The 52197-nt window shown below is 44.0% G+C and overlaps 13 protein-coding genes across 13 annotated transcripts; 7 read left to right on the top strand and 6 right to left on the bottom strand.

Annotated features, from left to right (window-relative positions):
* Nucleotides 1-21868: 21868 nt before the first annotated feature.
* N7458_007550 (uncharacterized protein) lies at nt 21869-23408 on the top strand (the record flags this gene model as incomplete). The annotated part of the gene is made up of 2 exons (XM_056910932.1): nt 21869-22162; nt 22332-23408. 2 exons carry the CDS (start codon nt 21869-21871, stop codon nt 23406-23408), a joined length of 1371 nt encoding a protein of 456 aa, XP_056763758.1.
* Nucleotides 23409-23892: 484 nt separating this feature from the next.
* On the bottom strand, nt 23893-24825 carry N7458_007549 (neprosin family prolyl endopeptidase; the record flags this gene model as incomplete). Its single annotated transcript, XM_056910931.1, has 1 exon — nt 23893-24825. One exon carries the CDS (start codon nt 24823-24825, stop codon nt 23893-23895), a length of 933 nt encoding a protein of 310 aa, XP_056763757.1.
* A 2584-nt stretch (nt 24826-27409) lies between these two features.
* N7458_007548 (autophagy-related protein 8) lies at nt 27410-28002 on the top strand (the record flags this gene model as incomplete). The annotated part of the gene is made up of 3 exons (XM_056910930.1): nt 27410-27499; nt 27572-27873; nt 27969-28002. The coding sequence occupies 3 exons, from the start codon at nt 27410-27412 to the stop codon at nt 28000-28002; spliced, it is 426 nt and encodes a 141-aa protein (XP_056763756.1).
* A 595-nt stretch (nt 28003-28597) lies between these two features.
* Nucleotides 28598-29590, top strand: N7458_007547 (alpha/beta fold hydrolase; the record flags this gene model as incomplete). Its single annotated transcript, XM_056910929.1, has 1 exon — nt 28598-29590. One exon carries the CDS (start codon nt 28598-28600, stop codon nt 29588-29590), a length of 993 nt encoding a protein of 330 aa, XP_056763755.1.
* A 271-nt stretch (nt 29591-29861) lies between these two features.
* On the bottom strand, nt 29862-31349 carry N7458_007546 (OSTA/TMEM184 family protein; the record flags this gene model as incomplete). The annotated part of the gene is made up of 5 exons (XM_056910928.1): nt 29862-30290; nt 30345-30494; nt 30557-31043; nt 31106-31256; nt 31307-31349. 5 exons carry the CDS (start codon nt 31347-31349, stop codon nt 29862-29864), a joined length of 1260 nt encoding a protein of 419 aa, XP_056763754.1.
* A 1339-nt stretch (nt 31350-32688) lies between these two features.
* On the bottom strand, nt 32689-33266 carry N7458_007545 (uncharacterized protein; the record flags this gene model as incomplete). Its single annotated transcript, XM_056910927.1, has 2 exons — nt 32689-33020; nt 33077-33266. 2 exons carry the CDS (start codon nt 33264-33266, stop codon nt 32689-32691), a joined length of 522 nt encoding a protein of 173 aa, XP_056763753.1.
* Nucleotides 33267-34088: 822 nt separating this feature from the next.
* Nucleotides 34089-35417, top strand: N7458_007544 (putative mitochondrial GTP/GDP transporter Ggc1; the record flags this gene model as incomplete). The annotated part of the gene is made up of 7 exons (XM_056910926.1): nt 34089-34173; nt 34248-34285; nt 34353-34394; nt 34457-34570; nt 34635-34768; nt 34832-35009; nt 35082-35417. 7 exons carry the CDS (start codon nt 34089-34091, stop codon nt 35415-35417), a joined length of 927 nt encoding a protein of 308 aa, XP_056763752.1.
* Nucleotides 35418-36848: 1431 nt separating this feature from the next.
* Nucleotides 36849-37499, bottom strand: N7458_007543 (NADPH-dependent FMN reductase; the record flags this gene model as incomplete). Its single annotated transcript, XM_056910925.1, has 1 exon — nt 36849-37499. The coding sequence occupies one exon, from the start codon at nt 37497-37499 to the stop codon at nt 36849-36851; it is 651 nt and encodes a 216-aa protein (XP_056763751.1).
* A 976-nt stretch (nt 37500-38475) lies between these two features.
* Nucleotides 38476-40383, bottom strand: hsp70 (molecular chaperone Hsp70; the record flags this gene model as incomplete). The annotated part of the gene is made up of 1 exon (XM_056910924.1): nt 38476-40383. The coding sequence occupies one exon, from the start codon at nt 40381-40383 to the stop codon at nt 38476-38478; it is 1908 nt and encodes a 635-aa protein (XP_056763750.1).
* Nucleotides 40384-42970: 2587 nt separating this feature from the next.
* Nucleotides 42971-45367, top strand: N7458_007541 (OPT family oligopeptide transporter; the record flags this gene model as incomplete). Its single annotated transcript, XM_056910923.1, has 1 exon — nt 42971-45367. The coding sequence occupies one exon, from the start codon at nt 42971-42973 to the stop codon at nt 45365-45367; it is 2397 nt and encodes a 798-aa protein (XP_056763749.1).
* Nucleotides 45368-45736: 369 nt separating this feature from the next.
* On the top strand, nt 45737-46336 carry N7458_007540 (histone H2A.Z-specific chaperone CHZ1; the record flags this gene model as incomplete). Its single annotated transcript, XM_056910922.1, has 1 exon — nt 45737-46336. One exon carries the CDS (start codon nt 45737-45739, stop codon nt 46334-46336), a length of 600 nt encoding a protein of 199 aa, XP_056763748.1.
* Nucleotides 46337-47101: 765 nt separating this feature from the next.
* Nucleotides 47102-47893, top strand: N7458_007539 (SNARE domain- containing protein; the record flags this gene model as incomplete). Its single annotated transcript, XM_056910921.1, has 4 exons — nt 47102-47112; nt 47229-47423; nt 47506-47599; nt 47690-47893. 4 exons carry the CDS (start codon nt 47102-47104, stop codon nt 47891-47893), a joined length of 504 nt encoding a protein of 167 aa, XP_056763747.1.
* A 547-nt stretch (nt 47894-48440) lies between these two features.
* N7458_007538 (TPR repeat protein) lies at nt 48441-51780 on the bottom strand (the record flags this gene model as incomplete). Its single annotated transcript, XM_056910920.1, has 3 exons — nt 48441-50146; nt 50201-50809; nt 51153-51780. 3 exons carry the CDS (start codon nt 51778-51780, stop codon nt 48441-48443), a joined length of 2943 nt encoding a protein of 980 aa, XP_056763746.1.
* Between the last annotated feature and the right edge of the window lie 417 nt (nt 51781-52197).

The raw sequence follows: 52197 nt of genomic DNA, 5'->3' as shown, positions 1-52197 counted from the left end.
ATAGGATAGAAGCTAGGAAGGCCTCTTTCCTAGAAGATCTTAGCAATCTAATCTACTAATTAGCAGTTAAATATATTAATAAGCAGTGGTTTAGAGAGAGGGTAAAGCAATTTATACGCTATTATCTTGATAGTATCCCCTACTACGATAAGCTTACTTCCTCGCGCGTGGAAGGAGCCTATACAAAGATTAAGAAGGAACTTCGGAGCTTAACCGGCGATATTCTTGTAGTAATACAGGGAGTCTCTCGAGTCGTTTCCTATATAAATTAGCAGGCTTTCTACTTAATCTAATCCCAAATCTATCGATACCTAGTCTCCTTTTAAGTCCTATTATTACGTGATCTCCTTGGCCAGATCTCTTATAACGCAATTCGAAAGGTCAAAATCGCCTAGTGTGAAGGGCTGAAGCCGATTTGATTCAATCTAACTAGGCCACGAACTGTTTACAACAATCTTGGGGAAAGGAAGGAAAAGGGGGCGTTCGTGCATGGCTACGATAATATACTACCGTATACGGAAGCTAGTATAGGTTCTATAAGGAGGCAGGCAAAAGCAATATAGAAGGCTATAGTTATATAGCTACTCTCGGGCAACAGCCCGTTATATACCCCTCTCCTCCCCCTTCAGGGGCGTATAGACGCATGAAGCTAATGCGGACGGTTTCTTAGCTTGTCGGGTCTTCTATAGGCACCGGGCTATACGTTCGTTCGTATTCGTCTAGTACGGAAACGCCTTGTATAGCTTCAAACGGTTCCTATAAGGGCTCTAGGTATCCGGTCTATTTAACCAACGCTTCTATCCGTGAGCGGCGCCCGCGACGGCGTATCCGTATATCCCGAATTGCTTCGATCTTATACTCCTATTCGCCGTCTACCACTACCGGTAGTAGCTCGGAATCGTCTACTACCTGTGAGGGTAGCGGGTCGGTTGCTACTAGTCGGACTAGTTCTACGTGGAATACTAGGTAGACGCTTATAGGGACGTTTAGTCGTACTATATATAGCGTAGGGACGTCGAGCACCTTATATTTAGCGTGCAACTAATCAAGCTTCTTTAACGGCTACTATATGCGTACGTTGCGGAGGTTTAACTATACCCGGTCGTGTACTTTATAAACCGGTGCTAGCTAGCGATTCTAGTTTGCTTACTCTTACTAGCAATCTTGCGTAACTACTATCGCTAACTACGCCTAATCCGTCGCTTCCTATAAGCGTTCGACGAAGGCTTGCCTAGCTGCTTCTAGGCGTGTAAGTATCGTCGTGCTATCTGTTATCTCGTTAAGCGCGATAGGGTCAACGTGATAGCCGTATATAAAGAAGAACGGGGATAGGCTAGTTAACGTAGCGTCGCGGTTATTAACTACTCCTGCTACGATTAGTAGCAAAAGGCTCTAGTCGTCTTATGCGTAGGCGATAAAAACTCGTAGGATCCGTTCAATCTCCTAGTTAGCCCTCTCTATTAATCCGTCCGTCTACGGGTAGAAGGCTATCGATAGTTATTGTTAGATAGAAAGTCGGTCGTATACGATTCGCTAGAACGTACTTACGAACTAGGGCCCCCGGTCGCTCGTGATTACGAGTAGAAGCCCGTGGTATATATAGAAATTCGTTAAGAACGTCTTAGCGACTGCTTCTAAGGTAATCTCGGCTATTTCGATCAAAATAATCCCTTTCGTAAGCCGATCGGTGATTATAAGATAGTTAGTCGCGCTTGTAGGGCCTAACAGGGGTAGATCCGTGATAAAATCTATTAATATCTTGGCCTATATTCGCTACGGAATCGGTAGTGGCTTTAATAGCCTATATTTCGTATCTTGCTAAATCGTGCTTCGGCCGTATATAGTATAATTCTATAGGAATTGATATATATCCTTTACGGCTCCCGGCTAGAAGAAGCGTCTTAATAGTATCGCGTACGTTATATCTCGGCTAGGGTGACTAGTAACGTGCGAATCGTGTATTTACTAGATGATTTGTGTGTAGAGGGTTTTGTTCTCGGGAATCTATATTTATTACCGGAAATACAAAAGGCTACGTTCGTCTAGATAGCACTCGGACAAACTCGTCTTAACGTTTAATTCCGTAGCAATTCGTCGGTAGTTGTTCTGTAGTGCTACTAAAATAGCGTGATATACAGGATCTTCGGCTCTCGATCGCGTCTATTCTTGTTATATGTCTGGTTAGTCGAACAGAGGGACCTTAGTCCTAAAATCTAATTAGGTGTCTTTATCGCCTGCGATCGTTCCCGTACGGGTTAGTTTGATCCTTACACGATATAGTAGCGTCCGAAACCTGTTCGATAGTCTCTTATCGGTTATATCCTTAGGAACATCTTATCTCCTTTATAATAGCGTATTAGGTCGAACTACTAGCTTACTAGGGCGATATTAAAGATAGTAGTCGAATTCGGAAAGTAATATCGACTATCGTATCTACTACTCGCTTAGGTACTATGCCTTCCGGAAGTATTATAGGTTCTTATAATTAGTAATAATCGTGAACTTTGATACTATCTTTAGCTCTAGTCTCTATTCCTTTAGTACCTATACGATCGCAAGCAATTCTTTATCGTGGATTTCGTAGTTAGCTTCTGCTAGCGAGAACTTCTATAATAGGTAGGTATACGGGGTAAGGTCTCTATTCGGCTACCGTTACGATAGTACGGTGCTAGTTGCCTATCTAGAAGTATCTGTTTCGATGACGGTCTCCCGGTCCTCTTCGAAATATACGAGGATAGGGGTATTAATAAAATACTCCTTAAGGTGGCTAAACGTATATTAATAATCGTTATTCTATTAAAATTCCGCGTCCTTTCGGGTTAATCTAGTTAGGGGAGCTACGAGGTCGGTAAATCCAGGAATAAATATTCGGTAAAAGTTAGTAAAGCCGATAAACCCCCGTACGTCCCTAATTATCTTCGGTGTCTCCTATACGCAAATTACTTCTACCTTCTTCGGGTCGACGTAGACGCCTTCGCCCGCGCGAATAATAAAGCTAAGATATTTAACAGAATTCTATTTAAATTCTGATTTATTAATATTATACTATAGCCCTGCGTTCTAGAGCTTCTACAACACTTTCGCGATCTTTCGGCGGTAGTCTATTCTCGATCTGCTAGAGTAGATAATAATATCGTCGATATAGGTAGAGACAAAATCGTCTAGGAACTCTCGAAGGGTACGATTAATAAACCGTTAGAAAGTGGCAGGTGTACCGGTGAGTCTAAATAGCATAATATTCTATTTAAAAAGGCTATATCGGGTCCGAAAAGCTATTTTCTATTCTTCTCTAGACTAGATTCGGATCTTATAAAAGGCGGCGATAATATCTAGCTTCGTGAACCATCGTATACTTCCTAAGTTACGTAGTATCTCGTAGATTAAAGGCAAGGGATATTGATCTTTTATACTAAGTTTATTTAGACTACGATAGTCTATATAGAAGTATACGCCTCTACCTAGTTTCCGTATAAGTAAGATAGAGGTAGCTACTAGCGATTAGCTAACGCGAATAAAGTTCTTGTCTAGAAGATCCGTGAGCGTCTTCTATAGATATAATAGCTCTTCTTTATTTATTCTATATAAGGGACCGTATAGGGGCGATTCCTCCTATCTATTCTTGTTATGCTTAAGTAGTATCTAGTAGTCGATCCTAGGTTGATTCGGTAGTAGGGCGTTCGCAAGCTATTAGCTAAATACCCTAGCCTATTTCTAATAGTGCCTTAGAAGCCTCTCTTTAGGGTTAGTATACTTCTTCTTCTATAGAGCCTATTTAATATCAGCAAGAGTGACCTTTCTAATTCGTAAGCTTTTCGGGTGCTTAGTGCTATCTAGAATAGCTTTGATTTTCTTAGTAGAGGATTTATATAAGCATAGCGTTTTGATGCCTATAGGACCTATCGTACGGTCTGCACGATTCTAACAGCACGTTCGTTCTCCGTCCTAGTCGTAGATATCGAGGTATCCTTTTCGTATAGAGTAATATCCGTTAACGTATTTTATCTAAGTATCGCCTAGTATTATTTCGTCTTCCTAGCTTTCGACGATATATACAAATACGCGCGGTTACTTATATCTATATATATCTATATTAAAATACGTTATATACGTGATCTATCCTTAGTTATAGACTACGCTATCTAGCCGTCTAGGGGTATTTAGACGAATACGCGGGAGATTAAGGGATTTCGCGAGAGGACTATTTACTATAGTAAAACTAGTATAGCCGTTATTAATTAGAGCTTTAGCAAATTTGATTCTATTTACTTAGGCGTCAATATAGAACGGTAACGATTCCTTCCGTATAAGATCCTCTACTCCCTTACGCTCCTACTCGCGGCTAAGAATAGGAGCTACTCTTTTTCCGAATTACTATCGGAGCCTGTCTTGTCCTTAGACTAGCTCTTTCGGCCCCTCTTAGTAGTAGTCTTGGCCTTCCGGACTTTAGTATCTAGCCTAATAGCTAGGAGGAATAGGCAAGTAGAAACCTAATAGTATTCGCGGCTGTAGCAGAAGTAGAGGCCTTCCTTATATTATCGGTCTATCTTATCCTTTTTAACCTATCTAGCCCGTTTCGCTTATAGATTATACGTTCGTGCACGGCTGCTTTTAACCGTAGGAGTCTAGTCTATTTCGTCTATCTAAATAGGGCTCGTTCTACGCTATCTACCTGTATTCGTGTTAGTACAGGGGTTATTAATAATAAGAGTATCTTAATCGTTTAAGACTTTATATAGTCGGTCGATTAGCCCTAGAAACGTAGATAGAATACTACGGCTTATAAGCGATTGTATTATAGTCGAATTAAGCGCGCCGAGTAGAATCTACTATTTAGCTTCGTCTAGCTACGTAAGGGCGCCCGCGTCTATAAATTCTTGTTCGATCCGTAGTAGAAACTTCTAGAAAGCTATATCGTTAGGTTATCGTATCTAGTATAAGCGTCTTACGGCACGGGCCCGAGTATTCGGGTCTCCGTATATCTGTTCGAGGTAGGTAAGGAGGCTCCCGGGGGTCCCTGTTCCTTAGTAGCTCTGAATATAGGTACTAGCGTTCTTCTATACTAGTTTCTCTAATCGTATAAAGACATAGGCGAATTAATCCTAAGCGTCTCTAATCGCTTCTATATCGGTACGTAGTTTTATTTCTATTAGGGTTTTCTAGGCCGGCTAGTTATTTATATTTCCCGAGAATATAATTAGGTCCGGTAGGCGTGCTTGAGGACGGCGGACTAGTTCCGATTATAGGGATTTAGGAAGAGGAGTCGTCGTAGCCCTATTAGGGAGGTTCGGAATAGTTCTGTTGCTAATTACTAGGGTATCTTGACGGGAAAGTTATTCTTTAATCCGAAGGAAGCGTTTATGTGAGATATAGGGCAGGATGTTATCAAGCCAGACCGCCATGCAGCATATCAAGCCAGATTCATAAGGCCTATACAAGATGGCTGAATCTCTATAAGCTTTATGCTATACCATCATCACTACGGTCAATGACATCGCTATACCATCATCACTACGGTCAATGATATCGTAGAAGACGTATACTATTGTATACGATCTACATCATCACTACGATCAATGACATCGTACAATCAAGCAACCACCGATCAAACAGCTACTGCATGAGATCACTATCTGTCTACATGAGATCATCATGCATCTAGATCTAGGATCTAGAACGATCATATGCAAAAGAGGTTTGATAAAGATTGATTATAAATAAGCCCTGTTTTCTCTACAAAAATAATGTTTAAAACATACAAGCAAGATTTAATACAATCAACCAAGCTTCAGTCCTACCTTACTTTGTCTCATTTCATCTTTATGATTCTAAGCCGAATTGATTTTATCCTTCCTATTCAATCAAAGGAAGAAGATCAATTAATCTTACTTCCTCTCTACCTAACCTGCGCAGCATCGCTTGCTCACAGTTTATTCTGCTAAGCCTGTTAGTCTATAAGCTAGTAATAATAATTTAAGAGCTGTTTAACGAGCGCTCGCGCCTAAACTAGTATTTTGTTTGCTTCTATACTAGCTGTTCGTATATTATAGTAACCGCTAGTATTCGTCTTTATTTATATAGATTAGGGCTTGCGTGCCTATTGCTTCGTCGTCGTCCCTAAGCGTCTATACGTTTAGGGGTAATCGTGTGCTCTAAGGCCTTTAGAGACTTTCTCTACTACGTCCGAGACTTTTCGAGAGCTTCCGTGAACGTTTAACGATAGGGTATCGGAAGATTGTTGTATATAAAGGGCTAAAGCCGATTTAATTTAATCTAACTAGGCCACGAACTATTTATAATAATCTTAGGGAAAGGAAGGAAAAGGGGGCGTTCGTGCATAGCTACGACAATATACTACCGTATACGGAAGCTAGTGTGGGTTCTATAAGGAGGCAGGCAAAAGCAATATAGAAGGCTATGGTCATATAGCCACTCTCGGGCAACAGCCCGTTACACCTAGGATTAATATCTCCGCGTAGGGAAGGCACTACCCCCTTATACTAATTACTAATCGCGCTCAATTAGTATCCTATGTAATTATATAATTAAAGATCTCTTCGAAAAGGGCAATCCTCTTCTCTAATCTCACTTTAACTAACAATACTAGCTACACCTTCCAAATCTTCGGACGAACCAGGCAAATCTTCGGACGAATCAGGCAAATCAGGCGAATCAGGCGAATCAGGTAAATCAGGCAAATTAGGCAAATCAGGCGAATCAGGCAAATCAGGCGAATCAGGCAAATCGGAAGGCAGGAAGAGGGCTTCGTATTAACCGAATCGTGTAAAAGGGATTAGGCGGCCGAAGTTACTAGAGACTGTTAAGCGTTTTCAAAGATAGGGAGGAAAGTATATCACCGGTCGGAACTCTAGGGTAAAGAGAAGCAGAAATACCTACGTTTCCATAGATAAAACTATAGGAATCGTGGTACCACTACCTTCAAAGAGGCCCGATATATCGACAAGGCGAATGCCTTCGAACTAGGAGAAGAAACTTAGGCAAGGGCGTGGCGCGCGCGGTCGCAAGGCAAAGAGATTAGTGCTGGCAGAAAAGGATAGGGAGAGACAGGCAAGGCAGATTAGTAAGTGGCGATTTGGCTAGAAACCTAAGGTATAGATAGGTCATATGATTAGCCTAGTAGGATAGATTTTAAATTCGATTTATGTGGGTCATGTGATCTCTTGTGTATGAATAGCCTTAGGAAGGAGAGGATAGGTAGTCACGTGGTTATATAAGTATCCTAGCAGGAAGAAGATAGAAGGGAAGGGGGGATTCTATGTGTAAATAAGAAGAGATGCGTGGTTGAATTCGTATTAAACCGTTCTGACGGCCTTAGCAGGAATCAGGCAATAATGCAGAAATCAGGCCGAAATCAGGCCGAAATCAGGCCGAAATCAGGCCTCAGGGTATGCCGCCAGTTTTCCCAGGGGGTGTGAACAGCATTACCCTTTTATATAGATAGGCGTAGTTCGGTGTATAATACCATATCTTCCTAATAATATATAGAAGTTATTATTCACGTATTTAGTACTGTTATCGGTAAATATCTCTTTGATCTTCTTATTAAGCTGGTTTTTAACTAATTACTTATATAAGGTAAATTTCTTAATAGTTTCGTCTTTTGATCGAAGTAGAGATATATAAAGATATCTTGATACTTTATCAAGAAACGTGATATAGTAGCGATAGCTATTATAGGTCTTAGGGCTAATAGGCCCTCTAATATCGCTATATATTCTTTCGCCTATACCGTATTTAGTAGTAGAAGTAGAAGATTTATTAATCTTCCTGTTATATTTTAACTATATATATATTTCGTATATATTTTATATATAATCTCGTATCTTAGTATTAGATAGAGATATATTAGCCTAGCTTAATAGCCTTTAAAGTAGTATTAGGCCTATATAGCCTAATCTATTATACTAAAGCTTTAAACTAGTAATATTACTAGTACTTTAGATAGATTAATCTTGATCGATTATATTAGATAGATCTTTTAATTTTAATTAGCTAGAATCTTCCTTATATAGTTTTGTATATATTATATATAGGGTAGTTCGATATAGATTATCTTGCTTATACCTAATTAGTATTATATTTCGATATTAATCGAAAATAGTAGCCTTTTCTCTATTAAATAGAGATACTGAATTCTTTAGTATATATATGCTTAATATATTAATTCCTTGTCAGAATATAAGCAGGCGTGCGCATAAGATCTTACGTCAGCTTCCTACTCTGGTAGATCCTGGAGGAAGCATGCCTCCTGCAAGATGAGCTTACCCCGCTTATCCCGCCTGCTGCAAAGCACTATCTTTGTTTACCCCTCTCTGATATATCAGATTGATCTTCAACGATCGCATCAACATTGCCTATCCAGGCAGGAGACTACGCAACACTCCAGAATGACCTCGAATGTTCTTGATTTCCTCATGTGATATTTGCCATGTACCCCATGTTATAAATTGCACCCTGATTCCTAGTTAGAATGAACAAGTTTGATATCTCTTTTATCACGGGTAGAATTACCGGGCATAGTAGACCATCTGAATTAACCTTCCACTACTTGATTCTTCTGTCTGATCAGCCGATTGTGTTCTATCCTGATTCGTCTCTCTTCTATAATCGTGGCACTTTGACTAGTACGCACGAACGATATTGCTATTCGATTTTATGACGGTTTAATGCACTAGACGCATCGAAAATTCCAACAGTTATAAGCCCGAGCCTCTACTAAGGACTCTATCTTTTACTTTCGTCTTATCTATCCCTCACTTTCGTCTTAAGTGATGGATTCATCCGATCTACGAGCCACCTGGCTCAATTATCCTCTGAAATGCCACGCATATTAGGTTCCGTGGATTACAGCTGTCAAAGATCATGCACTAGCTAATAGTATATGGAAATATGTTGATCCAGACCTGCCTACTCCTGCTATACCGCTACAGGAACCAACCAAGCCGTATCTATCTAATATAATCAAGAAACCTACGAACATATTCACATCTGACCCTCCTGAGCCAATTAGACTCATTGATCTTACCTCCGACTAATTGGCTATCTATCGAATCTTGCTTAGCGAATATGAATCAGCCAGATCTGACTATCTGCGATATATACGATCTATCGAGATCTTGAAGCAAGGAATTCGATCCTCTCTTATGCTAGAAGGGAGACAGATTATTAATAGCCTGATAGCGTACGAAGCGATTACTAAGCTACGTGCTACGTTCGCCCTATCAGATTATTCAAAGAACTGTTAAATCCTACGCGACTAGGATACCATTAAACGACAGAATCTGCTAGTCGAATCGTCTGAACTAGCTATATAGGGCTATAAATAGCTAATCAGCTAATTAGAAGGCTAGAAAGCCGGAATTGCCTACTTCTAAGACCTGCTATCTCTAGTATACGATTTCCTAGAGACGATTCAATCTAGCGATCAGGGCTTCTATACCTTCTAGTATAATACGATCCTGTAGGGCCTAAAGAGACCTACCCTGACCGAACTAGTTAATTAGTTTATTGACTAATACCGACTAATTATATCGCCTAGAAGACGACTAATTGCTTATCTAACCTATTAGGGACAAGAACCTGATAACGAATCTACTTATCTAACCTATCAGGGACGAAAACCTAACGAAGATCGACTAATCAAACCTGGCCGAAAAGGAACTTGCCCTTGTAAAGGACCTCCTAGCTATAGCGATCACGATTTTGACAAGTGCCCTTATATTAACCCGCTAGTTAGACTAAAGGGTTAGTCACCTGACTAGCAAATCAAGAAGTTCTTCCAATTTAAATACTAGTCTTCTCCTTCGTTCAAAACTGTATACGAGTATACGATCAAAAGATACTAATTAGATCAAGCCGACTAATCAGACCAAGCCGATTAATCAGACCAAGCCGATTAATTAGACTAAGCCGATCAATCAGACTAAGCTAACTAAGTATATTAAACAGACTAAACACCTAGAAAGCGAAGTGCTTTCTTAGTATACATTCCGAAGCATAAAGTCGAAAACCTCTTCCGAGAAGAAAGTAGGGTAGCTATAAGCACAATCAGGATCATAACTGAGCGAAGTGATGCCTGGTGCTATAATACCGGAGCCTTAATTTATGTCACGAACAACAAATCTCTACTGCAAAACTATAGGCTATTTGTGTCCTTAGTCATAGTTGGAAACACTAAAACCACTATCCAAGGATACGGAGACCTCAAAGTTACCCTAACGAAATCTCTTAACAGTACCACTTTTCCCTTGAAGCAAGTTGCTTACTGCCCTAGATTCTATATCAACCTGATTTCTGTAGAACGCGCTGCTAGTGCAGGAATCTATCTTAATAGGAGAAAGAATCTTCTAGAAGAGAAGGATAGAACGCCTATCTGCCGATTAAATACGAAATCAGGAATCTACCTGATTAAATAGGATAAATCAGCTACTACTGCTAAATATCCTCCTACTGCTAACTCTGTCTTACTAATCCCTGACTTACCTCTTACTCCTATCTTACACGATTATGTAACCCTTCCTACTAATCAGCTTAGCAAGATTACGCCCTTACCGAATCAGACGAAACAGCTAGAAAGAACGATTGATTATCAGACGAAACAGCTAGAAGGAACGATTGATTAACAGAACTACCTATCAGGCTATATTAGCAAAGATACGCTATCTTGCCTACCTTCTTACTCGTTAGCTTCCGCATTAGCTTTCTTATCTAAACCTGCTCTAAAAGCTGAGGGGGTGTGTTAGAATATAAGCAGGCGTGCGTATAAGATCTTACGTCAGCTTCCTACTCTGGTAGATCCTAGAGGAAGCATGCCTCCTGTAAGATGAGCTTACCCCGCTTATCCCGCCTGCTGCAAAGCACTATCTTTGTTTACCCCTCTCTAATATATCAGATTAATCTTCAACAATCGCATTAATATTGCCTATCTAGGCAGGAGACTACGCAATACTCCAGAATGACCTCGAATGTTCTTGATTTCCTCATATGATATTTGCCATATACCCTATGTTATAAATTGCACCCTGATTCCTAGTTAGAATGAGCAAGTTTGACATCTCTTTTATCACGGGTAGAATTACCGGGTATAGTAGACCATCTGAATCAACCTTCCACTGCTTGATTCTTCTGTCTGATCAGCCGATTGTGTTCTATCCTGATTCGTCTCTCTTCCATAATCGTGGCACTTTGACTAGTGCGCACGAACGATATTGCTATTCGATTTTATGACGGTTTAATGCACCAGACGCATCGAAAATTCCAACATTCCTAATTATAGGATATAGAGCATATTAGTTAATTTATAGACTAGATTAGTATTTGTCTAGAAGATAATATCTCTAGCAAGATCAATAGATAATCTTTGTGCATTTCCCTATATAATAGTTTTATTAGTTTTATATATACTATTAAATAAATCTCTAATTTAGATACTATATATATAGTAGTAGCTATATTAATAATAAAGATCACTTTTGTAGTAGAAAGATCTGAATTTATTAGATTATATATACTTTCTATAGTAATATCAGAATTAGTTTCTTGGTTTGTTCTAATAGGTAGATAATTTACCTAATTAATTTTATACGAGAATTCATTATAGAGTGAGAGACTTCTTAGTGTATTTACTATAGATTTATTACTTAGATTTAAGTAGTCTCTTATTAGGTTTTAATTATCAAAGATTAGTAGGCTATACCTAATTAGCTATACCTCTATTATAGGTATATTATAGTCAATTCGACTAATCGGTGTATAACAGATATTACTATTAAGATTAATTAGATTATTAGCTAATAGGCTAGTAGGTAGTAGGTTACTAGCCGAGGTTTCTTTAGCTTCTACGGGGTAATTAGTTATATAACTAGTGACGTGAATTTCTTCCTCGTCAGATTGCTTATTAAGTATTTTACTGATTATCTTCTTTTGTTTATTAATCTTTTAATTATTTTGATTAGATCTAGGCTAATTTGCCCTAGGTATCTAATTAGCTAGTCTGCTAGAAGGATATAGATACTAGTAATCTGCTACTGTATAGCTTCGTATATTATAATGCGTATAGTATTTGCTAGAATTTGATAATTTCTTCTACGGTTTTTTGCTAATTTAATGATTTTGATTAGCCTAACGATTTTTTGAATAGTGCTTTACCTAATAATTAGGCTTACAATAAGCCTGATATTTATTCTATCGATTAGGCTGATAGCTATTAGCTATAAAGATTTGTTCGCTTGATTAAATATAACCACGCGATTCGTTAATTAGATTAGCAAATAACGATTCAATCGTATAAGAATTAGAGTCTCTGCGAAGAGATTAAATAATATTTTGAATAATCGGTGCGTATAATTAGTTAAGATTGTTAAGAACCTATACGAATACGATTTACTTAGGAAAATTAATTCCTAGGCTTGCTAGTTCGATTAGCAGGCGTCTTATCTTAGTAAGATAGTTATATATACTATCGAAATCGCCTAATTAGCTATTAAATAGGCTTTTTAATATAAGGAATTCGGTAGTAAAGCCTTTCGGTCGATATTAGGTAGCTAAGGTAACCTATACTTAGTAGGCCGATATAGTATCTCCTAACTAAAAGAGTGGGCTATCCTTATATAATAGCTTGATTAACGATAGAGCGTCTCGATTAATCTAATTAATAGTTTTAAATTTATTAGATAGAATAACTAGCTTATTCTAGCCTATCTTAGTAGGGCTAGTAGATCTTGTAGGTCTGCTAGATCTTCTTCCTAACTAAATCGTAGTATTTCTATAATTAGGTAATCGTTGATTAGGTAGCAGAGCAATTGCTTTTTTATAAGACCAGTATTAATTAGGAATCTAGCCTTATTGAATAGTAGGTAGCTTTATGTAATTATATTAGATTATATTAATTAGTCTTTCTTGATTAAGAATCGCCTTGATTCGGATAGAGTAGGTAATATAATTTCCTTCTCCTTTAAGAGGATCGATATTGTGTTTATTAATCATTTTAAGGTAAAGAGACTTGATTGAATTTTTTGAAAAATGATTGTTTTTGTCAAGAAAGTCGAGATTTCTTAGTATTTCGGATAGAGAGGTAGACGCGACCGGTAAAAATCGAGTATAAATTTTTGAAAATAAGAAGTCAGAGGAGCTTTTTGTTTCTCTTTAAGAGAGAGAAGTTTCTCTTAAAAGTAAAGGATTCTTCGTTAAAGATAGAAGATTGAAGAAGTAGTATAAGCCGAATTGAAGTAGGATTAATTCGGGCTTATAACCTATAAGTAAGCAATGCTACGCAGGTTAGTAAAGAGGAAGATAAATTAAAGATAATTAAATAAGATCGATTAATCTTTCTTCCTCTTGATTAAATAGGAAGGATAAGTTCAATTCGGCTTAGAATCATAAAGGTAAGAGAAAAGTAAAGTAGGACTGAAGCTTGGTTGATTATATTGAATCTTGCTTGTTATGTGTTTTTAAACATGATTATTATCTTGGTAGAGAAAGCAGGGCATATTTATAATCAACTTGTCTCTTGTATGTGATCGTTCTAGATGATGTATAATGATCTCATGTAGATAGATCTAGATACATAGTGATCTTATGCAGTAGCTGTTTAATCGGTGGTTGCTTGATTATACGATGTCATTGACTATAGTGATGATATAGATCGTGTTATTGACTGTAGTGATGATGTAGATCGTATACTATTGTATACGTCTTTGTGAGATATAGGGCAAGATGCCTAAACCGTCATACAGCATATCAAGCCAGATTCATAAGGCCTATACAAAATAGCTGAATATGCTATTATATCATTATTATCCAATCGGATAATCAGGCATGAACAGACGTATCATAGTATACGATCTACATCATTACTATAGTTAATGACATCGTATAATCAAGCAACCACCGATCAATCAGCTACTGCATGAGATCACTATGCATCTAGATCTATCTGCATAAGATCATTATGCATCATCTAGAACGATCACATACAAGAGACAAGTTGATTATAAATATGCCCTGCTTTCTCTACCAAGATAATAATTATATTCAATACAGACAAGCAAGATTCAATATAATTAACCAAGCTTTAGTCCTACCTTACTCTTCTCTCATCTTATCTTTATGATTCTAAGCCGAATTAAACTTATCCTTCCTATTCAATCAAGAGGAAGAAAGATTAATCGATCTTATTTAATCATCTTTAATTTATCTTCCTCTTTACCCAACCTACATAGTATCGCTTACTCATAGGTTATAAGCCCGAATTGATCCTACTTCAATTCGGCTTATACTACTTCTTCAATCTTCTATCTTTAACAAAGAATCCTTTACTTTTAAGAGAAACTTCTCTCTCTTAAAGAGAAACAAAAAGCTCCTCCGACTTCTTATTTTCAAAAATTTATACTCGATTTTTACCGGTCGCGTCTACTTCTCTATACGAAACACTAAGAAATCTCGACTTTCTTAACAAAAACAATCATTTTTCAAATATTCAATCAAGTTTTTTGAACTCAAAATAATCAACAAACACAATATCGATCCTCTCAAAGGAGAAGGAAATTATGTTGCCTGGTCTATCCGAATCAAGGCAATTCTTGATCAAGAGAGACTGATCGATACGATTCTATATAATTATACAAAGCTACCTACTATTCAACAAGATCAGATTCCTAATTAACACTAGTCTTATAAAAAGGCAATCGCCCTACTACCGAATCAACGATTACCTGATTATAGAAATACTGCAATTTAGTTAGAAAGAATAAGATCTCGCAGACCTATAAGATCTACTAGCCCTACTATCTCTAAGATAGGTCAAAATAAGCTAGTTATCCTATCTAATAAATTCAAAACTATTAATTAGATCAATCGAGACGCTTTATTATTAATTAAACTATTATACAAGGATAGCCTACTCTTTTAGTTAGGAGATACTATATCGGCCTACTAAGTATAGGTTACCTTAGCTACCTAATATCGACCTAAAGGCTTTACTACCGAATTCCTTATATTAAAAAGCCTATTCAATAGTCAATTAGGCGATTTCGATAGTATATATAACTATCTTACTAAGATAAGGCGCCTACTAATCGAATTAGCAAGCCTAGGGATTGATTTCCTAAGCAAATCGTATTCGTATAGGTTCTCAACAATCTCGACTAATCGTACGCACCGATTGTTCAAAATATTATCTAATCTCTTCGTAGAGATTCTAATTCTTATTCAATTGAATCGCTATTCGCTAATCTAATTAACGAATCGCGCGGATATATTTAATTAAGCAAGCAAATTTTTATAGCTACTAGCTAAAGTAATTAATATACTAATCATTAAAGCAAATATTAGGCTAATCGCAAGCCTAAATATCAGGTAAAGCACTAATCAAATCGTTAGGCTAATCAAAATCGTCGATTTAGTAAAAAACCCTAGAAAAAATTGTCAAATTCAGGCAAATACTATACGTATTATAATATACAAAACTATACAGTATCAGATTGCTAGTATCTATATTCTTCTAGCAGACTAGCTAATTAGAAACCTTGGCTAATCAGGCCTAAATCCTATCAAAACGATTATCAAAAATTTGATAAACAGAAGAAGATAATCATAGCAATACTTAATAAGCAATCTAACAAGGAAGAAATCCACGTTACTAGTTATATAACTGATTACCCCGTAGAAGCTAAAAATCAAGAAATTTCGGCTAGCAACCTACTACCTACTAGCCTATTAGCTAATAATCTTACTAATCTTAACGGTGATATCTGCTATATACTAATCAGTCTAATTAACTATCGATCAGATTATTAGATAGAATCTAATATACCTATAATAGAGCTATAGCTAATCAGGCATAGCCTACTAATCTTTGATAATCAAAACCTGATAAGAGACTACTCAAATCTGAGTAATGAATCTATAGTGAATATACCAAGAAGTCTCTTACTCTGCGATGACTTCTCGTATGAAACCGATTAGGTAATTTATCTACCTATCAAAACAAACTAAGAAACTAATTCTGATATCACTATAGAAAGTGCATATAATCTGATAAATTCAGATCTTTCTACTACAAAAGTGATTTTCATTATTAATACAGCTACTACTATTTGTATAGTATCTAAATTGGATTTATTTAATAGTGTATATAAAACTAATAAAACTATTATATAGGGAAATATACAAAGATTATCTATCGATCTTGCTAGAGATATTATCTTCTAGACAAATACTAATCTAGTCTATAAATTAACTAATATGCTCTATGTCCTACAATTAGGAATTAATATATTAAGCATATATACACTAAAAAATTCAGTATCTCTATTTAATAGAGAAAAGGCTACTATTTTCGATCAATATCGAAATATTATACTACTTAGGTATAAGCAAGATAATCTATATCGAACTACCCTATATATAATGTATACAAAGCTATATAAGGAAGATTCTAGCTAATCAAAATCAAAATTAAAAGATCTATCTAATATAATTTATCAAGATCAATCTATCTAAAGTACTAGTAATATTACTAGTTTAAAACTTTAGTATAATAGATTAGGCTATATAGGCCTAATACTACTTTAAAGGCTATTAAGCTAGGCAAATATATCTCTATCTAATTCAGAGATAAGAGATTATATACAAAATATATACGAAATATATATATAGTTAAAATATAACAGGAAGATTAATAAATCTTCTACTTCTGCTGCCGAATACGGTATAGGCGAAAGAATCTATAGCGATATTAGAGGGCCTATTAGCCCTAAGACCTATAATAGCTATCGCTACTATATCACGTTTCTTAACAAAGCATTAAGATATCTTTATATATCTCTACTTCGATCGAAAGACGAAGCTATTAAGAAATTTACCTTATATAAGCAATTAGTTAAAAACTAGCTTAATAAGAAGATCAAAGAGATATTTACCGATAACGGTACTGAATACATGAATAATAACTTCTATATATTATTAGGAAGATACGGTATTATACACCGAACTACGCCTATCTATATAAAAGAGCTAAATAGCCTAATTAAGCGCATAAACCTAACACTTATAAATAAGGTCAGATATTTATTAATCCAATCAGGATTAAAAGATGATATATAGGGAGAAGCCTTATTAGCTGCTACCTATCTATATAATATAACCCTATATAGTGCTCTAGGGTTCAAATTACCCTATAAGATATATTATAAGCGCTTACCTACTATCAGGCATATAAAGACCTAGGGATCTATTACCTACTATCATACAAACAAAAACCTGCCTAGCAAGCTATCGCCAAGAAAATCTATAGCTATTATTATTAGCTATAGTAAACAGAAGCACTATAAGCTATATAACCTGAAGTAGAAGAAGATAGTTTAGTCAAGAGACCCTACTATCTTAGAAGGTAGATTCCTAAAGAATCAATCTAATCTAGCTAATCAAGAGCTAGGAATTAAAGCAATCGAAAATCGATTTGCTAAGAAAAGATCTGCTAAACAAGCAGAAAACCCTATCAAAAAGAAGATTACTAGTAAATCTACTAGTAAATCTACTAGCCTATCTACTAGCAAATCAGCTAGTAAAGAAACTAGCAAATCAGCTAGTAAACCTACTAAGCAAACTACTAGTAAGGAAGCTGCTATAGTAGCGGATCCGTCTTATAAGATAGAGATCCAAATCCTATCTACTAGCGAAGATATATATACTATATTAGATACGCTACTAAGAGATTTTATAAAAACTATTATTAACGATCAGCCTACCGATTATATATTATCGGTAGTAACTAATCAAGAACCCTCTACCTTTGATCAAGCTATACAATCAGCTAAAAGGAATAAGTAGTATAGGGCCTATCAGGACGAAAATCAAAGCCTAATAAATCAGGCAACCTATAAAATCGTTGATATACCCCCTAGTATAACACCTATTAGGGGCAGATAGGTATTCAAAAAGAAGCCTATAAGGAATACCTTAGGCATCTAGGCTAATTATATTATAAATACGAACAAAACGATTCGCTATAAGGCTAGATAGGTTATACAAGGATTTAATCAACGATTAGGTGTTGATTTCCTAGAAACCTTCTCTACTACTACTAGAACAGAAACCTGGTATATACTATTAATTATCGCGATAAACAAAAAATGGTATATTAGGTAATACGACGTTAAAAACGTATTCGTATACGCCGATATCGATAGTGATATATATACTATCTTGCTAACTAGCCTATATAGGCCAAAAGACTATCAAAATAAGTGCTGCTATCTAAAGAAGGCCCTATATAGCCTAAAGCAAGCACTAAGGCTTTGGTCTGAATTCTTTACAAAGGCTATCGCGAACCTCGGATTCGATAGAGTTGCTATCGACGAGGGTATATATATAAATAGCAGAACCTAGGCTATTATTATCATATATATTAATGATATAATTATTATACACAAAGATCTAGCTTATATAAATAAGCTAGCTACTACAGCTAGGTAGTATATCCAATTAGAAGAGATAGGCGAATTAGCTACCTTCCTAGGCAATAATATCAGCCTAAATTATCAAGATTAATCGATAACTATCGATTAAAATGATTATATATCAAAGATCTTATCAAAATTTGCTACTACTAGTAAACGGCTAAAGAAAACGCCGGGTAAAGCAGGGATCTACCTAAGAAAAAATCAATCAAAAGCTTCAGAGCAAACTATTAATCTCTATCAAAAAGAGATTAGCTCATTACTTTATACCAGCCTAAAGACTAGGCCTGATATAGCCTATCCAGTTGCCTATTACTCAAGATATATAAGCAATCCTGACCAATCACATATCTCTGAATTAAAGAAGATATAGCAATATCTACAATATCGGCCAAATCTAGGCCTACACTACGATTATATAGGGAAAGACCTATATATAAAAGGCTACTCTAATACTGATTAGTTAGGCGATATCGATAGTAGAAAATCCACTACTAGCTATATATTTAGCCTATCTAGAGATCTAGCTACTAATAATATAGTGAGCTAGAATTCGATACTACAAAAATCAGTAGCCCTATCTACCTACGAGGCAGAATATATAGCTATGAAAGAAGCTATACGGGAAGCTATCTATCTAGCTAACCTGTTTAACTATCTAAACGATAGATTAGGCCTAGGCTATACGCCTAGCAAGCCTACTATATTAGTAGATAATAAGGCAGCTATTAAGCTAGCCGAAAACCCTGAATTTCATAAAAGGACGAAGCATATTGATATACAATATCACTATATCAGAGATCAGGTCAAACAAGAAAGGGTCGATATTTAATACGTCCCTACTAAACTACAATTAGCAGATTTCCTGACAAAAAACGTTAGAAGAGAAATATTTAAAGACCTAAAGAATCTAGCTAATCTCTATGAGATCTAGCTATATATATATCCAATTTAATATATAATATCATAGATACCTTCGGGTATGGTTTTCACCTAAATAGGTTTTTCCATACTCTATACGCGAATACGGAAGGAACCACTTAACCCTGTGAGATTGAGATTTAGGAAGATATATATCTAGCTATTTGATAGCAGTATATATATATATCGATCCTATCTACTCTATACTAATCTCTATACTCTACTACCATTTGCACTATAGTATAAAGATTACGGGGGGTGTGAGATATAGGGCAAGATGCCTAAACCGTCATACAGCATATCAAGCCAGATTCATAAGGCCTATACAAAATGGCTGAATATGCTATTATATCATCATTATCCAATCGGATAATCAGGCATGAACAGACGTATCATAGTATACGATCTACATCATCACTACAGTCAATGACATCGTACAATCAAGCAACCACCGATCAATCAGCTACTGCATGAGATCACTATGCATCTAGATCTATCTGCATGAGATCATCATGCATCATCTAGAACGATCACATGCAAGAGACAAGTTGATTATAAATATACCCTGCTTTCTCTACCAAGATAATAATTATGTTCAATACAGACAAGCAAGATTCAATACAATCAACCAAGCTTCAGTCCTACCTTACTCTTCTCTCATCTTATCTTTATGATTCTAAGCCGAATTGAACTTATCCTTCCTATTCAATCAAGAGGAAGAAAGATCAATCGATCTTATTTAATCATCTTTAATTTATCTTCCTCTTTACCCAACCTGCGCAGCATCGCTTGCTCACAGTCTTACTTAATGTCATTGACCGCAGTAATGATGGTATAGCATAAAGCTTATAGAGATTCAGCCATCTTGTATAGGCCTTATGAATCTGGCTTGATATGCTGCATGACGGTTTAGGCATCTTGCCCTATATCTCACATAGAATTATAAAGATAAGATGAGAGAAAAGTAAGGTAGGTGTGAGATATAGGGCAGGATGTTATCAAGCCAGACCGCCATGCAGCATATCAAGCCAGATTCATAAGGCCTATACAAGATGGCTGAATCTCTATAAGCTTTATGCTATACCATCATCACTACGGTCAATGACATCGCTATACCATCATCACTACGGTCAATGATATCGTAGAAGACGTATACTATTGTATACGATCTACATCATCACTACGATCAATGACATCGTACAATCAAGCAACCACCGATCAAACAGCTACTGCATGAGATCACTATCTGTCTGCATGAGATCATCATGCATCTAGATCTAGGATCTAGAACGATCACATGCAAAAGAGGTTTGATAAAGATTGATTATAAATAAGCCCTGTTTTCTCTACAAAAATCATGTTCAAGACATACAAGCAAGATTCAATACAATCAACCAAGCTTCAGTCCTACTTTACTTTTCTCTCATCTTTATGATTCTAAGCCGAATTGAACTTATCCTTCCTATTCAATCAAGAGGAAGAAAGATCAATCGATCTTATTTAATCATCTTTAATTTATCTTCCTCTTTACCCAACCTGCGCAGCATCGCTTGCTCACAGTAGGACTGAAGCTTGGCTGATTGTATTGAATCTTCTTCTTGCTTATGAACATTGAATATGATGATCAGATCTTGCTAGAGAAAATAGGGCATATTTATAATCAATATTTTATGCAAACTTATTAAACTTATTTCTTGCATATGATCGATCTAGATAGATCTAGATGCATTCTAGATGCATAGTGATCTCATGTAGTAGCCGTTTGATTGGTGGTTGCTTGATTGTACGATGTAATTTATCGTGGTGATGATGTAGATCGTATGACTATGATGCGTCTGTTTATGCCTGATTATCCGATCGGGTAATGATGATATAATAGCATAAAACTTATAGAGATTCAGAACATCGTTCTGGCTATAGAGTAATTCAAATATATATATGCATAACCCGCACTTTGCACACTTGACCTATACTTCCGGCCGTTCTAATTAGCTGCCCGGCTCCGATAGATCCACCTATTTTACCCTTTCAAATTTGCTAATTCTTCACCTTAGCCTTATCAGCTTCGGTATTCTACCTCTTCTACCGTTCGCCTTAGGCTATAAATTATAGTAGTAGTGATTAGTATCTATCACCCCAGTCTCCAAACTTCTCACCTATATCACCCACACTTACCCTAAGATCAAATCCGATGCCATTTTAGAGCTCAGGGCGCATTAAGAACTTTCCGCGTACTATACGTGGCTTAAGTACGGCTGAGCGGATGTGAAGCCCTGTTCTCCACACCCTATGGTCGTATGTACTAGAAAATCAACCCAAAACACAATATATGCTCTAAGACTTTCTAAAGCTAATGCAGAGAACGCTAGAGACCCCTTAGCTGAACTCACGTATGGTGTTATGTATTGGTTTATATCTAGCTTCAAGAATAAACTACTATCTAGTCGCAGAGCCTTCCCGCAATTGCGGCAATGTTATGGTTGGCTGTGGAGCCCACGGCTTTTTTGTCCGCCTTGTCTGACCTCCACCACTTGAGCTTCTCGACTCCAATTCAAACGGCCTTTGAAAACAACACGTTTTGCAGCTTGGATTCTAGTGGCCTTTGCATGGACCTACCTGTAATCCGACCAGGAGAAAGCCCTGTGCTACAGCCTCTTTGGCAATTCGCGCACGCCCAAGCTATCGCGCTGATCGTTGTTGCTACCTCCAACTGCAACGTCAACAACGTCGCAAACGTGCACAGCGCTGCAGGAGTCAACAACTCAGTGGTGCCGAGCCTCCCGCCTAGCTCGCTTTTGTCCTACTACGCTTCACCGAGTCAAGCACCAATACTCGCGCAATAATGCTTTCCCTCCCTTTTATGACCCCGCAAGACGCAAGTCTCACCTCCATTGCCCACCACCTCCCCAGACTCCGGCTAACAGAACTCACCAGTCCCATGAGCTCTGGTTCGGCTCTTCCCATTTATATCGCTCCTCCTCTCCACAACAATCCGGCCCCGACACCTCAACCCACCACCCAAACCGCCGCAGCAATGCCCCAAACCCAACCAGCCACCGCGCCTTCCTCCCCTCGCGCGCCCCAAACAACACCCTCGCCTCGTTACAATCCGAGGAGCGCGCTTTACGCGCGCGCAAGAACAACATCGCCTCCTTCGGTTACTCCTGGATCCGGCCCGCCGGATGTGTCAGGACCATGCTAGGCATGAAAGAGGAGGAGGCCGAGCGTGAGGAGGCGCTTGCAGCGCTGGCTGCGGAACAGGAGGCTGCTGCTGCGGGGGGTCTTGATCCGGATGATGGGGGCATGACCATGGGTGAGGAGGGCGAGGAGGAAGAAGGTATGGAGCGTGATTTGGACGATGATATTCTGGAGGCGGAGGAGGGGCTTGTGGAAGAGGGCGAGGAAGGACTTGAGGAGGATGGATTGGGTGATGAGGAGGGGTATATGGAGCGGGACTTGGATGATGATATTCCCGAGGGATATCCGGATGATGACTACGGGGATACGTCGGGGTTGTACGAGGAGGAGGTTGATGAGGACTTTGATAACCAGCCTGATCTGGACGCGGATATCCCTGAGGCTATGGGGAGTGAAGATCTCAGTCGGGACTTGGATGATGATATCCCCGATGCGGCGGAGGATGGGTCTGAGCAGGAAGGTGAATGGCAGCATACTGATACTGAGGATGAGCTTGATGTCGACGAGGAGGAGGAAGACCACGACCACGGGAGTATCAGACGCCCGCGCATGGAGAATTTCCGCACTAGCACACCGAATAGTCGGGGACTGCCGCCTCCGCCGTTTATGCAACGTGATGTCCACGGTGAGACTGAGGCTCAGCGGCGGTTTATTAATCGTTGGAGTGGTGGGGGTGATGCCTTTGACTCGAGCAGTATGATGTTTGAAGAGGATGATCTGCGCGCTTCGATTACGAGTCAGAGTAGTCGGCGCAGTGGACTTGGTCGACATTATCCTCGTCGTGTGGGTGGTCCACGCGATAGCCTCAATTGATGAGGCTTTGTTCTTATTATGCGTGATATGGCTTGCTTCAGTTTTAGCGTTGCATTGGGCTGTGGAGATTTTTGGGTGTCAGATTAAACCCAGCATGAGTTATTGAATTGGGATTCAAATAATATGCATGATGTACACAGCTATTGGTATCCAGTTCTCCACGTCAGTCTTCTAATGGAGCCTCTGTATCAGCTAATGAGAGATTATCTTGAACATTTCAGCATTCAACGGGAACACTCGGTCATTCGCATTTCCTGGGGCTAATAAACTCGGTCTAGAGTGTTCCAAGTAATGTTCAAGGGCTATCATGCACTCGGAATTATACAACGTCAGCTCTATTGAAGTGAGGGATTTGGACGAGAAGTAATTCAACACAAGACTGTTTTAACAGGCAAATGAAAATCGATACGCTAAAGAAGAATCAAGAGACGACAGGGCAAATCAAAAAGACTAAAGTAAAACATGAAACCTAAGCCAACGCAGCTCAAGACCCCTTGCCCTCCTGCTCGACTGCCCCAATCTTTCCACCAGCACCAGGACCTCCAATCCACATATAACTCCCCCAAGCAGTCCCGCTATCATAATGCGGCTCCATGTTATACCTCGCTTCATCCGACACAAACGAATGCTGAGTCCCATAATATCCATGCGGAACACCATCCGCGTCAAGATACGTGATATTCTTCATAAAAGCTGAATGGGACCATCTAGTCCAGGGCCATTCTCCACTGCCCATGTCTGTTGTAGTCAAGGCAATATCAGTCTGGTACACTTCCCCGTACCAATTGACCTGGTTACTACCCTGAGCAAGTGTCTGAGACGGGTCGGCTTCGCCGGTGCTGAATAGAGAAGCCGGATAGTATCCGATCCAGCGGTCGGCAACATACACCCACCAATTACCCTGGTAGAGTTGAATTCGGATGGGCATTTCTGTTTGAAGGCCTCCATCGACGCATAGCGGACCGCCGACAGCTCCTGGGAAGATGGTGTGGTCGTACTGCACCCAGCCTTTGACTTCGGTGTTCCAACCCCCTTTATAGTCTGCAATTTCAGTATAGCCGTTGGTGTTGTAAAAGGTGAATAAGTGAGGCTCGGCCACTTGAGTGGGGAAGTTGATCCATCCAACCTCGATGGTTTGGTGACAGAGTTTGGAGGGATTGCCCGATGTAGGGACATCGGTTCTGATGACTGCAGTCTGGAGCAACGAGAAGTCTCCTGGGTTTTGCACAGCTGCTTTGTAGCAACTGATACCTCCTTGGGTGCCGATGTTTTTCACTTTCTGGCTTGTACTTGAGTACCAATGTGGCCATGGGCTTTGCTTTTCTTTTCCAGCTGGTGGGGGAGGTGGCTTGGTCAGGCATTGTTCCAAGGTTTGTTTATCACTTAAGAGCTTTAAATCTTGTCGTAGAATGGGCATTGTTCCACCAGGGCCTTTTTCGGCCCCTTCTTGCTCCAGCAGGAAGAGGGGACGGATTGTTTGCCATGATTCGGAGTCGAGTTGGGCTTCGCGAGATTGATGGAAAGGTGATGCAGGGAGAGGTGGTGCGGAAGCTACCTCTCCTTGGGACTCGACGGGAATCCAATCAATGATCTGACCATCAGGCTGGGTAGTTGTCTTGACAATATTGAGACAAGCAGTCTTTTTTATAAAGTATTGTGCTGTTTCTGCCCTGCTTCGACTCTGACTGCCGGCTTCTGAGCCGGCCTTAATACCGGATTGTGAGCTCGTCAAAGTCAATGTTGGCGCAAAAGAAGAAAGTGAATACAATTAAGATAGCTTCAGTGAGCTTGGCTTAAGATACAATTGTCATAATAATGCTATTGAAATTGCATCGGAGTTTAGCAACCTTTCTTAGATCCTGAGTACATCCTCTACACATGTCATCACGTGCCGAAGGAAGTCATCGGAATATAAGGACGACCTTCTGACCCCAAAGTTGAGGGTTTGACAAGCATCGAGCTTTGGAAGTCTCAAATTTAACACCATCCCTAAAGCGGCTGAAGTGGAAATGTGACAGCTGAGCTTCTGATAGTATACAGCTTATAGCGGTCCAGGCCCATTAGCGACGTTCCATTATTCGCCGGTCTTGATGTCCGTGTATGCTCCGACCTCAGCTTATACATGTACATGCCACGGTATGTTTCAGAAAGCCCTTATGGTCGATTAAGGGGGCATTTGCCATATACAGCAAGTGTTTCCATGTGAAGAGCTCACAGGGATCAATCCAAGAATCAATCATGGCCTGCATTGAATTCCTGTAACAAGGCTGACAATCTTAGCCTTCAGAATAAATTCTAAAAGTTTGACCACAACTAGAGTGGAAACTTTACGTATGGATTTCTTTGCACAGCTGATGTTTCACCCATGAGGTACAATGGAATGTCCATAGGTCACGCTGCAGCATCGAAGATATCTTCATATGCTTGTATCAAGTCCTCAACTTTAAGAATCGTACAATATAGTATCAACTGCTAACCATGAGCAAATGACCGTACATTGGACTGAATTGAAGCTATTACTATTTTTAAATAAGTTACCTAATGTATCTTGGATTTTTTCTCAAGGTGCGGGTTATAAGCTCTACTAAAATATTCACTTGTAACTGAGCCTCTATGCTTGGGGATTCCCACCACCTGATGGCGACCATGATTATTGGGTCCAATAAATGGAGTAGTACGGATAGTACTGGCGGATTTTGCAGTTCTAGCCATGATACTGTTCCGATATTGGCATCCAAGATAGCTTGTTATGGCCTCAACCTGGTATACGTCAAAAATTGTGGACACAGCTCGCTCATTCAAGGGACGTAGGATGAATTTACGGCCTGTGGACGATTTGGCCACTATCATCCCCCCCCTTCAACAGCGTAATGGAGAGCTCAAATAACAGGAATAAAGTCCTAGCCTGCACGCTGTTGCCCAGTCTGTCCAAGCAACCCAGTTCATGTGTGCTCCAGGCTACTGGTGCTTCTCTTTACACGAATTCAATCAAATCAAAGGCAATTTGGAGAAAGTTGATTCCAAGATTTAGGGTACTATGATATTCAAATGAAAAGCGAGGCTACAAATATTCGGGGCTTTGAATATCCAAGAGGGTCAGGATGGCCATAGATTAGAATTCTCTAGCCGTTTGAGAGGTCTATGAAGTTCAGATTCAGCCTTACCCTGTACCGAGTTGGTAGATTCCTCGAACAGCTAGATGATGTTGATCTTCAGATTGTGATGGTTGAACAACATTCATGGGAATTATGACCTTGAGTATGCAGACATGACAAAATGTGAAGTAGCTGTGGTATAGTAGGCGCCTGGATGACGCTAAACCGATTTCGGCAGACTAGGGATATAGCCAAATCGTATTATCGGGACCTAGAGTCGAGGATCACTAGATATCTGGTAAATTTGACCAAGGATTTCATCTCCGACCGGTATATCCCGCTGATATGTGGATTCCGAGTTCTATTCGGCGTTTAGCCATGTCCAGTCGTGTTGCGTAGAAGGTGGTGGGGTATGTTTCGGCAGAACCCGAGTCTATCGCAGATCTCTACTTCACGGCAGTCCATCAAACATCGCTTTCTCGTAGAATAATGGAAAGAAGGAGAGTCCTTTGTCTATCATCAAATTGGGTACCTCGTACTCCGTAGACACCAGTAAATTGTATGTGCAAACAAAGTATCGCAGCAACTGGCGAGTGACCTGGTCCACGTGAGGCTGGCCCGTGACTCACCGCCTCGTGTGATGGTATCTTTACGGTAACGTCAGTGGGGGTTGCCTTTTGTCATCGTCTCCCCCCTCTCTTCCTGTCTTCTGCACTTCCTTCACTCATCCATCTACCATCGATCTTCCTCCCCAGAAACCTCGAACTCTCATCAACAGACTGCTACTTTCCAACCCTCCTCTCAGCTCCTGAACCTCTCACCTATTTCCAACCGCCCTTCCGTTCGTATCCTCGTCTCGCTCCACACCCAGACCCGCTTTACTTATCAGCTTATCAGGCTCCCATCATGCGTTCCAAGTTCAAGGACGAGCACCCCTTCGAGAAGCGCAAGGCGGAGGCTGAGCGTATTCGCCAGAAGTACGCCGACCGGATCCCAGTAAGTATCAACCTGTTGTGATGATGGTTTCGAGCTGCTCGTGGACTGGTGTCGTCGAGCTTCTTCCCCCAGAGCCTCATCACCGCCTTATCGTCCCCCTCACCGCTCCTTCCGGTAGCTAACGGGTTCCGTCTATCACAGGTCATCTGCGAGAAGGTCGAGAAGTCGGATATCGCTACCATCGACAAGAAGAAGTACCTGGTTCCAGCCGATCTCACCGTGGGCCAGTTCGTCTACGTCATCCGCAAGCGCATCAAGCTCTCCCCCGAGAAGGCGATCTTCATCTTCGTCGATGAGGTCCTACCACCCACTGCGGCTCTCATGAGCAGCATCTACGAAGAACACAAGGATGAGGACGGTTTCTTGTACATCACGTATGGCTCCCCTTCACCCTTCAGATCAGCTGCCATCTTGAGCAGTAGAGACTCGTCAACCCACGAGAACACTGAGCTAACGACTCGACTTCTAGATACTCTGGCGAGAATACCTTTGGCGACCTTTAAAGGCCACGCACGTCTCTTTTGCTCACCTTACAACTCGACTCTGTTTCGCCCGTCTTGACTTCGTGATGGGTGCACAGATTTCCAATGATTCAAGTTGTTTTGGCGGACGAGACTAATTCTTGCAAGCCGTCCTTTGTTGTTTTTTTCGGTCATGCGGCGTTCTCTCGGTGTTTCCCACATTTTCTGCTACATCTTTGCTAGGCTGGGTTTGCCTGCTGGCTTTTTTCTCTCTATGAAAGTAAATGGAAATCGAGGGCTAGTCTTAAAGCTCGCAATTTATGTCTTTTCGAGTAGATTTTGCGCTTCTTGAGCCTTGGCACGGCTTATGCGGCTCTCTAGTCTTCATGAAATCTGGGTACTGTTTAAACCCAGTGCAACTATATTAGCACTAGTACCATGGCATTTGTTTTGCTCTTGCCCAGAATGGACTAAATTGTCCCCACTTGTTCCGCCACCAGCAATGAACGGCCGTAAGCAAGGACTACTCGGCCCTCCATGGCAGAGTTATATGTCCTCGACACTTTCTCTTTTTGATTCTTTCAAATCTTTGTCTTAATTAATCTCTGAAGCTCCCTTTTACTACTGATCTACAATCATGGATCTCTCCAAGCTCACCAAAAAGACCCTCGCAGGCTCCCGGGGCTTCACGTACACATACTACGTTGCTCCTGCTCGCAATTCCAAGCCATCAAACCTCCTCTTGCACGGCTGGCCCGACTCAGCACAGCTCTGGTCCGGCTTCATTAATGACTATCTTCTTCCAAACGGCTACGGCATAGTAGCCCCAGACCTCCTAGGCTTCGGCGAAACTTCCAAGCCCACCGACCCGAAATGCTACTCATGGCGGGACCTGACAGCAGATCTCATCGAGATCCTGGATGCAGAGCAATTGCCTCTCGTAATCGCTGCCGGTCACGACTGGGGTAGCGTTTTGAGCGCGCGCCTGTATAATTTCTACTCGACTCGCGTCTTGGGTCTGATCACGATTAGTATTGCCTACTTGCCACCGATTGGAAAATTCAGCCTAGACGGCATGAATGCAATGACGCGCCAACAATGCGGCTACGGACTCTTGGAATACTGGCACTTTTTCGCCGCGGATGACGGCATTAAGATCATGAGTGAGAATCTGGAATCGGTGTATTGCATGGCGTTTGGCGACCCAAGCACCTGGCTCGAGACAATGGTCGTGCCGGACGGGGCTCGTAAGTTCGTCAGTGAGAAGCGAATGCAGCCTGTGCTACCTTATGCGACGGCAGAGCATAAAAAGGACTTTTTTGATCGACTGGGTAAGGATGGGGGATTTGCGGCTCCGAATTGTTATTACAAGGCTTTTACTGGTGGTGTGCAGGATGAGGCGAATAGCTTAGTTCCTGATGAGAACAAGGTTCTTAAAGTGCCGGTGCTGTTTTGGGGTGGGGAGGGGGATGCTGTGGGTAGACCTGATAGATTGCAGCCTATCATTGATGCAGGATTTGTCCCGGATGTAAAGAGTATTACTCGGGAAGGAGGGCATTGGGCATTGCTTGAGAAGCCGGCTGTGTTTGGTGAGGATATTTTGACTTGGCTACAAGAGAGATTTGATTAGGCGGGTGGTTGTGATGTGTCGATGGGATTGTCTATGTGAGGCTGTCTATGTGAGGCAGTTGACAAGGGATTTGAAGTATAAAGACATTATGAGTGCTAGGTTTCCCAGGAGCAAGCGGAGGAATATCAAAGAGCTCCAGGTATCAGTAAATAGAATGAGGATGTGGCTTGGCAATTAGCATTATAGAGAGAAATACATGCTTTCTAGTTTAGCGAGAAGGAACAGCTTTCCGTAAGTAAACTATATGGACCTCATGATAGTCGGATTAGATTCACCGAAGCCCAGAAATTTGTGCTTCGGAAATCATCTCCTGTGGTCTTGGTGACGATGCTTCTCCAGTTTCGACACCAGTCTCACGCTTTGGAAGATCATAGCTCGGATCACCCATTCGTTTCTTCCGACCAACAAACAACCACCGAAGCCCGCGTGCATTGGCCTTGACAAGATCAGACGGGTTCATCGCATCAACCAGTGCTTTGGCTCCCAATTTTCCACCACGATAGTACTGCGCACTATTGGCGACTGCAGGGCCCGTTGCAATCACGTATGGGCGCCAGGGGAATCCCCAGAAATGCAGGATAGCAAAGAAGCACATTTCGATGGAAATGAGCACATATGGCAAAGCGTTGTTCCAATCTTGAAGCACCACTTTGGCGGATGATTTGACAACGCCGGACGAAGTTAAAAAGTCAATGATTGTCTATAGATGATATCAGTTGCTAGAGCTTTAGGCTTGTCTGTCAGTGGTACTTACCGATTGCCAGAAGGAAAGGAAGATGACCAGCTTGATGCAAAGAATCTTGATGAAGGGCTGATGCTGGGCGATGTCATTCTTCGTCTGAATATAGAATTGGATCAAGCAGTACATGGCAATAGTGACCGCCACCGATTCGATGATTAGAACCTATTTCATTGCCGTTAGGGTTCTATGTATTGCTAGCGAGTCTAGAATTGGAGGCACCTTACCCAAACGTGGGCAAATGCTATATTATCAGAGTCTTCACAGTAGAGGTTCTTAGACTCAGCCGCAACAGCAAGAATGGTCAGAATTAGTCGTAAGAAGCAGTATTGGAATACACCAATCCAGATAACCTTGAAAATAGTTAGTTTGTACCCTCGATCATCCATTATAATAGCATAGCAAAGATCACATACGTTAAACCAAGTTAGTCCACTTCTTGGCTTTCTCCAAGGCCCCTTTTGACCACCAGTGCATTTTTGCATCCATGGAATGGGCCATACCCAATTGACAGGCTCTATATGACGGAAAAACTCCTTTTGATCATGGAGTTCGGGTGCAATATAGGAGCAGAGCAAAGTGAAGAAAGAAGCAATGGCAAATGGCTCATAGCAGTAGCCAATGAGCTCAAAGTACACAGACCACTTGTAGAAGTAAATGCACAGGAACGATGTGAGTGTGTAAATGGGTATCATAAACAAAATGCGGATGACACTTCTAAATTGGTAGACCAATTGAAATCCACCGCTGCTTTTGAATCGAATCAAAATACTCACTATCGCTGTTCGGCTGGCCTGCTGTAGTGTCGAGCGTGGCCGAGGATAATAATTCCTGCCAGGAAAGATGATATGACGAGACAAACCGCCGAAATAATAACACACAAAGTGTGAAAGGTGATCCCGCCATCCCAGAGGTCAACCTCCTGGACTGAAGAAGGTTAGCTCGGGAACGAGCAAATCTTCAAGTTCCTTACTCACTCGTCTCATGTTCCAGCGTCGAATTGCATGATGGCCAGGTCATGGTGGTGAGCCGGTCGGATTCTGGTTCGTGATCAACAGAAACCGCTTGGTCCTCTGAAATCTGAGATTTAAAAAAAGCCCCGGAGCTGGTGATGTATGGAAATATCGGATGTTATGCAAAATTTGTTCTCCTTTTTTTTTGTTGAATAGGTCATATAGCGGCCACATGGGCCACGGCGATCCCAATCACGATCATTAAAATGCTTGTTTAGTGCGTGGGTGTGGGTCGCCGCGTAAGCTTTCTCTGGTGGGCCAAAATATTGCATTTGTCTGCTTTTTGTTATTGTAACCGGTGCCGTATATGTAGTACATCTGCATAAGCTATGCTACCAGAGAGAATAGATCAAGCCATACAGTAGAAGGTAAGTTGTGTTGTTTTTAGCTTTTCGTAAGCGTGACTTATAAGGTCATTAGTATGGCAGCTAACTAGCGGTCGACAGGCCACATTACGCCGCAACACTTGGTACAGTATTGTCTCGCTAGTATTGGGTGTCCTGGTCTTCCGTTCCTTCGTCCGTGGTATCGCTATTCGTCCCAGTATGGTAAAGGCATGACTGAGAGCCCTCCCTTGTTGGTCAATTGCATATACACCATGTTCTGAACTGAATAATTGCTGGAAGAGACGCATGACTGCCCCTCGGTCTTGTAGGTGCACATACTGGCCGGTGGAGAATAGAGCAGGGGTTCTTTCAGATGATCCGCTCGGTAATATCAACTCGACTAGTGGATAATGGGAAAGGAGAGAGAAGTTACTATGTTTATATCCTAGGCTTCGCTCCTAGGAATACTAGAAGTAGGCAGTAAGCAGTACATTTAGCGTCGGAGGACCTTATGGAAGTTATGCGTAAATATCTGGCTTCTGAATGACCTCTCTTCTACGTTCGACATCTCCGCTATACTATCGTGATTGCTAGAATAATACGATCATTCGCGTCTATCTAGGCTAATGACAAACCTGACATGTTTGATCATCTGTGGCCACACGTTGTACTATCAACTCCGCAGTGATGACTTCAAGAGCAATAATATATCGTTACTTCAATGTGCGGGGCTCTTGAGCTTGCATGGAATCAGTAATTACAGTTTATGGATACTTGTTATTACACCCGCAGTTCCTCCTGACTATAAATCGAAGGATCAACATGAAAAGAATAGCAATCGGGTCTCTCCATATTCTAGAAACCCAGACATGATATGTGATAAGTATTCCTGCAATGAAAAAAAGAGTTTGCATCGTCAGAAAGGGACAAGAAAGAAGAGAGACGATGAAAAGAGCGAAACAGCAGAGCGAGGACCACTTGAAAACAATTGTTCCACCTACAGCTCACAAGTCGAAATGACTAATTGCTATTCCCAGGTAGAATACTCTTAGCCCCAGGGATATTCCCTATCGTCATATTCTGAACAGACTCGGCACCTTGAGCCAGACCCAATCCTGCGTTGCTGGCACTCTCTTTGCCCTTATCGAGTAGACCTCCAGCAGGACCCATGTAAGAACCAGATTCGTCCTTGCCAGTTCTCTCAGCCCTGTTAACTCCTTCCTTCGAGGCAAACTGTCCCACTGGTTTCAAGAGTCCCCTGTCACTGATTTGATTTCCAACAAGGTTGACTGTGTCGTCTTGAAGTTTGTCCACTTGGTCTATGCCCGTGACCTTTGTATTGGAGAGGGCATCTGTGCAGATAGAGTTAGCTTCTGAGCAATATACGGGACTGTACACAATCAGTTACCTTTCGTCGCATAAGCGGCTTTGTTGTCGCCTTTTCCAAACCACTTCAGGTATTGATCTTCGATCCAGGGCATCCATTTTTCGTATTGATCATAGTAGGTGCTCTTGGCCCACTGGGAATATGTTTGTTTATGCTCATTTTGAGACTTTCCATCTCCCGAAAGGGGATTTGAGATATCTGAAGAACTCATGACGAGCAACTTGATAAATATAAATGAAACAAGAATAGAATATTCTCGAGGCCTGTTTGATATATTGGACAAGTTGATTGCGTTGACATCTAATATATTGACCTGCTGCGGCTTATGACGTCGGTGGCTCGGTGACAAGGTAGTGAACAAGGTGGTTTAAATAGACAACCACCATGACATAGTAACGGTAGGCTGAGTACAGATGTTAATATGGAATCTTCAACCATCGTAGACAATTGGTAGGTGCTTTGCTGGCAATGTCCTTGGTCAAGGCGATGAATTATGCAGAATTGTAAGCTGTGTTTTTGCCTAAGGCATGAAGCCAGTACATACCGGTTAACGGTCGCGAGGAAGGAACACACGCTTTATGTTATTACTCCAAATCAATGAATACATGATAGAATGGTCGTAGTATCGGATAGTGGGAACAGGCTGGGAAGAAATAAACTCGGTGCTACTAGCAGGATATGGTTGCTGCGTCCATAGGTAAGATTTCTGAGATGTTGTCCACTCAGAGCATATTTCTAGACTATTTCTAGACAACCATCACCATTTCAGCTACTCGTAATTATATCGTGAATAGAAAACTTCTAAAATGGGGTTATAAGGCTGCAGCAGTGCATACTGTATGGGCCAAGAAAGTATAGTTTCGGACCCGAACAGCTCCTCCGACTCCGGATCCCAATCGGGACTAGCGGCCCACCCGAATCGCTCCGATAAAATTTACAGGCACATGTTTCCTCGTTCCTGGGGGATCTCTTGGTCTTTGGTCTTTGGTCTTTGGTCTCTCCGTTAAAGTCTCTCAACCCTCACCAAGCAAAAATGTCTCCTGCTGTCGCCCATGCCGGTGCTGCCGCCTCCAAGGATGTCAAGAAGGAGTCCGCGACTGCTCGTCTCCTCGGTTCTGGTAAGACCAAAATCTGACTCCTAAAAAAAGCGCTTGACACGCGAGAGCCAATTGCTAACGATATGACTTTCTAGGCTCTGCTGGTATCGCCGAGTTGATGGTCTTCCACCCCGTACGGCTCAATTGATCTCGGAACTCTGTCATATCACATCACTAATCTGGATTTGCCCCCTTTATAGGTCGACACCACGGCGAAGCGGTTGATGAGCAACCAGACCCGGGTAAGTATGCACCGGAATGCGAAGGCGAGCGCGCGGACACTTTCTAATTACGAATGGGTTAGATTTCCTCCGCGGCAGAGTTCAACAAGGTCGTTTTCAAGGAGTACGCCGATGCCACCGTCGGCCGCAAGTTCACCTCCCTGTTCCCCGGTCTGGGATACGCCGCTGGTTACAAGGTTAGTGGTGGTATTGAGTCGATGGTGAGAAACTCTACAATTCGCTAACTCTTCTTCCAAATAGGTCCTCCAGCGTATCTACAAGTACGGTGGTCAGCCCTTCGCCCGTGACTACCTCGCCCAGCACCACGGTGCCGCCTTCGACAATGCTTTCGGAAAGGGAACTGGCAAGGCCATCATGCACGCAACTGCTGGCAGGTGAGATATACACTCAGACGGACTAGACGAATATATGGAATTGAGGCTGACTATATGCGCTAGTTTGATCGGCATTGGAGAGATCGTCCTCCTTCCTCTGGACGTCCTGAAGATTAAGCGCCAAACCAACCCCGAGGCCTTCCGTGGCCGTGGTCTGTTCAAGATCATTCAGGATGAGGGCATGGGTTTGTACCGTGGTGCCGGATGGACTGCTGCCCGTAACGCCCCCGGTTCCTTCGCTGTAAGTCATCGTACCCCGTTGTCACGTCCAATGCTTGAACGACACATACTAATGCCCACTTTCCTACTTTAGCTCTTCGGTGGCTCTGCTTTCGCCAAGGAATACATCTACTCCCTCACGGACTACAATAAGGCTAGCTGGTCGCAGAACTTTGTCGCCTCGGTATGCGGTGCTAGCGCCTCGCTGATTGTCTCCGCCCCCTTGGATGTGATCAAGACCCGTATCCAAAACCGCAACTTCGAGCACCCCGAGTCCGGCTTCCGGATCGTCTCCAACATGATGAAGAACGAGGGCTTCCCCGCCTTCTTCAAGGGCTTGACCCCCAAGCTCCTGATGACCGGTCCCAAGCTGGTCTTCAGCTTCTGGCTCGCCCAGACCCTGATCCCTGCCTTTGGCCAGGTTGTATAGAAGGGAAACCTAAAATAAAAGGCCAAGATAACTTGACGAGTTCTTTATAGCCGCGGCGTTCTTCGACACTCTCCTCTTTGTACCCCGAACCTCTTTTTCATCCCTTTTTCTTTTCTCGGCGTCTCTGTCTCTGGTGCGGGCTTTTTTTGTCATAGCCCAGCCTTTCACTGGACCGCTTGTGTATTTTTTTTTCCCTCATAGATATGGTTTATTTGCGACGGGGTCTAGTTTGCAGTCAAGAAGAAATATAAATCCGTCTCTGCTGGGCAATCCAAGCTTCATAATACGAACATAGAGAACTAAATTTTAATCTCGTGTATTCGAGGAATGGTGTAGACGATGACAGAACTCACCAAGCACTGCATCACGTGACTACATATCTCCGTCTTCACTCCGGACCACCCCCTCGAAGCTCGAGACCAGTTCCTCCATAACCAGAACAAAAGCTGACAATATGACCGTCTACCTCATCTCAAAGTATGCACCCATGTCCACGGCATCTGAAGACTTGAGGCCTCGCAGGATCCTGCAAAGATCGCCAACGCAACTTCAATCTTCAACGCCACAGCATACTCTCCCCGGCCTTCTCTCCCAGCACTTGACAGACCATGACTAACTTCTTCTTTACAATAATCAGACTCGGCGACCCAATATTTGCCGTGACTATGGGCATCGCAGCCTCCTCTCTCGCATCCGCCGCGAACAAATCGAGAAGAACCCGGAGAAAGCCTCGGAAATTGGATACGGCACTGTTGTACAACTGGGTCAACGGCGGTTGCAGCGGTGGTGGAATGGGGATTTTAAGGATCTTTGAATGGGATAAATGCACTCGAATATTTATGGGGAGGGAAAAGAAGAAGAAAATAGCCCTCGCTGGGTGCCATTGACTGGGCAGACTGGACTACACTGCACATATTTCCCATCGTGGTCTGGATTAGGTATTGGGAAATCTGGGGTTTTGGTGTTTTCACTTTTGTTGGATTATGGGGCCAATGAGTAATTGATTGATTGATACCTATATACATTGAATTGGAGCTTTTGATAATATCATTTTTTGTGTTGTTGCCTTTACGAACGCCCCATTCTATAGATCTTGGAAAAGGCATATTGAAACAGTTAAGGTGTCTCCGCTGTGTTTCCATCTGGTCTTGCTGTGATAGCCGCAAAGATGTCTCTGTAATGATTTCTGATACTAGAATTAAGACAACTACCACTCACGATTAAGTCACACCTTTCCGTTAGGTATATACACCTACCCTTCCATCTCAGCCATATGTGTCCTGTCTCAACTACCGGGCCCATTCTACATTCCCCAAGCTCGTTTGTAAGAATTGAGACCAACTACTTTAAAATGACACAAGTACATTCGCGCGAGAGTTTACGCTCTTCTACATAGAAGCCAACATGATTCGATTCCAAAAGATTTCAAGACTAAACACGACCAGACAACACCTGCAAAAGCTCCCTATACGCATCCACAATGCCCCTTCTCTCATCTTCCCAAAACCCCAACTTACCCCCACTCCCACTCCCATTCGCAAGCCCAATATCTTCCCCCTTCGCTGCTCTCTCCAACACCCCCCTCCCAGGAAACGCCAACTCAACATTCCTCTCAATAACCTCCATCCTCACACCCCTAAAAACCTCCCTCAACTGTCTATTACACTTTCCACCCCCATGACCCCCGTAACTAACAACGAATGCCGGCTTCCCACTCCACTCGTGATAAAGGTAGTCAATGGCGTTCTTGATAACGGCCGGATATCCCCAGTTGTACTGCGGAACGACGAAGATGAAGGCATGGTAGCGGGTGATTTCGGCGCTCCAGGCGCGCGTGTGATCGTGGTCGTATTGGGATGGGTCTTTGATTTGGGAGGGGATGCTTGATTCGTTGAATAAGGGGAGGTTCCATTCTGCGAGGTCGATTATGTCTGGGGTTGGAATGGTGGTGTCTTGGTGCTTTGTGGATTGGATTGTGTCTAGGACGAATTGGGTGATTTGGGGACAGACTCGTGGTGTTCTGGTGCTGCAAATGATTATGCCGATTTTGGCTGGGTATTCTTCCTGGCCGGTCATGTCCATTCTTCGTTCTGTGTGTGGGTTTGATGGATGGATGAAGATGGATAAGACTCTCTGGCGCTTTGATGTATGGCAAATAGTTGGAGATAAAATGATTGAGGTTCAATGGGTATCTGGGAAAAGGGAGAATACTGGATATACTTGCTCAGCTTTATACTACTGATCTGCCCAAAATTTTGAAGGATGAGTGTTTCGATTTCCCAGGATTGACCTATTTAGGAACTCTCCTCCGCGGGCCCGCGGACGAGACATCACAATGCAGTTTGCTGCTGGTGCGGTTCTCTACCATAAGCACGGTTTTGGGATCGATTACAGCCTGGAACACGAGATCAATGCAATTATATTTTGACACTGTTACCTATTATTGTCGTGTAGTTAGTTGGTGATGGATGGCCCCGACAGGCTGACAGTCGACTATGCCCTCAGCCTTCCCCGCCATCCATGGATTAGATACATATATACACCTTCAACATTACGCATGCAATGAGCCAGACCTAGCCGATAAAATGGTGCTATAATTGCGAATATACTTTCAAAAATGAAGGCGTAACTAAAACTTAATCAGGCGATAAGAAGACAGTATGAAAACCATTCAAGCTGATGTCCAGCGTACCAGGTTGTGCTTGTAGTTTCTTCCAACATTCCGCCCAAATCTTGTCAGCCGAGCAGAAACATTACAATTTTTTTTACTAAAGTCTACACCGAGAAATCTACAAGAGGAAGTAATTGAAATAAAAAAAAAATTTTGTTTGTTATCGCCAGGAATTTTCACCCCAGCCGACATAACCTTGTATCTATGCAATCAGGAAAAAAAAAAGGAAAAACGCGATATCCCATAAGGTCGTAAAACAAGGCATGAAAGAAGGAAAGCTCCTAGCCAGGTCCCAAGCCAAAACACGATCGATGTGTCAACCAGGTGTCAGGGGGATCCAAAAGCCAAGCGCCATTGATATTAGAAAGCATGCTCAGAGCGAGACATTTAGTCAAGCTCCTCGTGATCCTGCTTCTCCTCCTCGACATCATCGGGGCGGCGGGGAGCCTCGGCGCCACCAGGGGCAGCACCGCCGTAGGCAGCGGAGATGATGGGGTTGGCAACACCCTCAAGCTCCTTCTGCTGGGACTCGTACTCTTCCTTCTCGGCGGTCTGGTTGTTGTCGAGCCAAGAGATGACCTCGTTGATCTTGTCCTCAACCTTCTTCTTGTCATCCTCGGAGATCTGGAGCTTGCCCTCGGACAGAGTGTTCTTGAGGGAGTAAGCGTAGGACTCGAGACCGTTCTTGGCCTGGATACGGCCAGCCTCGGCCTCATCCTCGGCCTTGTACTTCTCGGCCTCAGCGAGCATGCGCTCGATCTCCTCCTTGGACAGACGGCCCTTGTCGTTGGTGATGGTGATCTTGTTGGTCTTGCCAGTGCCCTTCTCGACGGCAGAGACGTTCATGATACCATTGGCATCGAGATCGAAGATGACCTCAATCTGGGGGACACCACGGGGGGCGGGGGGAATGCCAGTGAGCTCGAACTTGCCGAGCAGGTTGTTGTCCTTGGTGCGGGCACGCTCACCCTCGAAGACCTGGATCAGGACACCGGGCTGGTTGTCGGAGTAGGTGGAGAAGGTCTCGGACTTCTTGGTGGGGATAGTGGTGTTGCGCTTGATGAGAGGGGTCATGACACCACCAGCGGTCTCGATACCGAGAGACAGAGGGGCAACGTCGAGAAGCAGGATCTCGTTGGTGGACTTGGAGGAAGTGTCACCAGACAGGATAGCGGCCTGGACGGCAGCACCGTAGGCAACAGCCTCATCGGGGTTGATGGACTTGTTGGCGTCCTTGTTGAAGAAGTCGGAAACGAGCTTCTGGATCTTGGGGATACGGGTGGAACCACCGACGAGGACGATCTCGTGGACGGAAGCCTTGTCGATCTTGGCGTCACGGAGGACACGCTCAACGGGCTCCATGGTGGAACGGAAGAGGTCCTGGCAGAGCTCCTCAAAACGGGCACGGGTGATGGAGGTGTAGAAGTCAATGCCCTCGAACAGGGAGTCGATCTCGATGGAGGTCTGGGCAGCGGAGGAGAGGGTACGCTTGGCACGCTCGCAGGCAGTGCGGAGACGGCGGAGAGCACGAGCGTTGCTGGTGAGGTCCTTCTTGTGCTTGCGCTTGAACTCGTTGACGAAGTGGTTGACAAGACGGTTATCGAAGTCCTCACCACCCAGGTGAGTGTCACCAGCAGTGGACTTAACCTCGAAGATACCCTCCTCGATGGTGAGGAGAGACACATCGAAGGTACCACCACCCAGATCGAAGATCAGGACGTTGCGCTCGCCCTCAACCTTCTTGTCGAGACCGTAGGCAATAGCGGCAGCAGTAGGCTCGTTGATGATACGGAGGACATTAAGACCGGCAATGAGACCGGCGTCCTTGGTAGCCTGACGCTGAGAGTCGTTGAAGTAGGCAGGAACAGTGATGACGGCGTTGTTGACGGTGCCACCGAGGTAAGCCTCAGCGGTCTCACGCATCTTGACGAGGATCATGGCAGAGACCTCCTCGGGGGTGAACTGCTTGGCCTCGCCCTTGAACTCAACCTCGATGACGGGCTTGGTGGCCTTCTCGATGACCTTGAAGGGCCAGTGCTTCATATCAGCCTGGACCTCAGCATCCTCGAAACGACGACCAATCAGACGCTTGGCATCGAAGACGGTGTTGTGGGGGTTCATGGCGACCTGGTTCTTGGCGGCATCACCGATGAGACGCTCGGTGTCGGTGAAGGCAACGAACGAGGGGGTAGTGCGGTTACCCTGGTCGTTGGCGATGATCTCAATGCGGTCATCACGGAACACACCCACACAGGAGTAGGTGGTACCCAAATCGATACCGACAGCGGGGGCCATTGTGACGGTTGTGTGTGTATGGAAGAGAGGGATAGGGGTCGGAAGAAAAGGAAACTCGTGAGGTAGTGTACAGGAGGAAGTTTGTGGAGGGGAGGAGAGAAAATTAAAAGGGAAGGTGAGGTCTGAGAAGGGAAAAAAGAAAAAGAGGCAGAGAGTGTGGGCAGCGAAATCCTCCTATATAGTGAGCGGTGTATTGTTCAGAAGCTTCTAGCAGGGGAGCTTCCATGGGCATCCATCGGGTTCCATGACCTTCGATGCCCCAGCAACACCCAGTTCTACGCCTTTCTGGAGGCCAGCCGGGCCTTCCAGACGGGTCTAGTGGAGCCCATGCATTGCCACAAGCTACATGATGGCGTGAGACTGCTCAAGAAAGAGCTCAATTGGTCCTTTGTCAGTTTAGATCGTTTTCATTGTTGATGCATTGATCGAAAAATTTTGGCGGGGCAAGGAATGATGTAATCGATGGTGGGATGACTTGTGGCCGTCTCGCTGGTGACGGTGTGTATTGCTCTTGTATGTGACACTGTTCAGTCACCGCCACAGGCTGGAGAAAGGGGACACTCGGGAGTGTATTGGTATGGTATGGTCACCTCTTTGAGGGCGTCATCATGAATTCATGGACTCCACAGCGCACGACGAAACCAACACTCACGTGAGAGCCAGCACGTGCATTATGAAGCCTCAAACTCAAGGCATCAAATGGTCCCAATCAGATATGGGTGGCTACGTGCAGATGCCGAGAGCACAAAGCACCTTAGCAGAACCTGGGAACTCCAACAAGGAGTCTGCTGACAGGATCAGTACGCAATTTAGGTGATTCTCACCCTCTGTCAACCAGCTTCTCACCCTATCTCTTATGCACTTACCTTACTTCCCTAGGTCGCGCGATACGAAAGCGGCGTTCTTATATTATATTTCAAAATTTTAGAGGATATAGTTTACGTTAACTCTCTTTTTGGTACATACGACCATAGGGTGTGGAGAACAGGGCTTCCCGTCCGCTCAGCCGTACTTAAGCCACACGCCGGCCAGTTAGTAGGATGGTGGGTGACCACATGCGAATCCTGGCTGTTGTATGTTTTTGTTTTTGGTCTTGTTGCAGTCAGGCAGTCAGGCCATAAGACCAGCCACGTGAGGACCTTAATTTCTTAATTTCATAGGTTTGTCACTCTACCGAGTGTTTTTCCTCTGCCAGGTGGGGGCTTTCCTTTCTGAGATGCCGCCGCTTTTACGATAGCGCTCAGAGTCAGACTCAAGAGACCTGATCAAAGTATTCACGTGACCACTCAGAGGGCGCTCAGTGAGTGTGACCAGTCAGCGCACTGATTAGTTAGTTACTGAGAGACCTATCAGAGGCATTTATTAAGCACCTCTGGTGATTCTACCTCGATATGTCCTACATTAGCTAATATTAGAAGGAAGTATCAGTAGTTATGTATGTAAAATTGTTTAAGTTCCATAGTGGGGCCATGGGGAAGGGTAAGCCGAGCCTCACTATTATGTGATTTTCGGATATTAGATAGCATGTACGGAGTAGACTCCCAGGGGTGGGCTCAGAAAGGTCAGGACGGGTGAGGTGACCTGTAACCTGGTCCGGTCATGCGGGAACTACGTTACGTTAAGTGGATCAGACCGACTTAGTAAGCTGATCAGAGCGAGGCGTGCGCAGATCTACTCAGTCAGCTAAAGCAGCGAGAGTCTGAGCACTAAAACGGAAAGGGAAAGCCAAGACGTGGCAGAGGAAATCCGGTCGGTAGGTAACTTTTGTGTACACTCCAAGCCACAAAAGCCATTCGGATATCCTTGCCGGAGGATTGTAGATCGACCCTAAATTAATTTAACAATCGACCCTAACTTCATTCAACAAAGGATCCAATTCCTGCATCCTGGAGAACAATCACCAAAGGACAACCGGTGATGATCTTCTTTTTTGGCCTGGACACTGGGTTCAGTACAGATGTAGTCAGCCATATACCCACCACGGTAGACAAATCACCACACTGGTCTGTTTTGTGTCACCCATAGCTGCTGGTGACACATAGAAATCCAAGCTATGATCAAAGACCCAATCATCATGCCAGTCAGATCACCGCAACATCAGATCTTACCGCGGCTTCATTATCTGAATTCATCTTTCAGGCAAAACGACCGCGGCACTAGCCGTCCCTGGGCGCTCCTGGCTGATAACGCCATCCGCGCTAGGCTTGACTAGCCGAGTCTATTCCTCTCCAAGCTCCTCAAGCTTTCTTTCTTGGCATGTTGGCCCTACTGGGCACGCTCTCAATGTAACACTCCGCACATTGGTCTTGATCGGATCTCTTTGTGTGCCCACAAAACCAGCCTCTCGATTGGCCAAAACCCTAATAATCGGTGCGTCCGTCGGACAATCTTCGCTGTTTCCGAATGGCGAAAAGACACTGGGGTCGCACGCCATGAAGCTGGTGAGAAATTGTAAAGATTGTATAAAAGAAAATGTCTCTCCCTCGCCCTTGCCTCGCCTGGTTTATCTTCTACCCCTACCTCCCCGCCACTTGCTGGAATCCCACTCCACAGAGAGAGAAGGTCTCTTGTCCAGCGGGTATACAAGATGGCGTTCCTGGGTGTGTTCAAGAGAAGGCGCCAGGCCGGACAGGAGGAGGAACCCACGGTGACGGTCGCCGAAGATCACCTCGAAATGCCTGCCCCATCAAAGGATAAGCTGGACGGCACCGTTGTAGATGAGGAGACGATCAAGGCGCAGGGCGAGACTGCGGCCATCGAGCAAGAGAGTCACGATAACCCCGAAATCGCCGCACTGCCTTTGCAAGTACGCCAACTGATCAACTTGACGGATGACCCAACGTTACCGACTATCACCTTCCGCTACTTTGTCCTGGCGGCTCTGTTTGTCATTCCCGGTGCCTTTTTGTCTCAGATGAGCTACTTTCGAACCACCAAGGCTCCATACTCCGTCTTCTTTGTCCAGATCGCCTGTCACTATGCCGGTCATTTCTTGGCTAAAACCCTGCCCGCCTGGAATATTCGTGTACCTGGAACTACCTGGGGATTCAGCTTGAACCCTGGACCCTGGAGCATCAAGGAACATGTGCTGGTCACCGTGACGGCGGCGTCTGGAGCGACCTACAACCTAGGATATGCTCCAATCGTACTCGCGGAGCTTTGGTATGGAGAGCGAATCCACCCTGCCGTGGCTATCTTCTTCATGCTTGCGATTGTGTGGATTGGATACGCATTTGCTGCCCTGGCGCGAAATATTCTCCTACCCGATCCCGAGTACATCTGGCCCCAGGCCTTGATGCAGACCACACTCTTTGAAACATTCCGGAAGACAGACGCCTCCTCCCGTCTCGCACGGCGCCAAATGAAGGTCTTTTTCTTCGCTTTGTTGGGAATGACGCTGTGGCAGTTCCTTCCAGAGTATGTCTTCCCATTTACCTCGTCGCTGGCCTTCCTGTGCTGGGTTGCGCCGCGGAACCCGGTGGCCAACTTTATTGGGTCTGGACTGGGAGGCATGGGATTCCTCAATCTCTCCTTGGATTGGTCAAATATCAACTGGAACGGATCTTCCATCATGCTGACCCCGTGGTGGACCCAGGTTCTCCTGTTCCTGGCTTTTGCTTTCAACTGTTGGGTCCTCATTCCTGCGGCGAAATGGGGAAATCTCGGCGCTTTCAAGCATGGAATTATGTCCAATAGCTTGATGTTGGCTAATGGTACCAGTTATCCGACGTTAGAGGTGCTTACCCCCGATTATCACCTCAATCAGACCGCGTACGAGCATTACGGGCCCATGTACATGGGGCTGCAGAATGTGTGGGCGACTTTCTTCGACTATGCCAAGCTTCCAGCTGCGATTACTTGGATCGCAACATTTGGCTTCTCGCAAGTCAGCGGCAACCTGAAGAAGATCTGGGAAACTCGCAAGGCGGCTAAGGCTGCCAAGGCTGCTGGGAACCAGAGCGAGGGCCAGGGGATTCACTACGCATATCACGATCGCCTGAATGTTATTCAGAGACAATACAAGGAGATTCCACTGTGGTGGTACGTTGTGCTGTTCCTGGCCGGATTCATCATCCTGATCACTTGCATTGCCTGCGGGTATCTCTTCATTCCTATTTGGACCTTGTTCGTGGCTCTTTCTAGTGCGGCCATCTTCGTCATCCCCTTCGCATGGCTCTATGCGATCTCCAACTACCAGCTAGAGACTGGCTCGTTCAACGAGCTGATGTACGGATACATGGTGCACACCAAGGCGGGCTCCGGCCACCAACATCCATGTGGGCCTTCCACATACGGAGCCATCGCCGGAGATGCCTGGTATCGAGCGCAATATATGCTGCAAGACCAGAAGATCGGACATTATATGCATATCCCGCCGCGAGAAATATTTTTCTCCCAGATCTTTGGTGTCTGCATGGGTGTTCCTATCAACTATGCCGTTATCCGATGGATCATGAATACCAAGGGTGACTACATCACCGGCAAGAAGACCGATCCTCTCAACCAGTGGACCGGCCAGAGTCTTCGGAATTCAAACACGTTGGGTATTCAGTACGCTATTCTAGGACCCAAGCGCCTGTTCGCTGAAGCCGAGATGGCGCCCCTGCCTTGGTCGTTCCTCGTGGGCGCAGTCATCCCGCCCATCCTCTACGTCTTCCACCGATTCTTCCCGCGCCTGCGGATTGACCTCTGGAATATCAGTATTTTCTTCGGAGGCCTGGCGATGTTCTATGGAAATGTCAGCACTGGCTATACCTCGGCGATCATCGGCGGATACATTGTGATGTACTGGGCGTACCGCAAGCACTTTGAGGTGTGGAAACGCTATAACTATCTGCTTGCAGCGGCTTTCGATGCTGGATTCAACTTGAACATGCTGCTCATCTTTTTCTTTTTCGGCGCTGGCAAGCAAATTTCGATGCCGAACTGGTGGGGGAATAATAGCGAGTCGGTTGAGCGGTGCTTTGCTCTGGAGAGCTGGTGATTGACGCCCTGCTGTGAGAATAATGTCGGTAGTCGTTGATAATAGTTAAAAATGAGATATGATGAATCTCCTCTATACTGTCCAAAATCCTTATAAATTCAGAATCCATCCACTAGCTGTGTACTTGGTTCATTGCAATCATCCGTCGAGTCCAGCCATGAACCTGTGTACCGGTTGATGCCTGAGGCCCCAAGGCCCTCGCCCCACAGCGGCGAATCACATCACGGGATCTCGAGGCGTCCCTTGCTGTTGCGGGTTGTTTTGGTTGGAGAGCTACACCTTGCAGACCGTCTCTTTTAAATCCTCCCCTTTCCACTCTCCTTCCCTCTCTCCTCCATCGCTCTCTACCACAATCACAAATCTTCCACCATGGGTGACCACGCTACCATCAACGACACCTCCGCTACCGAGGCTACCTTTGCCGACAAGGGCAAGGGCAAGGCCAAGGACCCCGAGCTGAGCATGGAGGAGGACAGCGACTCCGAGTCTGAGAACGGTGATGAGATGGTAAGTACCTTGCGCATTACCCATCGCCTTGAGATTGTTGCCTTTGCTGCCATCATGACCACCTTACTGACCTGTTGCAATAGAATGACAATGGTACACAACCCCTCCTCTCCCCCCACTTGCATCCTACCACCGTCACTGCCTATTTTACCGTGTCGTCACAACCCAATGGTTGAAACGCGCCTTGGCTCTGGCCGTCGCGACACCTCAACACCCTCCACCAACTCTCCCCTCCTCCCAAATCTATTCATCACTAATATCCAACCCACAGACGACGAGGACGTTGAAGACAACCTGGAACCCATCTCCGAATCCAACATCATCTCCGGTGGCCGCCGCACCCGTGGCAAGACCATTGACTGGGAAGAAGTCCGCAACAAGAACTCCGACGAGATGGAGGAGGACGAAGATGATGACGAGGACTACCATGGCGGCGGCGATGACGACCAGATGCGCGACTAAGCGCGCGCTGGGCGCCATGACGACTGCGACAAAGCTCAAGCTCTGATGATAAATGACTTGCTTTGGAGGATCGGCGCTTTTTGACTGGATGGGTGGCTCTCTCGGTCGTGTCTTCGGGGCATGTGTTCTCTTCCCTGTTCTCTGTTGATTTGCTCGAGGCATCCCTTTCTCGACGGGGATCGGATGGTCTTTCTCGATGCAGGTTTTGAGAATTGGGCTCGTGCACTGCTTGTACAGCGATGGCAATGACTCAATGAAGCTTGCTTGGTTTTAAAACTTATTTCCTGGCTCAGATTAATGGATCTATTTCTGAGTATTGACTGTTCATAGTAGGGTGATGTCGATAGAGATAGTTGTAGATCTATCTGTAGAACTTGGTCGGCGCGGACAATTCGTGATGAACGTGCATGACTGACGATACCCAGACCAAGGTACAGTCGAACAATCCAAATAGACCACAACAATGATCATCACTCGAAATCAAACACTGAATTCCAATCCCACTTGGCATACAAAGAGTAAACAGGTACGCCCCATCACGTGCAGCCGGCTCGGTCTCGGCCACCATACGCTTTGGCCACCTGTGTTTTTGTGCTCCGCAAGCATCCAAAGAAAGCACCAACTACGCCCAAAGACGGGCGATTCTCTCATTCTCGGCGTCGCGCAATGTCCCTATTCCACTGTTGACACAGAAACCAACCTACCAACTGATCTGACGACCCAACACAACCCTGCGGTTCTCTGAACCACCCGCAACGATCCACCATGGCTTCACGGTATACTCCCATCCCATCTCCCCTTTCTTAGCAGTCTATCTCGGTCGGCCAGCCACACACAGACTTGCGCACTCGAAATAGCGACTTTGACTAATATGACATGTTATCGCGAATAGATTTCCACGCCAACGAGATCCCCGCTCTTCCTCATCGCTATTCGACTCGTACGGTGGTGGCGACTCACGTCCGGCGAGCAGATCTCCTGTCCCGTCAGGTGGATATGGATACGGGGGGTATGCTGGCCCAGCGGCCAATGCTTATCCCAACGGGAATGGTAGCGCGAGTTTCCGCAGTGCGACACCTGATAAGAAGTACGTCACTCGGCAGACTGGAGAAGCGTTCATACGCACCTGTGCTTGTCGGTTTGCGGATATAATCTAACGCTCGTTGTAGGGGCCACTACTCCGACGCCGTACTCTCCTCGCTTGAATCCCAAAATGACGCCGAAGTGGAAGGCATCACTGCCAAAGTGAAGATGTTGAAAGATGTAAGCAGTTCCCGCATCCCACTCCATGCCCATAATAAGGGCAGACAAGCCCCGTTGTAACAGCCAGATACTAATATCCCCCGGTTCTAGATGACGATAGCCATCGGCGACGAGATCCGCGACACCACGTACCTAAATACCCTCGAAAACTCCTTCGAGAGCACCCGGGTAAAGCTCCGCGGGAATATGAATCGCATGCTGCGCATGGCGGAGCGTACTGGTGTCGGGTGGAAGGTCTGGCTGGGCTTTTTCGCCGCTGTTTTCTTCCTTTTCTTCTATGTGTGGGTATTCTAGGGGATGATATACTTTGGCAACCAAGGTTGAACTGCCTTTGTTTTTACGCTTTGGCTGGGCAGGCTTGATGCAATATTTAATCTGTCGATGGAGAACCTCGTGGGCCCAGGCGGCGAACGCATATATACAAGTTTGTTATTATCTGCATGATTTCATTGGACTGTGGCGTTTGGGGGAGCTTTCTTTGTGTTTGTTTCTTCCTACCCTTTGTGGCTGGGACTTGGACAAGCCTTTTCCTGTTGGTCTTCTTGTTTTATTACCCTTGCAATCCTCGTCCTTCGGCTGGTTTGGTGCCTCTGTGCGCTGCATTTTGAACCTGGACTGGTCATAAAATCGGATTGCCAGTTCTCAAGGATGTATCCGTACATACTAAAGCATTTTGTACATAGAGCGACTGCTCTGGAATTACTTTGGTCGAATGGAGTCACGTCATTTCTTGTCCTAATCCCTCCTCCGCCTCTAATACCTTGAATTAATATCATCGCTGAAAGGTGCAAGTGTGGTATTCCTCTTCTTCCAGCCCGCTAGCGCATCTTCTACACCTGATTCAGCTTGGCTTGCTCCCCAGAGTTCCTAGATTATGGACAGCGTTGAGGGTCGACGGGTGGTTTTCCCCAAGCGCTTCCTTGTATCCAGCTAGCGCCCGCTTATACATCTTCTCCGCTTGCTCCAGCTTGCCTTGCTTCCAATAGAGAACCCCGAAGTTGGTGACAGTATCGAGAGTCGACGAGTGATTTGATCCGAGCACTTTCTCTTTCCCAGATAGCGCCTGCTGGTACATCTGCTCCGCCAGGTCTAGCTTGCCCTGTTCACTGTATAAAGTCCCGATATTCATGATCGAGGCGAGGGTGGACGTATGGTCCACTCCAAGCGCTTTCTCTTTCCCAGCTAGAGCCCGCTGGTGCATCTGCTCCGACTGTTCTAGTTTGCCTTGTTGTCGATATAGAACCCCAAGACTATCGGCAACCGTAAGGCTCGACGGATGATCTGTTCCAAGCGCTTTCTCGTACCTAGCTAGCACTTGCTTGTAGATCGGCTCTGCTTGCTCCAGCTTACCTTGCTTCCAATATAGAACCCCGAGATTGTAGACAGTGTCAAGGGTCGACATGTGGTTTTCTCCAAGCACGAGCTCCTTAGATAGCGCCCGCTGGTACATATGCTCGGCCTGATCTAGCTTGCACTGGTTCTGATATAGACTACTGAGACTATTCATAGTCTGAAGGATCGACCTGTCGTCCTCTACCAGAACTTTCTCGTACCCAGCTAGCGCTCGCTGGTACATCTGCTCCGCCTGGTCTAGCTTTGCTTGCTTCCGATATAGAATCCCGAGATTGTTGATGGTGCGAAGGGTTGACGGATGGTTCATTCCAAGTGCTTTCTCTCTCCCAGCTAGTACACGCTGGTACAACTGCTCGGCCTGATCCAGCTTGCCTTGGTTCCGATATAGAATCCCTATGTTGTGTACAGTATCGAGGGTCGACAGGTTATCCGCTCCGAGCGCTTTTTCTTTCCCAGTCAGGGCTCGCTGATACATCTGCTCTGCAGCAAGAAAATGAAGCTGGCGTTGAAGTAGATTTCCAATTTGTGAAGCTTGATCGAGTCGACAGGGCGTAATTTTGTATGTACCGTCGATCTTACACAAGTGCTGTTGCACAAGTCGCGTAGCATGTGCAGCTAAAGGAGCATAGGAGAGCTTTGCAAAATCTTCCGAGTCATCATTTTTGATAGACGCGGAAATGCAATCAAAAGCATACCAATAATGCTCTACGTCGATATTTTTATTGAGTGCTGCCAATGTCCAGTCGTGCACGCAGTTATGCATACTCCATGACCCAAACGTTTGATCAACGTCTAGGAAATAGTAATCGGTCAGGATTCTCATGACTTTTTCAAAATCAAAGTCGTCTATGAGGACTTTACGAAGCCACTCGGGGGAATTATCGACAATTCCAACATGAAAATGCTCGTACCAAAGTCTATGGTTGTCGAAGTAGGCGAGGATTTTAAGCATTTTCGCCGCGTCCGGATTTTCCTTTTCTATACGAAAATATGACAGATCCCACGTTGTGTAGAGGGTGCGCTCTTGATATTCCTGAAGCTCTAGTGATCGGTCCGGGTCAAGGTTCCAGCGTTTCTCGTATTCTCGAAGGTAGCGTTCGAAAGTAAAGATACTGCGCTGGAGATACGTCCCGGCGGTAGCTAAGGCAAGAGGAAGACCTGCAAGTCGCTCTGCAAGGCGCTTTGCATGAGGATCTAATGATAGTGGTTAGAATATTTTCGAAAGATTTGTTTATAGTTATACCATACCTAAGTGGACATTCTCTCGTTTTGATCGGGTCTGCAGGATTGCGAGGCTATCTTCAATATTCTGAAAAGGCTTTATATGGAGAGAGGTCCCAGTGACGAGATCCGGCCGTCGAGTAGTGACAATAATGTCTCCATGAGAGGCCGGAGGGTAATAGCGGTCAATTTTAAACTGAGTAGGGTCGTCGTAGTTGTCAAAGATCAATAGCCACCCAGTATTCTTCGGCGTACATAGCCATTGGTGGATACGTCTCTCGATCTCTTTGTCCTCCAACACACTAGGTTGATCAACGTCAAAGATCAGGCCAGCCACCATTCGGAAACTGTCTTGTAATGCGGTCTCAGATACTGCATTAAGCCATAGAACCGAGTCATAGGATCCACGGCCAGACTCAGAATAGGCGATCGCAAGCTGGGTCTTGCCAATACCACCAATGCCCCCGAGGACTAGGCGCCGTTGCTTTTGTGCCCTGTTGTCGGGGTGTAGAACTTTTGCAATCTCATCAAGCTCGTAGCCACGACCGATGAACAGTTCGGAGGGAATGTAAGGTGCTTGACCGCGTAATATGCCAACAAGTCCGCGATAGCTGAAGTTGGCCTGCGGTTTTATAACTACAAAGGACAGTCAGTTAAGCATTTCACTGGCTTAGATATAAATCTTTTGTCATAGTAAGAGGATTCGAATCGTTTCCAAAGCATAAATAGCTTACATGATGGAGACAGGAAATAGCAGAGAGCGAGTTTACGCTAAGATATACCACTTAGCTTCAGTGCTCTGTCCACCAACACGGAAGGTTATGCGATTTAAACCATGCGATCAAATCAGGAAGCATGACGGATCAGGAAAACCACGCATGACGCTGAGCATATGCTCGATTCTCCACGCTGAATGGAAGCAGGAAAGGAAACTGTCTCTGTCGTGCAAGTGATAAAAAGCGACATTGCTAATCCTTACCGAAGCTTTGACGTTCAGCAATATACTGCGTTCCATTACCACTGTTGACATGATAAGCCCCATAGCCCTTGTGGACGTAGTTATGCTGTGTTCCTCCATTATTCGTGAAAGTCATGCCCAGGTTGTCTTCGTGAGGTGTCGAAGAATCGACTGAACTGATTTCTTTTATGATGTTTTCAAGTTCGAGGTTTTGCTGCTGATTCGCAGACTGGACCGCATTATGGTTGACAATGAGTTGGACGTCTTCGGTAATTGATCTCATAAGCTCTTCGACCTTGTTTCCTTTGCCAAGTCTTTGCAGGACTTTCAGATATCGCTTCTCTCGTGTATCGGTTTCACCGGGAACGACTTTCTCGAAGATAACTCTCAAGTTGAGAGCTTTTGTATCACACGCATCAAGGCTCTTCTCTAAGGCCTCGAAGGCTTCTTCAGATATTGAGTCTTTTCTTGATTCTAGATGGCTTTTGCATGCCTCCAAAGTATCGAGGAGGATTGGGAGTCGGCGTCGAACAACTTCGAATGCGGCTGATAACTTCATGTCTTTCCGAGCACTGTCATAAATCTTAATCGAGGCATCAAGGATGGAAATGATCGCGGATATACCGCCGATCACCTCCAAACCTGACATCCTAACAGGATCGATGAAGATAGATTATGGTTTAACCAAGAGAACAGAATGGTGCACACTCGGCTATTTATTAGAGCCAAGGAGGGGTAGGAGGCGCAGCCCCTAGGCGCCAGCGGGGAACCACATGCGCCCCCAAATATCTGTAGAATGTGATAGCGCTACTTTAGTTTGCTTCTCACGACCCTAAAAGCACCAATTATCTCCTCGGGCGGTGATACGTTGCATGGTTAGGAGCAGATAGTTCCTCTCCAAGCCGCTTTTGCTGCTGCTTCCCGTCAGCACCTTGAACTAGCCGCCCGAGACAACTACGCAGTTCCGCCCGTTTCTAAGACCCAGATTCAGAAGAGTAGATCCAATCAACTTCTTCCTCTCTCTCTTCAGGTTTTTAATTTTGCTATGTCACCTTGCTTAACTCTC

Source organism: Penicillium daleae (genome assembly GCF_028827525.1).
Source record: "Penicillium daleae strain IBT 16125 chromosome Unknown utg000007l_segment0_segment0, whole genome shotgun sequence".
NCBI classification, from domain to species: domain Eukaryota; kingdom Fungi; phylum Ascomycota; class Eurotiomycetes; order Eurotiales; family Aspergillaceae; genus Penicillium; species Penicillium daleae.
The sequence above is the reverse complement of the archived record's forward strand: the minus strand, read 5'-3'. Positions and strand labels throughout refer to the sequence as shown.